This window comes from Schistocerca serialis, chromosome 2 (assembly GCF_023864345.2).
Source record: "Schistocerca serialis cubense isolate TAMUIC-IGC-003099 chromosome 2, iqSchSeri2.2, whole genome shotgun sequence".
NCBI lineage: Eukaryota > Metazoa > Arthropoda > Insecta > Orthoptera > Acrididae > Schistocerca > Schistocerca serialis.
Window position 1 is genome coordinate 81,801,662 of NC_064639.1, and position 72,089 is coordinate 81,873,750.

The window sequence follows — 72,089 nt, forward strand, 5'->3', positions numbered from 1 at the left end:
CATCCGAATTTAATACAAAAGCACAATGCCGACTTAAGTACAAGAGGACTGACACTCTAACTATCTATGATTTAAACCTCTCCTGTGATTCCAGTTTTGGATTCCGATGCTTCACTTCAGGTTTACTGTATCCCTTGGACCTTCTTATTGCCGATGAAACACAGAAATTGCATCCGACTTTAATACAAATGGCACAATGCCGACTTAAGTACAAGAGGACTGACACTATAACTTTCTATGATTTGAACCTCTCCTGTGAGTCCAGTTTTAGATTCCGATGCATTACGTCAGGTTCACTGTATACCTTGGACCTTCTTATTGACGATGAGACACAGAAATTGCATCCGAATTTAATACAAAAGGCATTATTCCGACTTAAGTACAAGAGGACTGACACTTTAACTTTCTATGATTTAAACCTCTCCTGTGAGATGAGTTTTAGATTCCGATGCTTCACTTCAGGTTTACTGTATACCTTGGACCTTCTTATAGACGATGAAAAACAGAAATTGCATCCGAATTTAATACAAAAGGCACAATGCAGACTTAAGTACAAGAGGACTGACACTCTATGAGTTGAGCCTATCCTGTGAGTCCAGTTTTAGATTCCGATGCTTCACTTCAGGTTTACTGTATCCCTTGGACCTTCATATTGACGATGGAACACAGAAACTGCATCCGAATTTAATAGAAAAGGCACAATGCCGACTTAAGTATGAGCGGACTGACACTCCAACTTTCTAAGATTGAAACCTTTCCTTTGAGTCCAGTTTTAGATTCCGGTGCATTACTTCAGGTTTACTGTATCCCTTGGACCTTCTTATTGACGATGAAACACAGATATTGCATCCGAATTTAATACAAAAGGCACAATTTCGACTTAAGTACAAGAGGACTGACACTCTAACTTTCTATGATTTGAACCTCTCCCCTGTTTACAGTTTTAGATTCCGATGCTTCACTTCAGGTTTACTGTATACCTTGGACCTTCTTATTGTCGATGAGACACAGAAATTGCATCCGAATTTAATACAACAGGCACAATTCCGAGTTAAGTACAAGAGGACTGACGCTATAACTTTCTATGTTTTAAACCTCTCCTGTGAGTTGAGTTTTAGATTCCGATGCTTCACTTCAGGTTTACTGTATACCTTGGACCTTCTTATTGACGATGAAACACAGAAATTGCATCCGAATTTAATACAAAAGCACAATGCCAACTTAAGTACAAGAGGACTGACACTTTAACTTTCTATGATTTAAACCTCTCCTATGAGATGAGTTTTAGATTCCGATGCTTCACTTCAGGTTTACTGTATACCTTGGACCTTCTTATAGACGATGAAACACAGAAATTGCATCCGAATTTAATACAAAAGGCACAATGCCGACTTAAGTACTAGAGTACTGACACTCTAACTTTCTATCATTTGAACCTCTGCTGTGAATTGAGTTTTAGATTCCGATGCTTCACTTCAGGTTTACTGTATACCTTCGACCTTCTTATTGACGATGAAACACAGAAATAGCATCCGAATTTAATACAAAAGGCACAATGCCGACTTAAGTACAAGAGGACTGACACCCTAACTTGCTATGATTAGAACCTCTCCCCTGTTTCCAGTTTTAGATTCCGATGTTTCACTTCAGGTTTGCTGTATACCTTGGACCTGCTTATTGTTGATGAGACACAGAAATTACATCCGAATTTAATACAACAGGCACAATTCCGAGTTAAGTACAATAGGACTGACACTATAACTTTCTATGTTTTAAACCTCTCCTGTGAGTTGAGTTTTAGATTCCGATGCTTCAATTCAGGTTTACTGTATACCTTGGACCTTCTTATTGACGATGAAACACAGAAATTGCATCAAAATTTAATACAAAAGCACAATGCCAACTTAAGTACAAGAGGACTGACACTCAAACTTTCTAAGATTTAAACCTTTCCTTTGAGTCCAGTTTTAGATTCCGATGCATTACTTCAGGTTTACTGTATCCCTTGGACCTTCTTATTGACGATGAAACACAGAAATTGCATCCGAATTTAATACAAAAGGTTAAATGCCGACTTAAGTACAAGAGCACTGACACACTATCTTTCTATGATTTAAACCTCTCCAGTGAGTCCAGTTTTAGATTCCGATGCTTTACTTCAGGTTTACTGTATACCTTGGACCTTCTTATTGACGATGAAACACAGAAATTGCATCCGAATTTAATACAAAAGCACAACGCCGACTTAAGAACAAGAGGACTGACACTCTAACTATCTATGATTTAAACCTCTCCTGTGATTCCAGTTTTGGATTCCGATGCTTCACTTTAGGTTTACTGTATCCCTTGGACCTTCTTATTGCCGATGAAACACAGAAATTGCATCCGACTTTAATACAAATGGCACAATGCCGACTTAAGTACAAGAGGACTGACACTATAACTTTCTATGATTTGAACCTCTCCTGTGAGTCCAGTTTTAGATTCCGATGCATTACGTCAGGTTCACTGTATACCTTGGACCTTCTTATTGACAATGAGACACAGAAATTGCATCCGAATTTAATACAAAAGGCATTATTCCGACTTAAGTACAAGAGGACTGACACTTTAACTTTCTATGATTTAAACCTCTCCTGTGAGATGAGTTTTAGATTCCGATGCTTCACTTCAGGTTTACTGTATACCTTGGACCTTCTTATAGACGATGAAAAACAGAAATTGCATCCGAATTTAATACAAAAGGCACAATGCAGACTTAAGTACAAGAGGACTGACACTCTAACTCTCTATGAGTTGAGCCTATCCTGTGAGTCCAGTTTTAGATTCCGATGCTTCACTTCAGGTTTACTGTATCCCTTGGACCTTCATATTGACGATGGAACACAGAAATTGCATCCGAATTTAATAGAAAAGGCACAATGCCGACTTAAGTATGAGAGGACTGACACTCCAACTTTCTAAGATTTAAACCTTTCCTTTGAGTCCAGTTTTAGATTCCGGTGCATTACTTCAGGTTTACTGTATCCCTTGGACCTTCTTATTGACGATGAAACACAGATATTGCATCCGAATTTAATACAAAAGGCACAATTTCGACTTAAGTACAAGAGGACTGACACTCTAACTTTCTATGATTTGAACCTCTCCCCTGTTTCCAGTTTTAGATTCCGATGCTTCACTTCAGGTTTACTGTATACCTTGGACCTTCTTATTGTCGATGAGACACAGAAATTGCATCCGAATTTAATACAACAGGCACAATTCCGAGTTAAGTACAAGAGGACTGACGCTATAACTTTCTATGTTTTAAACCTCTCCTGTGAGTTGAGTTTTAGATTCCGATGCTTCACTTCAGGTTTACTGTATACCTTGGACCTTCTTATTGACGATGAAACACAGAAATTGCATTAGAATTTAATACAAAAGCACAATGCCAACTTAAGTACAAGAGGACTGACACTCTAACTTTCTAAGATTTAAACCTTTCCTTTGAGTCCAGGTTTAGATTTCGATGCTTTACTTCAGGTTTACTGTATCCCTTGGACCTTCTTATTGACGATGAAACACAGATATTGCATCCGAATTTAATACAAAAGGCACAATGCCGTTTTAAGTACAAGAGCACTGACACACTATCTTACTATGATTTAAACCTCTCCAGTGAGTCCAGTTTTAGATTCCGATGCTTTACTTCAGGTTTACTGTATACCTTGGACCTTCTTATTGACGATGAAACACATAAATTGCATCCGAATTTAATACAAAAGCACAATGCCGACTTAAGTACAAGAGGACTGACACTCTAACTATCTATGATTTAAACCTCTCCTGTGATTCCAGTTTTGGATTCCGATGCTTCACTTCAGGTTTACTGTATCCCTTGGACCTTCTTATTGCCGATGAAACACAGAAATTGCATCCGACTTTAATACAAATGGCACAATGCCGACTTAAGTACAAGAGGACTGACACTATAACTTTCTATGATTTGAACCTCTCCTGTGAGTCCAGTTTTAGATTCCGATGCATTACGTCAGGTTCACTGTATACCTTGGACCTTCTTATTGACGATGAGACACAGAAATTGCATCCGAATTTAATACAAAAGGCATTATTCCGACTTAAGTACAAGAGGACTGACACTTTAACTTTCTATGATTTAAACCTCTCCTGTGAGATGAGTTTTAGATTCCGATGCTTCACTTCAGGTTTACTATATACCTTGGACCTTCTTATAGACGATGAAAAACAGAAATTGCATCCGAATTTAATACAAAAGGCACAATGCAGACTTAAGTACAAGAGGACTGACACTCTAACTCTCTATGAGTTGAGCCTATCCTGTGAGTCCAGTTTTAGATTCCGATGCTTCACTTCAGGTTTACTGTATCCCTTGGACCTTCATATTGACGATGGAACACAGAAACTGCATCCGAATTTAATAGAAAAGGCACAATGCCGACTTAAGTATGAGCGGACTGACACTCCAACTTTCTAAGATTTAAACCTTTCCTTTGAGTCCAGTTTTAGATTCCGGTGCATTACTTCAGGTTTACTGTATCCCTTGGACCTTCTTATTGACGATGAAACACAGATATTGCATCCGAATTTAATACAAAAGGCACAATTTCGACTTAAGTACAAGAGGACTGACACTCTAACTTTCTATGATTTGAACCTCTCCCCTGTTTACAGTTTTAGATTCCGATGCTTCACTTCAGGTTTACTGTATACCTTGGACCTTCTTGTTGTCGATGAGACACAGAAATTGCATCCGAATTTAATACAACAGGCACAATTCCGAGTTAAGTACAAGAGGACTGACGCTATAACTTTCTATGTTTTAAACCTCTCCTGTGAGTTGAGTTTTAGATTCCGATGCTTCACTTCAGGTTTACTGTATACCTTGGACCTTCTTATTGACGATGAAACACAGAAATTGCATCCGAATTTAATACAAAAGCACAATGCCAACTTAAGTACAAGAGGACTGACACTCTAACTTTCTAAGATTTAAACCTTTCCTTTGACTCCAGGTTTAGATTTCGATGCTTTACTTCAGGTTTACTGTATCCCTTGGACCTTCTTATTGACGATGAAACACAGATATTGCATCCGAATTTAATACAAAAGGCACAATGCCGTTTTAAGTACAAGAGCACTGACACACTATCTTTCTATGATTTAAACCTCTCCAGTGAGTCCAGTTTTAGATTCCGATGCTTTACTTCAGGTTTACTGTATACCTTGGACATTCTTATTGACGATGAAACACAGAAATTGCATTAGAATTTAATACAAAAGCACAATGCCAACTTAAGTACCAGAGGACTGACACTCTAACTTTCTATGATTTGAACCTCTCCTGTGAGTCCACTTTTAGATTCCGATGCTTCATTTCAGGTTTACTGTATACCTTGGACCTTTTTATTGACGATGAAACACAGAAATTGCATCTGAATTTAATACACAAGGCACAATGCCGACTTAAGTAAAAGAGGACTGACACTCTAACTTTCTATGATTTGAACCTCTCCTGTGAGTCCAGTTTTAGATTCCGATCCTTCACTTCAGGTTTATTGTATACCTTTTACCATCTTATTGACGATGAAACACAGAAATTGCATCCGAATTTAATACAAAGCACAATGCCGACTTAAGTACAAGAGGACTGACACTCTAACTTTCTATGATTTGAACCTCTCCTGTGAGTCCAGTTTTAGATTCCGATGCTTCACTTCAGGTTTACTGTAACCCTGGGACCTTCTGATTGACGATGAAACACAGAAATTGCATTCGAATTTAATACAAAAGGCACAATGCCGACTTAAGTACAAGAGGACTGACACTCTAACTTTCTATGATTTGAACCAATCCTGTGAGTTGAGGTTTAGATTCCAATGCTTCACTTCAGGTTTCCTGTATACCTTAGACTTTCTTATTGACAATGAAACACAGAAATTGAATCCGAATTTAATACAAAAGGCACAATGCCGACTTAAGTACAAAAGGACTGACACTCTAACTTTCTATGATTTAAACCACTCCTATGAGTCGAGTGTTAGATTCCGATGCTTCACTTCAGGTGTACTGTATCCCTTGGACCTTCTTATTGACGATGAAACACAGAAATAGCATCCGAATTAAATACAAAAGGCACAATGCCGACTTAAGTACAAGAGGACTGACACTCTAACTTTCTATGATTTGACCCTCTCCTGTGAGTCCAGTTCTAGATTCCGATGCTTCACTTCATGTTTACATTATCCCTTTGACCTTCTTATTGACGATGAAACAGAGAAATTGCATCCGAATTCAATACACAAGGCACATTGCCGACTTAAGTACAATAGGTTTGACACTCTAAATTTCTATGAGTTGAACCTCTCCTGTAAGTTGAGTTTTAGATTCCGGATGCTTCATTTCAGGTTGACTGTATACCTTGGGCCTTCTTATTGCCGATGAAATACAGATATTGCATCCGAGTTTAATACAAAAGGCACAATGCCGACTTAAGTACAAGAGGACTCACACTCTAACTTTCTATGATTTAAACCACTCCTGTGATTCCAGTTTTGGATTCCGATGCCTTACTTCAGGTTTACTGTATCCCTTGGACCTTCTTATTGCCGATGAAACACAGAAATTGCATTCGAATTTAATACAAATGGCACAATGCCGACTTAAGTACAAGAGGACTGACACTTTACCTTTCTATGATTTGAACCTCTCCTTTGAGTCGAGTTTTAGATTCCGATGCATTACGTCAGGTTCACTGTATACCTTGGACCTTCTTATTGACGATGAGACACAGAAATAGGATCCGAATTCAAGACAAAAGGCATAATTCCGACTTAAGTACAAGAGGACTGACACTTTAACTTTCTATGATTTAAACCTCTCCTATGAGATGAGTTTTAGATTCCGATGCTTCACTTCAGGTTTACTGTATACCTTGGACCTTCTTATAGACGATGAAACACAGAAATTGCATCCGAATTTAATACAAAAGGCAGAATGCCGACTTAAGTACAAGAGTACTGACACTCTAACTTTCTATCATTTGAACCTCTGCTGTGAATTGATTTTTAGATTCCGATGCTTCACTTCAGGTTTACTGTATACCTTCGACCTTCTTATTGACGATGAAACACAGAAATAGCATCCGAATTTAATACAAAAGGCACAATGCCGACTTAAGTACAAGAGGACTGACACCCTAACTTGCTATGATTAGAACCTCTCCCCTGTTTCCAGTTTTAGATTCCGATGTTTCACTTCAGGTTTGCTGTATACCTTGGACCTTCTTATAGACGATGAAAAACAGAAATTGCATCCGAATTTAATACAAAAGGCACAATGCAGACTTAAGTACAAGAAGACTGACACTCTAACTCTCTATGAGTTGAGCCTATCCTGTGAGTCCAGTTTTAGATTCCGATGCTTCACTTCAGGTTTACTGTATCCCTTGGACCTTCATATTGACGATGGAACACAGAAATTGCATCCGAATTTAATAGAAAAGGCACAATGCCGACTTAAGTATGAGAGGACTGACACTCCAACTTTCTAAGATTTAAACCTTTCCTTTGAGTCCAGTTTTAGATTCCGATGCATTACTTCAGGTTTACTGTATCCCTTGGACCTTCTTATTGACGATGAAATACAGAAATTGCATCCGAATTTAATACAAAAGGACAATGCCGACTTAAGTACAAGAGGACTGACACTCTAACTTTCTATGATTTGAACCTCTCCTGAGAGTCCACTTTTAGATTCCGATGCTTCACTTCATCTTTACTGTATACCTTGGACCTTTTTATTGACGATGAAACACAGAAATTGCATTTGAATTTAATACACAAGGCACAATGCCGACTTAAGTACAAATGGACTGACACTCTAACTTTCTATGATTTGAACCTCTCCTGTGAGTCCAGTTTTAGAATCCGATCCTTCACTTCAGGTTTATTGTATACCGTTTTCCTTCTTATTGACGATGAAACACAGAAATTGCATAAGAATTTAATACAAAAGCACAATGCCGACTTAAGTACAACAGGACTGACACTCTATCTTTCTATGATTTGAACCTCTCCTGTGAGTCCAGTTTTAGATTACGATGCTTCACTTGTGGTGTACTGTATCCCTTGGACCTTCTTATTGACGATGAAACACAGAAATAGCATCCGAATTAAATACAAAAGGCACAATGCCATCTTAAGTACAAGAGGACTGACACTCTAACTTTCTGTGATTTGAACCTCTCCTGTGAGTCAAGTTCTAGATTCCGATGCTTCACTTCAGGTTTACTGTATACCTTGGACCTTTTTATTGACGATGAAACACAGAAATTGCATCTGAATTTAATACAGAAGGCACAATACCGACTTAAGTAAAAGAGGACTGACACTCTAACTTTCTATGATTTGAACCTCTCCTGTGAGTCCAGTTTTAGATTCCGATCCTTCACTTCAGGTTTATTGTATACCTTTTACCTTCTTATTGACGATGAAACACAGAAATTGCATCCGAATTTAATACAAAGCAGAATGCCGACTTAAGTACAAGTGGACTGACACTCTAACTTTCTATGATTTGAACCTCTCCTGTGAGTCCACTTTTAGATTCCGATGCTTCACTTCAGGTTTACTGTATACCTTGGACCTTCTGATTGACGATGAAACACAGAAATTGCATTCGAATTTAATGCAAAAGGCACAGTGCCGACTAAAGTACAAGAGGACTGACACTCTAATTTTCTATGATTTGAACCAATCCTGTGAGTTGAGGTTTAGATTCCGATGCTTCACTTCAGGTTTACCGTATACCTTAGACTTTCTTATTGACAATGAAACACAGAAATTGCATCCGAATTTAATACAAAAGGCACAATGCCGACTTAAGTACAAGAGGACTTACACTCTAACTTTCTATGATTTAAGCCACTCCTATGAGTCCAGTGTTAGATTCCGATGCTTCACTTCAGGTGTACTGTATCCCTTGGACCTTTTTATTGACGATGAAACACAGAAATTGCATCCGAATTTAATACAAAAGGCACAATGACGACTTAAGTACAAGAGGACTGACACCCTAACTTGCTATGATTTGAACCTCTCCCCTGTTTCCAGTTTTAGATTCCGATGCTTCACTTCAGGTTTACTGTATACCTTGGACCTTCTTATTGTCGATGAGACACAGAAATTACATCCGAATTTAATACAACAGGCACAATTCCGAGTTAAGTACAATAGGACTGACACTATAACTTTCTATGTTTTAAACCTCTCCTGTGAGTTGAGTTTTAGATTACGATGCTTCACTTCAGGCTTACTGTATACCTTGGACCTTCTTATTGGCGTTGAAACACAGAAATTGCATCCGAATGTATTACAAAAGGCACAATGCCGGCTTATGTACAAGAGGACTGACACTCTAACTTACTATGATTTGAATTAATCCTGTGAGTTGAGGTTCAGATTCCGATTCTTCACTTCAGGTTGACTGTATCCCTTGGACCATCTTATTGACGATGAAACACAGAAATTGCTTCCGAATTTAATACAAAACGCACAATGCCGACTTAAGTACAAGAGGACTCACACTCTAACTTTCTATGATTTAAACCTCTCCTTTGAGTCCAGTTTTAGAGTCAGGTGCTTCACTTCAGGTTTACTGTATACCTTGGTCTTTCTTATTGACGATGAAGCACAGAAATTGCACCCGAATTTAATACAAAAGGCACAATGCCGGCTTAAGTACAAGAGGACTCACACCCTAACTTTCTATGATTTGAACCTATCCCGTGTGTCCAGTTTTAGATTCCGATGCTTCACTTCAGGTTTACAGTATACCGTGGACATTCTTATTGTCGATGAGACACAGAAATTGCATCCGAATTTAATACAAAAGGCACAATTCCGACTTAAGTACAAGAAGACTGACACTATAACTTTCTATGTTTTAATCCTCTCCTGTGAGTTGGGTTTTAGATTCCGATGCTTCACTTCATATTTATTGCATCCCTTGAACCTTCTTATTGGCGATGAAACACAGAAATTGCATCCGAATTCAATTGAAAAGGCACATTGCCGACTTAAGTACAAGAGGACTGACACTCTAACTTTCTATGAGTTGAACCTCTCCTGTAAGTTGAGTTTTAGATTCGGGATGCTTCACTTCAGGTTGACTGTATACCTTGGACCTTCTTATTGCCGATGAAACACAGAAATTGCATCCGAATTTAATACTAAACGCACAATGCCGACTTAAGTACAAGAGGACTCACACACTAACTTTCTATGATTTAAACCTCTCCTGTGAGTCCAGTTTTGGATTCCGATGCTTCACTTCAGGTTTACTGTATCCCTTGGACCTTCTTATTGACGATGAAACACAGATATTGCATCCGAATTATATACAAAAGGCACAATGCCGAATTATGAACAAGAGGTCTGACACTCTAACCTCCTGTGAGTTCTGTTTTAGATTCCGATGCCTCACTTCAGGTTTACTGTATCCCCTGGACCTTTTTGTTGACGATGAAACACAGAAATCGCATTCGCAATTAAAACAAAAGGCACAATGCCGACTTAAGTACAAGAGGACTGACACTTTAACTTTCTATGATTTGGACCTCTCCTGTGAGTCCAGTTATAGATTCCGATGCTTCACTTCAGGTTTACTGTATCCCTTCGACTTTCTTATTGACGATGAAACACAGAAATTGCATCCGAATTTAATACAAAAGGCACAATGCCGACTTAAGTACAAGAGTACTGACACTCTAACCTTCTATGATTTGAACCTCTTCTGTAAGTTGAGTTTTAGATTCGGGATGCTTCACTTCAGGTTGACTGTATCCCTTGGACCTTCTTATTGACGATGAAACACAGAAATTGCATCCGAATTAAATACAAAGGCACAATGCCGACTTATGTACAAGGGGACTGACACTCCAACTTTCTATGAGTTGAACCTCTCCTGTGAGTCCAGTTATAGATTCCGATGCTTCACTTCAGGTTTACTGTATCCCTTCGACTTTCTTATTGACGATGAAACACAGAAATTGCATCCGAATTTAAAACAAAAGGCACAATGCCGGCTTAAGTACAAGAGGAATGACACTCTAACTTTGTATGATTTGAATCTCTCCTGTAAACCTAGTTTTAGATTCCGATCCTTTACTTCAGGTTTACTGTATACCTTGGACCTACTTATTGTCGATGAAACACAGAAATTGCATCCGAATTTAATACAAAAGGCACAATGCCGACTTAAGTACAAGAGGACTGACACTCTAACTTTCTATGAGTTGAACCTCTCCTGTGAGTTGAGTTTCAGATTCCGATGCTTCACTTCAGGTTTGGTGTATACCTTGGACCTTCTTATTGACGATGAAACACAGAAATTGCATCCGAATTTAATACAAAAGGCACAATACCGACATAAGTAAAAGAGGACTGACACTCTAACTTTCTATGATTTGAACCACTCTTGTGAGTTGAGGTTTAGATTCCGATGCTTCACTTCAGGTTTAGTGTATACCTTAGTCCTTCTTATTGACGATGAAACACAGAAATTGCATCCGAAATCAATAGAAATGCACAGTGCCGACTTAAGTACAAGAGGACTGACACTCTAACTTCCTATGATGTAAACCTCTCCTTTGAGTCCAGTTTTAGATTCTGGTGCTTCACTTCAGGTTTACTGGATACCTTGGTCCTTCTTTTTGACGATGAAGCACAGAAATTGAATCCGAATTTAATACAAAAGGCACAATGCCGACTTAAGTACAAGAGGACTGACACTCTAACTTTCTATGATTTAAACCTCTCCTGTGAGTCCAGTTTTAGATTCCGATGCTTCACTTCAGGTTTACTGTATCATTTGGACCTTCTTATTGACCATGAAACACAGAAATTGCATCCGAATTAAATACAAAAGGCACATTGCCGACTTAAGTACAAGAGGACTGACACTCTAACTTTCTATGATTTGACCCTCTCCTATGAGTCCAGTTCTAGATTCCGATGCTTCACTTCAGGTTTACTGTATCCCTTGGACATTCTTATTGACGATGAAACACAGAAATTGCATCCGAGTGTAATACAAAAGGCACATTGCCGACTTAAGTACAAGAGGACTGACACTCTAACTTTCTATGAGTTGAACCACTCCTTTAAGTTGAGTTTTAGATTCGGGATGCTTCATTTCAGATTGACTGTATACCTTGGACCTTCTTATTGCCGATGAAACACAGAAATTGCATCCGAATTTAATACTAGAGGCACAATGCCGACTTAAGTACAAGAGGACTGACACTCTAACTTTCCATGAGTTGAACCTCTTCTGTGAGTCCAGTTTTAGATTCCGATGCTTCACTTCAGGCTTACTGTATACCTTGGACCTTCTTATTGACGATGAAACACAGAAATTGCATCCGAATTTATTACAAAAGGCACAATGCCGACTGAAGTACAAGAGGACTGACACTCTAACTTTCTATGAGTTGAACCTCTTCTGTGAGTCCAGTTTTAGATTCCGATGCTTCACTTCAGGTTTACTGTAACCCTTGGACCTTCTTATTGACGATGAAACACAGAAATTGCATTCGAAATTAATATAAAAGGCACAATGCCGACTTAAGTACAAGAGGACTCACAATCTAAATTTTTATGATTTGAACCTCTCCTGCGGTTCAGTGTTAGATTCCGATGCTTCACTTCAGGTTTACTGTATACCTTGGACCTTCTTATTGACGATGAAACACAGAAATTGCATCTGAATTAAATGAAAAAGACACAATGGCGACTTAAGTACTAGAGGACTCACACTCTAACTTTCTATTATTTAAACCTCTCCAGTGAGTCCAGTTTTAGATTCCGATGCTTCACTGCAGGTTTACTGTATCCCTTGGACCTTCGTATTGACGATGAAACACAGAAATTGCATCCAAATTTAATAAAAAAGGCACAATGCTGACTTAAGTACAACAGGACTGACACTCTAACTTTCTATGAGTTGAACCTCTCATGTGAGTCCAGTTTTAGATTCCGATGCTTCACTACAGGTTTACTGTATCCCTTATACCGTCTCATTGTCGATGAACACAGAAATAGCATCCGATTTTAATACAAAAGACAGAATGCCGGCTTACGTACAAGAGGACTGACACTCTAACTTGCTATGATTTGAACCAACCCTGTGAGTTGGGTTATAGATTCCAATGCTTCATTTCAGGTTTACTGTATACCTTGGACCTTCGTATTGACGATGAAACACAGAAATTGCATCCGAATTTAATAGAAAAGGCACAATGCCGATTTAAGTACAAGAGGACTGACACTCAAATTTTCTATGAGTTGAACCTCTCCTGTGAGTCCAGATTTAAATTCCGATGCTTCACTTCAGGTTTACTGAATCCCTTGGACCTTCTTATTGACGATGAAACACAGAAATTGCATCCGAACTTAATACAAAAGGCACAATGCCGACTTAAGTACAAGACGACAGACACTCTTCTTTCTATGATTTGAACCTCTCCTGTGAGTCCAGTTTTAGATTCCGATGCTTTACTTCAGGTTTACTGTATACGTTGGACCTTCTTATTGACGTTGAAACACAGAAATTGCATCCGAATTTAATACAAAAGGCACAATGACGACTTAAGTACAAGAGGACTGACACTCTAACTTTCTTTGATTTGAACCTCTCCTGTGAGTCCAGGTTTAGAATCTGATGCTTCACTTCAGGTTTACTATATCCCTTGGACATTCTTATTGACGATGAAACACAGAAATTGCATCCGAATTTACTACAAAAGGCACAATGGCGACTTAAGTACAAGAGGATGACACTCTAACTTTCTATGGGTTGAACCTCACCTGTGAGTCCAGTTTTAGATTCCGATGCTTCACTTCAGGTTTACTGTATCCCTTGGACCCTCTTGTTTACGATGAAACACAGAAATTGCATCCGAATTTAATACAAAAGGCTCAATAACGACTTAAGTACAAGAGGCCTGACACTCTAACTTTCTATGATTTGAACCTCTCCTGTGAGTCCAGTTTTAGGTTCCGATGCTTTACTTCAGGTTTACTGTATCCCTTCGACATTCTTATTGACGATGAAACACAGAAATTGCATCCGAATTTAATACAAAAGCCACAATGCCGACTTAAGTACAAGAGGACTGACACTGTAACTTTCTATGATTTGAACCTCTCCAGTGAGTCCAGTTTTAGATTCCGATGCTTCAGTTCAGGTTTACTGTATCCCTTGAACCTTCGTATTGACAATGAAACACATTAATTGCATCCGAATTTAATACAAAATTCACAATGCCGACTTAATTACAAGAGAACTGTCACTCTAACTTTCTATGAGTTGAACCACTCCTGTGAGTCCAGTTTCAGATTCCGATGCTTCACTTCAGGTTTACTGTATCCCTTGGACCTTCTTGTTGACGATGAAACACAGAAATTGCATCCGAATTTAATACAAAAGGCACAATGCCGACTTAAGTACAAGAGGACTGACACTCTAACTTTCTATGATTTGAACCACTCCAGTGAGTCCAGTGTTAGATTCCAATGCTTCACTTCAGGTTTACTGTATATCTTAGAAATTCTTATTGACGATGAAACACAGAAATTGCATCCGTATTTAATACAAAAGGGACAATGCCGACTTAAGTACAAGAGCACTTATACTCTAACATTCTATGATTTGAACCTCTCCAGTAAGTCCAGTTTTAGATTCCGATGCTTCAGTTCAGGTTTACTGTATCCCTTGGACCTTCTTATTGACGGTGAAAGACAGAAATTGCATCCGAATTTAATAGATTAGGCACAATGCCGACTTAAGTACAAGAGAACTGACACTCTAACTTTCTATGATTTGAACCACTCCTGTAAGTCCAGTTTGAGATTCCGATGCTTTACTTCAGGTTTACTGTATACCTTGGACCTTCTTATTGACGATGAAACACAGAAATTGCAGCCGAATTTAATACCAAAGGCACAATGCCGACTTATGTACAAGAGGACTGACACTCTAACTTTCTTTGATTTGAACCTCTCCAGTGACTCCAGTTTTAGATTCCGATGCTTCAGTTCAGGTTTACTGCATCCCTTGGACCTTCTTATTGGCAATGAAACACAGAAATTGCATCCGAATTTAATACAAAAGGCACAATGCCGACTTAAGTACAAGAGGACTAACACTCTAATTTTTTTCGATTTGAACCTCTAGTGTGAGTCCAGTTTTAGATTCCGATGCTTCACTTCAGGTTTACTGTATCCCTTGGACCATCTTATTGACGGTGAAAGACAGAAATTGCATCCGAATTTAATAGATTAGGCACAATGCCGACTTAAGTACAAGAAAACTGACACTCTAACTTTCTTTGATTTGAACCTCTCCTGTAAGTCCAATTTGAGATTCCGATGCTTTACTTCAGGTTTACTGTATACCTTGGACCTTCTTATTGACGATGAAACACAGAAATTGCATCCGAATTTAACACAAAAGGCACAATGCCGGCTTAAGTACAAGAGGACTGACACTCTAACTTTCTTTGATTTGAACCTCTCCTGTGAGTCCAGGTTTAGAATCTGATGCTTTACGTCAGGTTTACTGTATCCCTTGGACATTCTTATTGACGATGAAACACAGAAATTGCATCCGAATTAAATACAAAAGGCACAATGCCGACTTAAGTACAAGAGGACTGTCACTCTAACCTTCTATGAGTTGAACCACTCCTGTGAGTCCAGTTTCAGATTCCGATGCATCACTTCAGGTTTACTGTATCCCATGGACCCTCTTGTTGACGATGAAACACAGAAATTGCATCCGAATTTAATACAAAAGGCTCAATGACGACTTAAGTACAAGAGGCCTGACACTCTAACTTTCTATGATTTGAACCTCTCCTGTGAGTCCAGTTTTAGATTTCGAAGCTTCACTTCAGGTTTACTGTATACCTTGGACCTTCTTATTGACGATGAATCACAGATATTGCGTCCGAATTTAATGCAAAAGGCACAATGCCGACTTAAGTACAAGAGGACTGACACTCTAACTTTCTATGATTTGAACCTGTCCTGTGAGTCCAGTTTTAGAATCCGATGGTTCACTTCAGGTTTACTGTATGCCTTGGACCTTCTTATTGACGACGAAACACAGAAATTGCATCCGAATTTAATTATAAAGGCACAATGCCGTCTTAAGTACAAGAGTACTGACACTCTAACTTCCTATGATTTGAACCTCTCCTGTGAGTCCAGTTTGAGATTCCGATACTTTACTTCAGGTTTACTGTATACCTCGGACCTTCTTATTGACGATGAAACACAGAAATTGCATCCGAATTTAATAATAAAGGCACAATGCCGTCTTAAGTACAAGAGGACTGACACTCTAACTTGCTATGAGTTGAACCTCTCCTGTGAGTCCAGTTTTAGATTCCGATGCTTTACTTTACGTTTACTGTATACCTTGGACCTTCTTAATAACGATGAAACACAGAAATTGCATCAGAATTTAAAACAAAAGGCACAATGCCAACTTAAGTACAAGAGGACACTCACTCAAACTTTCTTTGATTTGAACCTCTCCTGTGAGTCCAGTTTTGGATTCTGATGCTTCACTTCAGGTTTACTGTATCCCTTGGACATTCTTATTGACGATGAAACACAGAAATTACATCCGAATTTAATACAATAGGCACAATGGCGACTTAAGTACAAGACGACTGTCACTCTAACTTTCAATGAGTTGAATCACTCCTGTGAGTCCAGTTTTAGATTCCGTTGGTTCACTTCAAGTTTACTGTATACCTTGGACCTTCTTATTTACGATGAAACACAGAAATTGCATTCAAAATTAATACAAAAGGCGCAATGCCGACTTAAGTACAAGAGGACTGACACTCTAACTTTCTATGATTTGAACCACTCCAGTGAGTCCAGTTTCAGATTCCGATGCTTCACTTCAGGTTTACTGTATCCCTTGGACCTTCGTATTCACAATGAAACACATTAATTGCATCCGAATTTAGTACGAAATTCACAATGCCGACTTAAGTACAAGAGAACTGTCACTCTAACTTTCTATGAGTTGAACCACTCCTGTGAGTCCAGTTTCAGATTCCGATGCTTCACTTCAGGTTTACTGTATCCCTTGGACCTTCTTGTTGACGATGAAACACAGAAATTGCATTCGAATTTAATACAAAAGGCACAATGCCGACTTAAGTACAAGAGGACTGACACTCTAACTTTCTATTATTTGAACCTCTCCTGTGAGTCCAGTTTTAGATTCCGTTGGTTCACTTCAAGTTTACTGTATACCTTGGACCTTCTTATTTACGATGAAACACAGAAATTGCATTCAAAATTAATACAAAAGGCGCAATGCCGACTTAAGTACAAGAGTACTGACACTCTAACTTTCTATGATTTGAACCACTCCAGTGAGTCCAGTGTTAGATTCCAATGCTTCACTTCAGGTTTACTGTATATCTTAGATATTCGTATTGACGATGAAACACAGAAATTGCATCTGGATTTAATAGATTAGGCACCATGCCGACTTAAGTACAAGAGAACTGACACTCTAACTTTCTATGATTTGAACCTCTCCTGTGAGTCCAGTTTTAGATTCCGATGCTTTACTTTAGGTTTACTGTAGCCCTTGGACCTTCTTATTGACGATGAAACACAAAAATTGCATCCGAATTTCATACAAAAGACACAATGACGACTTAAGTACAAGAGGACTGACCCTCTAACTTTCAATGATTCGAACCTCTCCTGTGAGTCCAGTTTTAGATTCCGATACCTTACTTCAGGTTTACTGTATACCTTGGTCCTTCTTATTGACGATGAAACACAGAAATTGTATCCGAATTTAATACAAAAGGAACAATGCCGACTTAAGTACAAGAGGACTAACACTCTAATTTTTTTCGATTTGAACCTCTCCTGTGAGTCCAGTTTTAGATTCCGATGCTTCACTTCAGGTTTACTGTATCCCTTGGACCTTCTTATTGACGGTGAAACACAGAAATTGCATCCGAATTTAATAGATTAGGCACAATGCCGACTTAAGTACAAGAGAACTGACACTCTAACTTTCTATGATTTGAACCTCTCCTGTGAGTCCAGTTTTAGATTCCGATGCTTTACTTTAGGTTTACTATATACCTCGGACCTTCTTATTGACGATGAAACACAGAAATTGCATCCGAATTTAATAATAAAGGCACAATGCCGTCTTAAGTACAAGAGGACTGACACTCTAACTTGCTATGAGTTGAACCTCTCCTGTGAGTCCGGTTTTAGATTCCGATGCTTTACTTTAGGTTTACTGTATACCTTGGACCTTCTTGTTAACGATGAAACACAGAAATTGCATCAGAATTTAAAACAAAAGGCACATTGCCGACTTAAGTACAAGAGGACACTCACTCAAATTTTCTTTGATTTGAACCTCTCCTGTGAGTCCAGTTTTAGATTCCGTTGGTTCACTTCAGGTTTACTGTATACCTTGGACCTTCTTATTTACGATGAAACACAGAAATTGCATTCAATATTAATACAAAAGGCGCAATGCCGACTTAAGTACAAGAGGACTGACACTCTAACTTTCTATGATTTGAACCACTCCAGTGAGTCCAGTGTTAGATTCCAATGCTACACTTCAGGTTTACTGTATATCTTAGATATTCTTATTGACGATGAAACACAAAAATTGCATCCGAATTTAATACAAAAGACACAATGACGACTTAAGTACAAGAGGACTGACCCTCTAACTTTCAATGATTCGAACCTCTTCTGTGAGTCCAGTTTTAGAATCCGATGCTTCACTTCAGGTTTACTGTAGCCCTTGGACCTTCTTATTGACGATGAAACACAAAAATTGCATCCGAATTTCATACAAAAGACACAATGACGACTTAAGTACAAGAGGACTGACCCTCTAAGTTTCAATGATTCGAACCTCTCCTGTGAGTCCAGTTTTAGATTCCGATACCTTACTTCAGGTTTACTGTATACCTTGGTCCTTCTTATTGACGATGAAACACAGAAATTGTATCCGAATTTAATACAAAAGGCACAATGCCGACTTAAGTACAAGAGGACTTACACTCTAATTTGCTATGCGATGAACCTGTCCTGTGAGTCCATTTTTAGATTCAGATCCTTCACTTCAGGTTGACTGTATCCCTTGGACCTTCTTATTGCCGATGAAACACAGAAATTGCATGTGAATTTAATTTAAAAGGCACAATGATGACATAAGTACAAGAGGACTCACACTCTGTCTTTCTATGATTTAAACCTCTCCTGTGAGTCCAGTTTTAGATTCCGATGCTTCACTTCAGGTTTACTGTATCCCTTGGACCTTCTTATTGACGAATAAACACAGAAATTTCATCCGAATTTAATACTAAAGGCACAATGCCGACTTAAGTACAAGAGGACTGACACTCTAACTTTCTATGATTTGAACCTCTCCAGTGAGTCCAGTTTTAGATTCCGATGCTTCAGTTCAGGTTTACTGCATCCCTTGGACCTTCTTATTGACAATGAAACACAGAAATTGAATCCGAATTGAATACAAAAGGCACAATGCCGACTTAAGTACAAGAGGACTGACACTCTAATTTTTTTCGATTTGAACCTCTCCTGTGAGTCCAGTTTTAGATTCCGATGCTTCACTTCCGGTTTACTGTATCACTTGGACCTTCTTATTGTCGGTGAAAGACAGAAATTGCCTCCGAATTTAATAGATTAGGCACAATGCCGACTTAAGTACAAGAGAACTGACACTCTAACTTTCTATGATTTGAACCTCTCCTGTAAGTCCAGATTGAGATTCCGATGCTTTACTTCAGGTTTACTGTATACCTTGGACCTTCTCATTGACGATGAAACACAGAAATTGCATCAGAATTTAACACAAAAGGCACAATGCCGACTTAAGTACAAGAGGACTGACACTCTAACTTTCTTTGATTTGAACCTCTCCTGTGAGTCCAGGTTTAGAATCTGATGCTTTACTTCAGGTTTACTGTATCCCTTGGACACTCTTATTGACGATGAAACACAGAAATTGCATCCGAATTTACTACAAAAGGCACAATGGCGACTTAAGTACAAGAGGACTGACACTCTAACTTTCTATGGGTTGAACCTCTCCTGTGAGTCCAGTTTTAGATTCCGATGCTTCACTTCAGGTTTACTGTATCCCTTGGACCCTCTTGTTGACGATGGAACACAGAAATTGCATCGGAATTTAATACAAAAGGCTCAATAACGACTTAAGTACAAGAGGCCTGACACTCTAACTTTCTATGATTTGAACCTCCCCTGTGAGTCCAGTTTTAGATTCCGATGCTTCACTTCAGGTTTACTGTATACCTTGGACCTTCTTATTGACAATGAATCACAGATATTGCACCGAATTTAATACAAAAGGCACAATGCCGTCTTAAGTACAAGAGGACTGACACTCTAACTTTCTATGATTTGAACCTCTCTTGTGAGTAGAGTTTTAGATTCCGATGGTTCACTTCAGGTGTACTGTATCCCTTGGACCTTCTTATTGACGATGAAAGACAGAAATTGCATCCGAATTTAATAGAAATGGCACAATGCCGACTTAAGTACAAGAGGACTGACAGTCTAACTTTCTATGATTTGAACCTCTCCTGTGAGTCCAGTTTGAGATTCCGATACTTTACTTCAGGTTTACTGTATACCTCAGACCTTCTTATTGACGATGAAACACAGAAATTGCATCCGAATTTAATAATAAAGGCACAATGCCGTCTTAAGTACAAGAGGACTGACACTCTAACTTGCTATGAGTTGAACCTCTCCTGTGAGTCCAGTTTTAGATTCCGATGCTTTACTTTAGGTTTACTGCATACCTTGGACCTTCTTATTAACGATGAAACACAGAAATTGCATCAGAATTTAAAACAAAAGGCACAATGCCGACTTAAGTACAAGAGGACACTCACTCAAACTTTCTTTGATTTGAACCTCTCCTGTGAGTCCAGTTTTAGATTCTGATGCTTCACTTCGGGTTTACTGTATACCTTGGACATTCTTATTGACGATGAAACACAGAAATTACATCCGAATTTAATACAATAGGCACAATGCCGACTTAAGTACAAGAGGACTGTCACTCTAACTTTCTATGAGTTGAATCTCTCCTGTGAGTCCAGTTTCAGATTCCGATGCTTTACTTCAGGTTTACTGTATCCCTTCGACATTCTTATTGACGATGAAACACAGAAATTGCATCCGAATTTAATAGAAAAGCCACAATGCCGACTTAAGTACAAGAGGACTGACACTGTAGCTTTCTATGATTTGAACCTCTCATGTGTGTCCAGTTTTAGATTCCGATGCTTCACTTCAGGTTTACTGTATCCCTTGGACCCTCTTATTGACGATGAAACACAGAAATTGCATCCGTATTTAATACAAAAGGAACAATGCCGACTTAAGTACAAGAGGACTTACAGTCTAACATTTTATGATTTGAACCTCTCCAGTAAGTCCAGTTTTAGATTCCGATGCTTCAGTTCAGGTTTACTGTATCCCTTGGACCTTCTTATTGACGGTGAAAGACAGAAATTGCATCCGAATTTAATAGATTAGGCACAATGCCGACTTAAGTACAAGAGAACTGACACTCTAACTTTCTATGATTTGAACCACTCCTGAAAGTCCAGTTTGAGATTCCGATGCTTTACTTCAGGTTTACTGTATACCTTGGACCTTCTTATTGACGATGAAACACAGAAATTGCATCCGAATTTAATACTAAAGGCACAATGCCGACTTATGTACAAGAGGACTGACACTCTAACTTTCTTTGATTTGAACCTCTCCAGTGAGTCCAGTTTTAGATTCCGATGCTTCAGTTCAGGTTTACTGCATCCCATGGACCTTCTTATTGGCAATGAAACACAGAAATTGCATCCGAATTTAATACAAAAGGCACAATGCCGACTTAAGTACAAGAGGACTAACACTCTAATTTTTTTCGATTTGAACCTCTCCTGTGAGTCCAGTTTTAGATTCCGATGCTTCACTTGAGGTTTACTGTATCCCTTGGACCTTCTTATTGACGGTGAAAGACAGAAATTGCATCCGAATTTAATAGATTAGGCACAATGCCGACTTAAGTACAAGAGAACTGACACTCTAACTTTCTTTGATTTGAACCTCTCCTGTAAGTCCAGTTTGAGATTCCGATGCTTTACTTCAGGTTTACTGTATACCTTGGACCTTCTTATTGACGATGAAACACAGAAATTGCATCCGAATTTAACACAAAAGGCACAATGCCGACTTAAGTACAAGAGGACTGACACTCTAACTTTCTTTGATTTGAACCTCTCCTGTGAGTCCAGGTTTTGAATCTGATGCTTTACTTCAGGTTTACTGTATCCCTTGGACATTCTTATTGACGATGAAACACAGAAATTGCATCCGAATTAAATACAAAAGGCACAATGCCGACTTAAGTACAAGAGGACTGTCTCTCTAACCTTCTATGAGTTGAACCACTCCTGTGAGTCCAGTTTCAGATTCCGATGCTTCACTTCAGGTTTACTGTATCCCTTGGACCCTCTTGTTGACGATGAAACACAGAAATTGCATCCGAATTTAATACAAAAGGCTCAATGACGACTTAAGTACAAGAGGCCTGACACTCTAACTTTCTATGATTTGAACCTCTCCTGTGAGTCGAGTTTTAGATTCCGATGCTTAACTTCAGGTTTACTGTATACCTTGGACCTTCTTATTGACGATGAATCACAGATATTGCATCCGAATTTAATACAAAAGGCACAATGCCGACTTAAGTACAAGAGGACTGACACTCTAACTTTCTATGTTTTGAACCTGTCCTGTGAGTCCAGTTTTAGATTCCGATGGTTCACTTCAGGTTTACTGTATACCTTGGACCTTCTTATTGACGATAAAACACAGAAATTGCATCCGAATTTAATAATAAAGGCACAATGACGTCTTAAGTACAAGAGGACTGACACTCTAACTTTCTACGATTTGAACATCTCCTGTGAGTCCAGTTTTAGATTCCGATGCTTCACTTCAGGTGTACTGTATCCCTTGGACCTTCTTATTGACGATGAAAGACAGTAATTGCATCCGAATTTAATAGAAATTGCACAATGCCGACTTAAGTACAAGAGGACTGACACTCTAACTTCCTATGATTTGAACCTCTCCTGTGAGACCAGTTTGAGATTCCGATACTTAACTTCAGGTTTACTGTATACCTCGGACCTTCTTATTGACGATGAAACACAGAAATTGCATCCGAATTTAATAATAAAGGCACACTGCCGTCTTAAGTACAAGAGGACTGACACTCTAACTTGCTATGAGTTGAACCTCTCCTGTGAGTCCAGTTTTAGATTCCGATGCTTTACTTTAGGTTTACTGTATACCTTGGACCTTCTTATTAACGATGAAACACAGAAATGGCATCAGAATTTAAAGCAAAAGGCACAATGCCGACTTAAGTACAAGAGGACACTCCCTAAAACTTCCTTTGATTTGAACCTCTCCTGTGAGTCCAGTTTTAGATTCTGATGCTTCACTTCAGGTTTACTGTATCCCTTGGACATTCTTATTGACGAAGAAAGACAGAAATTACATCCGAATTTAATACAATAGGCACAATGCCGACTTAAGTACAAGACGACTGTCACTCTAACTTTCTATGAGTTGAATCACTCCTGTGAGTCCTGTTTCAGATTCCGATGCTTTACATCAGGTTTACTGTATCCCTTCGACATTCTTATTGACGATGAAACACAGAAATTGCATTCGAATATAATACAAAAGCCACAATGCCGACTGAAGGACAAGAGGACTGACACTGTAGCTTTCTATGATTTGAACCTCTCCAGTGAGTCCAGTTTTAGATTCCGATGCTTCTGTTCAGGTTTACTGTATCCCTTGGACCTTCGTATTGACAATGAAACACATTAATTGCATCCGAATTTAATACAAAATTCACAATGCCGACTTAAGTACAAGAGAACTGTCACTCTAACTTTCTATGATTTGAACCTCTCCTGTGAGTCCAGTTTTAGATTCCGTTGGTTCACTTCAAGTTTACTGTATACCTTGGACCTTCTTATTTACGATGAAACACAGAAATTGCATTCAAAATTAATACAAAAGGCTCAATGCCGACTTAAGTACAAGAGGACTGCCACTCTTACTTTCTATGATTTGAACCACTCCAGTGAGTCCAGTGTTAGATTCCAATGCTTCACTTCAGGTTTACTGTATATCTTAGATATTCTTATTGACTATGAAACACAGAAATTGCATCCGGATTTAATACAAATGGAACAATGCCGACTTACGTACAAGGGGACTAACACTCTAATTTTTTTCGATTTGAACCTCTCCTGTGAGTCCAGTTTTAGATTCCGATGCTTCACTTCAGGTTTACTGTATCCCTTGGACCTTCTTATTGACGGTGAAAGACAGAAATTGCATCCGAATTTAATAGATTAGGCAATGTGCCGACTTAAGTACAAGAGAACTGACACTCTAACTTTCTATGATTTGAACCTCTCCTGTGAGTCCAGTTTTAGATTCCGATGCTTTACTTTAGGTTTACTGTATACCTCGGACCTTCTTATTGACGATGAAACACAGAAATTGCATCCGAATTTAATAATAAAGGCACAATGCCGTCTTAAGTACAAGAGGACTGACTTTCTAACTTGCTATGAGTTGAACCTCTCCTGTGAGTCCAGTTTTAGATTCCGTTGCTTTACTTTAGGTTTACTGTATACCTTGGACCTTCTTGTTAACGATGAAACACAGAAATTGCATCAGAATTTAAAACAAAAAGCACAATGCCGACTTAAGTACAAGAGGACACTCACTCAAATTTTCTTTGATTTGAACCTCTCCTGTGAGTCCAGTTTTAGATTCTGATGCTTCACTTCAGGTTTACTGTATCCCTTGGACATTCTTATTGACGATGAAACACAGAAATTACATCCGAATTTAATACAATAGGCACAATGCCGACTTAAGTACAAGAGGACTGTCACTCTAACTTTCTATGAGTTGAACCTCTCCTGTGAGTCCAGTTTTAGATTCCGTTGGTTCACTTCAGGTTTACTGTATACCTTGGACCTTCTTATTTCCGATGAAACACAGAAATTGCATTCAAAATTAATACAAAAGGCGCAATGCCGACTTAAGTACAAGAGGACTGACACTCTAACTTTCTATGATTTGAACCACTCCAGTGAGTCCAGTGTTAGATTCCAATGCTTCACTTCAGGTTTACTGTATATCTTAGATATTCTTATTGACGATGAAACACAGAAATTGCATCCGTATTTAATGCAAAAGGAACAATGCCGACTTAAGTACAAGAGGACTTACACTCTAACTTTCTATGATTTGAACCTCTCCAGTAAGTCCAGTTTTAAATTCCGATGCTTCAGTTCAGGTTTACTGTATCCCTTGGACCGTCTTATTGACGGTGAAAGACAGAAATTGCATCCGAATTTAATAAATTAGGCACAATGAAGACTTAAGTACAAGAGTACTGACGCTCTAACTTTCTATGATTGAACCTCTCCTGTAAGGTCAGTTTGAGATTCCGATGCTTTACTTCAGGTTTACTGTATACCTTCGACCTTCTTATTGACGATGAAAGACAGAAATTGCATCCGAATTTAATAGATTAGGCACAATGCCGACTTAAGTACAAGAGTACTGACACTCTAACTTTCTATGATTGAACCTCTCCTGTAAGTCCAGTTTGAGATTCCGATGCTTTACTTCAGGTTTACTGTATACCTTGGACCTTCTTCTTGACGATGAATCACAGATATTGCATCCGAATTTAATACAAAAGGCACAATGCCGACTTAAGTATAAGAGGACTGACACTCTAACTTTCTATGATTTGAACCACTCCTGTGAGTCCAGTTTTAGATTACGATGCTTCACTTCAGGTTTACTGTATCCCTTGGACCCTCTTGTTGACGATGAAACACAGAAATTGCATCCGAATTTAATACAAAAGGCTCAATGACGACTTAAGTACAAGAGGCCTGACACTCTAACTTTCTATGATTTGAACCACTCCTGTGAGTCCAGTTTTAGATTACGATGCTTCACTTCAGGTTTACTGTATACCTTGGACCTTCTTATTGACGATGAATCACAGATATTGCATCCGAATTTAATACAAAAGGCACAATGCCGACTTAAGTATAAGAGGACTGACACTCTAACTTTCTATGATTTGAACCTCTCTTGTGAGTCCAGTTTGAGATTCCGATGCTTTACTTCAGGTTTACTGTATACCTTGGACCTTCTTATTGACGATAAAACGCAGAAATTGCATCCGAATTTAATAATAAAGGCACAATGCCGTCTTAAGTACAAGAGGACTGACTCTCTAACTTGCTATGAGTTGAACCTCTCCTGTAAGTCCAGTTTTAGATTCCGTTGGTTCACTTCAAGTTTACTGTATACCTTGGACCTTCTTATTTACGATGAAACACAGAAATTGCATTCAAAATTAATACAAAAGGCGCAATGCCGACTTAAGTACAAGAGGACTGCCACTCTAACTTTCTATGATTTGAACCACTCCAGTGAGTCCAGTGTTAGATTCCAATGATTCACTTCAGGTTTACTGTATATCTTAGATATTCTTATTGACGATGAAACACAGAAATTGCATCCGGATTTAATACAAAAGGAACAATGCCGACTTAAGTACAAGAGGACTAACACTCTAATTTTTTACGATTTGAACCTCTCCAGTGAGTCCAGTTTTAGATTCCGATGCTTCACTTCAGGTTTACTGTATCCCTTGGACCTTCTTATTGACGGTGAAAGACAGAAATTGCATCCGAATTTAATAGATTAGGCACAATACCGACTTAAGTACAAGAGAACTGACACTCTAACTTTCTATGATTTGAACCTCTCCTGTGAGTCCAGTTTTAGATTCCGATGCTTTACTTTAGGTTTACTGTATACCTCGGACCTTCTTATTGACGATGAAACACAGAAATTGCATACGAATTTAATAATAAAGGCACAATGCCGTCTTAAGTACAAGAGGACTGACACTCTAACTTGCTATGAGTTGAACCTCTCCCGTGAGTCCAGTTTTAGATTCCGATGCTTTACTTTAGGTTTACTGTATACCTTGGACCTTCTTATTAACGATGAAACACAGAAATTGCATCAGAATTTAAAACAAAAGGCACACTGCCGACTTAAGTACAAGAGGACACTCACTCAAATTTTCTTTGATTTGAACCTCTCCTGTGAGTCCAGTTTTAGATTCTGATGCTTCACTTCAGGTTTACTGTATCCCTTGGACATTCTTATTGACGATGAAACACAGAAATTACATCCGAATTTAATACAATAGGCACAATGCCGACTTAAGTACAAGAGGACTGTCACTTTAACATTCTATGAGTTGAATCACTCCTGTGAGTCCAGTTTCAGATTCCGATGCTTTACTTCAGGTTTACTGTATCCCTTCGACATTCTTATTGACGATGAAACACAGAAATTGCATCCGAATTTAATAGAAATGGCACAATAACGACTTAAGTACAAGAGGACTGACACTGTAGCTTTCTATGATTTGAACCTCTCCAGTGAGTCCAGTTTTAGATTCCGATGCTTCAGTTCAGGTTTACTGTATTCCTTGGACCTTCGTATTGACAATGAAACACATTAATTGCATCCGAATTTAATACAAAATTCACAATGCCGACTTAAGTACAAGAGAACTGTTACTCTAACTTTCTATGAGTTGAACCACACCTGTGAGTCCAGTTTCAGATTCCAATGCTTCACTTCAGGTTTACTGTATCCCTTGGACCTTCTTGTTGACGACGAAACACAGAAATTGCATCCGAATTTAATACAAAAGGCACAATGCCGTCTTAAGTACAAGAGGACAGACACTCTAACTTTCTATGATTTGAACCTCTGCTGTGAGTCCAGTTTTAGATTCCGATGGTTCACTTGAGGTTTACTGTATACCTTGGAAATTCTTATTTACGATGAAACACAGAAATTGCATTCAAAATTAATACAAAAGGCGCAATGCCGACTTAAGTACAAGAGGACTTACACTCTAACTTTCTATGATTTGAACCTCTCCAGTAAGTCCAGTTTTAGATTCCGATGCTTCAGTTCAGGTTTACTGCATCCCTTGCACCTATTTATTCACAATGAAGCAAAGAAATTGCATCCGAATTTATTTCAAAATGCACAATGCCGACTTAAGTACAAGAGGACTGACACTCTAATTATTTTCGATTTGAACCTCTCCTGTGAGTCCAGTTTTAGATTCCGACGCTTAACTTCAGGTTTACTGTATCCCTTTGTCCTTCTTATTGACGATGAAAGACAGAAATTGCATCCCAATGTAATAGAAAATTCATAATGCCGACTTAAGTGCAAGAGGACCGACACTCTAACTTTTTATGAATTGAACCTCTCCTGTGAGTCCAGTTTGAGATTCCGATGCTTTACTTAAGGTTTACTGTATACCGTGGACCTTCTTATTGACGATGAAACACAGATATTGCATCCGAATTTAATACAAAAGGCACAATGCCGACTTAAGTACAAGAGGACTGACACTATAACTTTCTTTGATTTGAACCTCTCCTGTGAGTCCAGTTTTGTAATCTTATGCTTTACTTCAGGTTTACTGTATCCCTTGGACATTCTTATTGACGATGAAACACAGAAATTGCATCCGAATTTAATACAAAAGGCACAATGCCGACTTAAGTACAAGAGGACTGTCACTCTAACTTTCAATGAGTTGAACCACTCCTGTGAGTCCAGTTTCAGAATCCGATGCTTCACTTCAGGTTTACTGTATACCGTGGACCTACTTATTGACGATGGAACACAGATATCGCATCCGAATTTAATACAAAAGGCACAATGCCGACTTAAGTACAAGAGGACTGACACTCTAACTTTCTATGATTTGAACCTCTCCTGTGAGTCCAGTTTTAGATTCCGATGGTTCACTACAGGCTTACTGTATACCTTGGACCTTCTTATTTACGATGAAACACAGAAATTGCATCCGAATTTAATACAAAAGGCACAATGCCGACTTAAGTACAAGAGGACTGACACTCTAACTTTCTACGATTTGAATCTCTCCTGTGAGTCCAGTTTTAGATTCCGATGCTTTACTTCAGGTTTATTGTATCCCTTGGACCTTCTGATTGACGATGAAAGACAGAAATTGTATCAGAATTTAATTGAGAAGGCACAATGCCGACTTAAGTACAAGTGGTCTGACACTCTAACATTCTACGATTTGAACCTCTCCTGTGAGTCCAGTTTCTGTTTCCGATGCTTTACTTCAGGTATACTGCATCCCTTGGACCTTCTTATAGACGATGAAAGACAGAAATTGCATCCGAATTTTATAGAAAAGGCACAATGCTTACTTAAGTACAAGAGGACTGACACTCTAACTTTCTATGATTTGAACCTCTCGTTTGAGTCCAGTTTGAGATTCCGATGCTTTACTTCAGGTTTACAGTTTACGTTGGACCTTCTTATTGACGATGGAACACAGAAATTGCATCCGAATTTAATTCTAAAGGCACAATGCCGTCTTAAGTACAAGAAAACTGACACTCTAACTTACTATGAGTTGAACCTCTCCTGTGAGTCGAGTTTTAGATTCCGATGCTTTACTTTAGGTTTAGTGTATACCTTGGACCTTCTTATTAACGATGGAACATAGATATTGCATCAGAAGTTAATACAAAAGGCACAATGCCGACTTAAGTACAAGAGGACTGACACTCTAACTTTCTTTGATTTGGACCTCTCCTGTGAGTCCAGGTTTAGATTGTGATGCTTCACTAGAGGTTTACTGTATCCCTTGGACATTCTTATTGACGATGAAACACAGAAATTGCATCCGAATTTAATACAAAATGCACAATGCCGACTTAAACACAAGAGAACTGTTACTCTAACTTTCTATGAGTTGAACCAGTCCTGAGAGTCCAGTTTCAGATTCCGATGCTTCACTTCAGGTTTACTGTATCCCTTGGACCTTCTTGTTGACGATGAAACACAGAAATTGCATCCGAATTTCATACAAAAGGCTCAATGACTACTTAAGTACAAGAGGACTGACACTCTAACTTTCTATGATTTGAACCTCTAGTGTGAGTCCAGTTTGGATTCCGATGCTTCACTTCAGGTTTACTGTATACCTTGGACCTTCTTATTGACGATGAAACACAGAAATTGCATCCGAATTTAATACAAAAGGCACAATGCCGACTTAAGTACAAGAGGACAGACACTCTAACTTTCTATGATTTGAACCTCTCCTGTGAGTCCAGTTTTATATTCCGATGCTTCACTTCAGGTTTACTGTATACCTTGGACCTTCTTATTTACGATGAAACACAGAAATTGCAATCAAATTTAATACAAAAGGCACAATGCCGACTTAAGTACAAGAGGACTGACCCTCTAACTTTCTATGATGTGAACCATTCCAGAGTGTCCAGTGTTAGATTCCAATTCTTCACTTCAGGTTTACTATATATCTTAGATCTTCTTATTGACGATGAAACACAGAAATTGCATCCGAATTTAATACAAAAGGAACAATGCCGACTTAAGTACAAGCGGACTAACACTCTAACTTTCTATGATTTGAACCTCTCCAGTGAGTCCAGTTTTAGATTCCGATGCTTCAGTTCAGGTTTACTGCATCCCTTGGACCTTCTTATTGACGGTGAAAGACATAAATTGCATCCGAATTTAATAGATTAGGCACAATGCCGACTTAAGTACAAGAGGACTGACACTCTAACTTTCTATGAATTGAACCTCTCCTGTGAGTCCAGTTTGAGATTCCGATGCTTTACTTCAGGTTTACTGTATACCTTGGACCTTCTTATTGACGATGAAACACAGAAATTGCATCCGAATTAAATACAAAATTCACAATGCCGACATAAGTACAAGAGAACTGTCACTCTAACTTTCTATTAGTTGAACCACTCCTGTGAGTCCAGTTTCAGATTCCGATGCTTCACTTCAGGCTTACTGTATCCCTTGGACCCTCTTGTTGACGATGAAACACAGAAATTGCATCCGAATTTAATACAAAAGGCACAATGCCGACATAAGTACAAAAAGACCAACACTCTAACTTTCTATGATTTGAACCTCTCCTGTGAGTCCAGATTTAGATTCCGATGGTTGAATTCAGGTTTACTGTATACCTTGGACCTTCTTATTTACGATGAAACACAGAAATTGCATCCGAATTTAATACAAAATGCACAATGCCGACTAAAGTACAAGAGGACTGACACTCTAATTATTTTCGATTTGAACCTCTCCTGTGAGTCCAGTTTTAGATTCCGATGTTTCACTTCAGGTTTACTGTATCCCTTTGACCTTCTTATTGACGATGAATGACAGAAATTGCATCCCAATTTAATAGAAAATTCACAATGCCGTCTTAAGTACAAGAGGACTGACACTCTAACTTACTATGAGTTGAACCTCTCCTGTGAGTCCAGTTTTAGATTCCGATGCTTTACTTTAGAGTTACTGTATACCTTGGACCTTCTTATTAACGATGAAACACAGAAATTGCATCAGAATTTAAAACAAAAGGCACAATGCCGACTTAAGTACAAGAATACACACACTCAAACTTTCTTTGATTTGAACCTCTCCTGTGAGTCCAGTTTTAGCTTCTGATGCTTCACTTCAGGTTTACTGTATCCCTTGGACATTCTTATTGACGATGGAACACAGAAATTACATCCGAATTTAATACAGTAGGCACAATGCCGACTTAAGTACAAGAGGACTGTCACTCTAATTTTCTATGAGTTGAATCACTCCTGTGAGTCCAGTTTCAGATTCCGATGCTTTACTTCAGGTTTATTGTATCCCTTCGACATTCTTATTGACGATGAAACACAGAAATTGCATCCGAATTTAATTCAAAAGCCACAATGCCGACTTAAGTACAAGAGGACTGACACTCTAGCTTTCTATGATTTGAACCTCTCCAGTGAGTCCAGTTTTAGATTCCGATGCTTCAGTTCAGGTTTACTGTATTCCTTGGACCTTCGTATTGACAATGAAACACATTAATTGCATCCGAATTTAATACAAAATTCACAATGCCGACTTAAGTACAAGAGGACTGACACTCTAACTTTCTATGATTTGAATTTCTCCTGTGAGTCCAGTTTTAGATTCCGATGGTTCACTACAGCTTTACTGTATACCTTGGACCTTCTTATTTACGATGAAACACAGAAATTGCATCCGAATTTAATACAAAAGGCACAATGCCGACTTAAGTACAAGAGGACTGACACTCTAACTTTCTACGATTTGAACCTCTCCTGTGAGTCCAGTTTTAGATTCCGATGCTTTACTTCAGGTTTATTGTATCCCTTGGACCTTCTGATTGACGATGAAAGACAGAAATTGTATCCGAATTTAATTGAAAAGGCACAATGCCGACTTAAGTACAAGTGGTCTGACACTCTAACTTTCTACGATTTGAACCTCTCCTGTGTGTCCAGTTTTTGATTCCGATGCTTTACTTCAGGTATACTACATCCCTTGGACCTTCTTATTGACGATGAAAGACAGAAATTGCATCCGAATTTTATAGAAAAGGGACAATGCTTACTTAAGTACAAGAGGACTGACACTCTAACTTTCTATGATTTGAACCTCTCCTTTGAGTCCAGTTTGAGATTCCGATGCTTTACTTCAGGTTTACAGTATACGTTGGACCTTCTTATCGACGATGAAACACAGAAATTGCATCCGAATTTAATTCTAAAGGCACAATGTGGTCTTAAGTACAAGAAAACTTACACTCTAACTTACTATGAGTTGAACCTCTCCTGTGAGTCGAGTTTTAGATTCCGATGCTTTACTTTAGGTTTAGTGTATACCTTGGACCTTCTTATTAACGATGGAACATAGAAATTGCATCAGAAGTTAATACAAAAGGCACAATGCCGACTTAAGTACAAGAGGACTGACACTCTAACTTTCTTTGATTTGGACCTCTCCTGTGAGTCCAGGTTTAGATTGTGATGCTTCACTAGAGGTTTACTGTATCCCTTGCACATTCTTATTGACGATGAAACACAGAAATTGCATCCGAATTTAATACAAAATGCACAATGCCGACTTAAATACAAGAGAACTGTCACTCTAACTTTCTATGAGTTGAACCATTCCTGAGAGTCTAGTTTCAGATTCCCATGCTTCACTTCAGGTTTACTGTATCCCTTGGACCTTCTTGTTGACGATGAAACACAGAAATTGCATCCGAATTTCATACAAAAGGCTCGATGACTACTTAAGTACAAGAGGACTGACACTCTAACTTTCTTTGATTTGAACCTCTCCTATGAGTCCAGTTTTAGAATCTGATGCTTTACTTCAGGTTTACTGTATCCCTTGGACCTTCTTATTGACGATGAAAGACAGAAATTGCATCCGAATTTAATAGAAATGGCACAATGCCGACTTAAGTACAGGAGGACTGACACTCTAACTTTCTATGATTTGAACCTCTCCTGTGAGTCCAGTTTGAGATTGCGATGATTTACTTTAGGTTTGCTGTATACCTTGGACTTTCTTATTGACGATGAAACACAGAAATTGCATCCGAATTTAATAATAAAGGCACAACGCCGTCTTAAGTACAAGAGGACTGACACTCTAACTGGCTATGAGTCGAACCTGTCCTGTGAGTCCAGTTTTAGATTCCGATGCTTTACTTTAGGTTTACTGTATACCTTGGACCTTCTTATTAACGATGAAACACAGAAATTGCATCCGAATTTAATACAAAAGGCACAATGCCGACTTAAGTACAAGAGGACTAACACTGTAGCTTTCTATGATTTGAACCTCTCCGGTGAGACCAGTTTTAGATTCCGATGCTTCAGTTCAGGTTTACTGTATCCCTTGGACATTCGTATTGACAATGAAACACATAAATTGCATCCGAATTTAATACAAAAGGCACAATGCCGACTTAAGTACAAGAGGACAGACACTCTAACTTTCTATCATTTGAACCTCTCCTGTGACTCCAGTTTTAGATTCCGATGGTTCACTTCAGGTTTGCTGTATACCTTGGACCTTCTTATGTACGATAAAACACAGAAATTGCATTCAAATTTAATACAAAAGGCACAATGCCAATTTAAGTACAAGAGGACTGACCCTCTAACTTACTATGATGTGAACCATTCCAGTGTGTCCAGTGTTAGATTCCATTTCTTCACTTCAGGTTTACTATATATCTTAGACCTTGTTATTGACGATGAAACACAGAAATTGCATCCGAATTTAATACAAAAGGAACAATGCCGACTTATGTACAAGAGGACTAACACTCTAACTTTCTATGATTTGAACCTCTCCAGTGAGTCTAGTTTTAGATTCCGATGCTTCAGTTCTGGTTTACTGCATCCCTAGGACCTTCTTATTGACGGTGAAAGACATAAATTGCATCCGAATTTAATAGATTAGGCACAATGCCGACTTAAGTACACGAGGACTGACACTCTAACTTTCTATGATTTGAACCTCTCCTGTGAGTCCAGTTTGAGATTCCGATGCTTTACTTCAGGTTTACTGTATACCTTGGACCTTCTTATTGACGATGAAACACAGAAATTGCATCCGAATTAAATACAAAATTCACAATGCCGACTTAAGTACAAGAGAACTGTCACTCTAACTTTCTATTAGTTAAACCACTCCTGTGAGTCCAGTTTCAGATTCCGATGCTTCACTTCAGGTTTACTGTATCCCTTGGACCCTCTTGTTGACGATGAAACACAGAAATTGCATCCGAATTTAATATAAAAGGCTCAATGACGACTTAAGTACAAGAGGCCTGACACTCTAACTTTCTATGATTTGAAACTCTCCTGTGAGTCCAGTTTTAGATTCTGATGCTTCACTTCAGGTTTACTGTATACCTTGGAATTTCCTATTGACGATGAAACACAGAAATTGCATCCGAATTTAATACAAAAGGCACAATGCCGACATAAGTACAAGAAGACTGACACTCTAACTTTCTATGATTTGAACCTCTCCTGTGAGTCCAGATTTAGATTCCGATGGTTGAATTCAGGTTTACTGTATACCTTGGACCTTTTTATTTACGATGAAACACAGAAATTGCATCCGAATTTAATACAAAATGCACAATGCCGACTAAAGTACAAGAGGACTGACACTCTAACTTACTATGAGTTGAAACTCTCCTGTGAGTCCAGTTTTAGATTCCGATGCTTTACTTTAGGTTTACTATATACCTTGGACCTTCTTGTTAACGATGAAACACAGAAATTGCATCCGAATTTAAAACAAAAGGCACAATGCCGACATAAGTACAAGAGGACTGACACTCTAACTTTCTTTGATTTGAACCTCTCCTATGAGTCCAGTTTTAGAATCTGATGCTTTACTTCAGGTTTACTGTATCCCTTGGACCTTCTTATTGACGATGAAAGACAGAAATTGTATCCGAATTTAATAGAAATGGCACAGTGCCGACTTAAGTACAAGAGGACTGACACTCTAACTTTCTATGATTTGAACCTCTCCTGTGAGTCCAGTTTGAGATTGCGATGATTTACTTTAGGTTTGCTGTATACCTTGGACTTTCTTATTGACGATGAAACACAGAAATTGCATCCGAATTTAATAATAAAGGCACAATGCCGTCTTAGGTACAAGAGGACTGACACTCTAACTTGCTATGAGTCGAACCTCTCCTGTGAGTCCAGTTTTAGATTCCGATGCTTTACTTTAGGTTTACTGTATACCTTGGACCTTCTTATTAACGATGAAACACAGAAATTGCATCCGAATTTAATACAAATAGCACAATGCCGACTTAAGTACAAGAGGACTAACACTGTAGCTTTCTATGATTTGAACCTCTCCAGTGAGACCAGTTTTAGATTCCGATGCTTCAGTTCAGGTTTACTGTATCCCTTGGACATTCGTATTGACAATGAAACACATAAATTGCATCCGAATTTAATACAAATTCACAATGCCGACTTAAGTACAAGAGGACAGACACTCTAACTTTCTATCATTTGAACCTCTCCTGTGAGTCCAGTTTTGGATTCCGATGGTTCACTTCAGGTTTACTGTATACCTTGGACCTTCTTATTTACGATGAAACACAGAAATTGCATTCAAATTTAATACAAAAGGCACAATGCCGATTTAAGTACAAGAGGACTGACCCTCTAACTTTCTATGATGTGAACCATTCCAGTGTGTCCAGTGTTAGATTCCAATTCTTCACTTCAGGTTTACTATATATCTTAGACCTTCTTATTGACGATGAAACACAGAAATTGCATCCGAATTTAATACAAAAGGAACAATGCCGACTTAAGTACAAGAGGACTAACACTCTAACTTTCTATGATTTGAACCTCTCCAGTGAGTCCATTTTTAGATTCCAATGCTTCAGTTCAGGTTTACTGCATCCCTTGGACCTTCTTATTGACGGTGAAAGACATAAATTGCATCCGAATTTAATAGATTAGGCACAATGCCGACTTAAGTACAAGAGGACTGACACTCTAACTTTCTATGATTTGAACCTCTCCTGTGAGTCCAGTTTGAGATTCCGATGCTTTACTTCAGGTTTACTGTATACCTTGGACCTTCTTATTGACGATGAAACACAGAAATTGCATCCGAATTAAATACAAAATTCACAATGCCGACTTAAGTGTAAGAGAACTGTCACTCTAACTTTCTATTAGTTGAACCACTCCTGTGAATCCAGTTTCAGATTCCGATGCTTCACTTCAGGTTTACTGTATCCCTTTGACCTTCTTATTGACGATGAAAGACAGAAATTGCATCCCAATTTAATAGAAAATTCACAATGCCGTCTTAAGTACAAGAGGACTGACACTCTACCTTACTATGAGTTGAACCTCTCCTGTGAGTCCAGTTTTAGATTCCGACGCTTTACTTTAGGTTTACTATATACCTTGGACCTTCTTGTTAACGATGAAACACAGAAATAGCATCCGAACTTAATACAAAAGGCACAATGCCGACTTAAGTACAAGAATACTGACACTCTAACTTTCTTTGATTTGAACCTCTCCTATGAGTCCAGTTTTAGAATCTGATGCTTTACTTCAGGCTTACTGTATCCCTTGGACCTTCTTATTGACGATGAAAGAATGAAATTGCATCCGAATTTAATAGAAACGGCACAATGCCGACTTAAGTACAAGAGGACTGACACTCTAACTTTCCATGATTTGAACCTCTCCTGTGAGTCCAGTTTGAGATTGCGATGATTTACTTTAGGTTTGCTGTATACCTTGGACCTTCTTATTGACGATGAAACACAGAAATTGCATCCGAATTTAATAATAAAGGCACAATGCCGTCTTAAGTACAAGAGGACTGACACTCTAACTTGCTATGAGTCGAACCTCTCCTGTGAGTCCAGTTTTAGATTCCGATGCTTTACTTTAGTTTTACTGTATACCTTGGACCTTCTTATTAACGATGAAACACAGAAATTGCATCCGAATTTAATACAAAAGGCACAATGCCGACTTAAGTACAAGAGGACTAACACTGTAGCTTTCTATGATTTGAACCTCTCCAGTGAGACCAGTTTTAGATTCCGATGCTTCAGTTCAGGTTTACTGTATCCCTTGGACATTCGTATTGACAATGAAACACATAAATTGCATCCGAATTTAATACAAAAGGCACAATGCCGACTTAAGTACAAGAGGACAGACACTCTAACTTTCTATCATTTGAACCTCTCCTGTGAGTCCAGTTTTAGATTCCGATGGTTCACTTCAGGTTTACTGTATACCTTGGACCTTCTTATTCACGATGAAACACAGATATTGCATTCAAAATTAATACAAAAGGCGCAATGCCGACTTAAGTACAAGAGGACTGACACTCTAACTTTCTATGATTTGAACCACTCCAGTCAGTCCAGTGTTAGATTCCAATGCTTCACTTCAGGTTTACTGTAGTACCTTAGATATTCTTATTGACGATGAAACACAGAAATTGCATCCGTATTTAATACAAAAGGAACAATGCCGACTTAAGTACAAGAGGACTTACACTCTAACTTTCTATGATTTGAAAATCTCCAGTGAGTCCAGTTTTAGATTCCGAAGCTTCAGTTCAGGTTTACTGCATCCCATGGACCTTCTTATTGACCATGAAGCACAGAAATTGCATCCGAATTTATTTCAAAAGGCACAATGCAGACTTAAGTACAAGAGGACTGATACTCTAATTATTTTCGATTTGAACCTCTCCTGTGAGTCCAGTTATAGATTCCGATGCTTCACTTCAGGTTTACTGTATCCCTTTGACCTTCCTATTGACGATGAAAGACAGAAATTGCATCCCAATTTAATAGAAAATTCACAATGCCGTCTTAAGTACAAGAGGACTGACACTCTAACTTTCTATGATTTGAACCTCTCCTGTGAGTCCAGTTTGAGATTCCGATGCATTACGTCAGGTTTACAGTATACCTTGGACCTTCTTATTGACGATAAAACACAGAAATTGCATTCGAATTTAATACAAAAGGCACAATGCCGTCTTAAGTACAAGAGGACTGACGCTCTAACTTACTATGAGTTGAACCACTGCTTTGAGTCCAGTTTTAGATTCCGATGCTTTACTTTAGGTTCACTATATACCTTGGTCCTTCTTATTAACGATGAAACACAGAAATTGCATCCGAATTTAATACAAAAGGCACAATGCCAAATTAAGTACAAGAGGACTGACACTCTAACTTTCTTTGATTTGAACCTCTCCTGTGAGTCCAGTTTTAGAATCTGATGCTTTACTTCAGGTTTACTGTATCCCTTGGACATTCTTATTGACGATGAAAGACAGATATTGCATCTGAATTTAATACAAAAGGCACAATGCCGACTTATGTACAAGAGGAGTGACACTCTAACTTTCTATGATTTGAACCTCTCCTGTGAGTCCAGTTTTAGATTCCGATGGTTCACTTCAGGTTTACTGTATACCTTGGACCTCCTTATTTACGATGAAACACAGAAATTCCATACGAATTTAATACAAAAGGCACAATGCCGACTTAAGTACAAGAGGACTGACACTCATACTTTCTACGATTTGAAACTCTCCTGCGAGTCCAGTTTTAGATTCCGATGCTTTACTACAGGGTTATTGTATCCCTTGAACCTTTTGATTGACGATGAAAGACAGAAATTGCATCCGAATTTAATAGAAAAGACACAATGCTGACTTAAGTACAAGAGGACTGACACTCTAACTTTCTACGATTTGAACCTCTCCTGTGAGTCCAGTTTTTGATTCCGATGCTTCACTTCAGTTTTACTGTATCCATTGGACCTTCTTATTGATGATGAAAGACAGAAATTGCAACCGAATGTAATAGAAAAGTCACAATGCCGACTTAAGTTCAAGAGGACTGTCACTCTAACTTTCTATGAGCTGAACCACTGCTGTGAGTCCAGTTTCAGATTCCGATGCTTCACTTCAGGTTTACAGTATCCCTTGGACCTCCTAATTGACGATGAAACTCAGATAGTGCATTCGAATTAAATACTTAAGGCACAATGCCGACTTAAGTACAGGAGGACTGACACTCTAACTTTCTATGATCTGAACCTCACCTGTGAGTCAAGTTTTAGATTCCGATGCTTCACTTCAGGTTTACTGTATACCTTGGACCTTCTTATTTACGATGAAACACAGAAATTGCATCCAAATTTAATACAAAAGGCACAATGCCGACTTAAGTACAAGAGGAATGACACTCCAATTTTCTATGATTTGAACCACTCCAGTGAGTCAAGTGTTAGATTCCAATGCTTCACTTCAGGTTTACTGTATACCTTGGACCTTCTTATTGACGACGAAACACAGAAATTGCATCCGAATTTAATACAAAAGGCACAATTCCGACTTAAGTACAAGAGGACTGACACTCTAACTTTCTATGATTTGAACCTCTCCTGTGAGTCCAGTTTCAGATTCCGATGGTTCATTTCAGGTTTACTGTACACCTTGGACCTTCTTATTGAGGATGAAACACAGAAATCGCATTTGATTTGAATACAAAAGGCACAATTCCGTCTTAAGTACAAGAGGACTGACACTCTAACTTTCTATGATTTGTGCCTCTCCTGTGAGTCCAATTTTAGATTCCGATGGTTCACGTCAGGTTTACTGTATACCTTGGACCTTGTTATTTACGATGAAACACAGAAATTGCATCCAAATTTAATACAAAAGGCACAATGCCGACCTAAGTACAAGAGGACTGACACTCCAATTTTCTATGATTTGAACCACTTCAGTGAGTCAAGTGTTAGATTGCAATGCTTCACTTCAGGTTTACTGTATACCTTGGACCTTCTTATTGACGACGAAACACAGAAATTGCATCCGAATTTAATACAAAAGGCAAAATTCCGACTTAAGTACAAGAGAACTGACACTCTAACTTTCTATGATTTGAACCTCTCCTGTGAGTCCAGTTTCAGATTCCGATGGTTCATTTCAGGTTTACTGTATACCTTGGACCTTCTTATTGACGATGAAACACAGAAATGGCATCCGAATTTAATACAAAAGACACAATGCCGTCTTAAGTACAAGAGGACTGACACTCTAACTTGCTATGAGTTGAACCTCTCCTGGGAGTCCAGTTTTAGATTCCGATGATTTACTTTAGGTTTACTGTATACCTTGGACTTTCTTATTAACGATGAAACATAAAAATTGCATCAGAATCTAACAACAAATGGCACAATGCCGACTTAAGTACAAGAGGACTGAAACTCTAACTTTCTTTGATTTGAACCTCTCCTGTAAGTCCAGCATTAGGATCTGATGCTTTACTTCAGGTTTACTGTATACCGTGGACATTCTTATTGACGATGAAACACAGAAATTGCATCCGAATTTAATACAAAAGGAACAATGCCGACTTAAGTACAAGAGGACTGTCACTCTAACTTTCTATGAATTGAACCACTCCTGTGAGTCCAGTTTCAGATTACGATGCTTCACTTCAGGTTTACTGTATGCTTTGGACCTTCTTATTGACGATGAAACACAGATATTGCATCCGAATTTAATACAAAAGGCACAATGCCGACTTAAGTACAAGAGGACTGACGCTCTAACTTACAATGAGTTGAACCACTGCTTTGAGTCCAGTTTTAGATTCCGATGCTTTACTTTAGGTTCACTATATACCTTGGTCCTTCTTATTAACGATGAAACCCAGAAATTGCATCCGAATTTAATACAAAAGGCACAATGCCAAATTAAGTACAAGAAGACTGACACTCTAACTTTCTTTGATTTGAACCTCTCCTGTGAGTCCAGTTTTAGAATCTGATGCTTTACTTCAGGTTTACTGTATCCATTGGACCTTCTTATTGATGATGAAAGACAGAAATTGCAACCGAATGTAATAGAAAAGTCACAATGCCGACTTAAGTTCAAGAGGACAGTCACTCTAACTTTCTATGAATTGAACCACTCCTGTGAGTCCAGTTTCAGATTACGATGCTTCACTTCAGGTTTACTGTATGCTTTGGACCTTCTTATTGACGATGAAACACAGATATTGCATCCGAATTTAATACAAAAGGCACAATGCCGTCTTAAGTACAAGAGGACTGACGCTCTAACTTACTATGAGTTGAACCACTGCTTTGAGTCCAGTTTTAGATTCCGATGCTTTACTTTAGGTTCACTATATACCTTGGTCCTTCTTATTAACGATGAAACACAGAAATTGCATCCGAATTTAATACAAAAGGCACAATGCCAAATTAAGTACAAGAGGACTGACACTCTAACTTTCTTTGATTTGAACCTCTCCTGTGAGTCCAGTTTTAGAATCTGATGCTTTACTTCAGGTTTACTGTATCCCTTGGACATTCTTATTGACGATGAAAGACAGATATTGCATCTGAATTTAATACAAAAGGCACAATGCCGACTTATGTACAAGAGGAGTGACACTCTAACTTTCTATGATTTGAACCTCTCCTGTGAGTCCAGTTTTAGATTCCGATGGTTCACTTCAGGTTTACTGTATACCTTGGACCTCCTTATTTACGATGAAACACAGAAATTCCATACGAATTTAATACAAAAGGCACAATGCCGACTTAAGTACAAGAGGACTGACACTCATACTTTCTACGATTTGAAACTCTCCTGCGAGTCCAGTTTTAGATTCCGATGCTTTACTACAGGTTTATTGTATCCCTTGAACCTTTTGATTGACGATGAAAGACAGAAATTGCATCCGAATTTAATAAAAAAACACACTGCTGACTTAAGTACAAGAGGACTGACACTCTAACTTTCTACGATTTGAACCTCTCCTGTGAGTCCAGTTTTTGATTCCGATGCTTCGCTTCAGTTTTACTGTATCCATTGGACCTTCTTATTGATGATGAAAGACAGAAATTGCAACCGAATGTAATAGAAAAGTCACAATGCCGACTTAAGTTCAAGAGGACAGTCACTCTAACTTTCTATGAGCTGAACCACTGCTGTGAGTCCAGTTTCAGATTCCGATGCTTCACTTCAGGTTTACAGTATCCCTTGGACCTCCTAATTGACGATGAAACTCAGATAGTGCATTCGAATTTAATACTTAAGGCACAATGCCGACTTAAGTACAGGAGGACTGACACTCTAACTTTCTATGATCTGAACCTCACCTGTGAGTCAAGTTTTAGATTCCGATGCTTCACTTCAGGATTACTGTATACCTTGGACCTTCTTATTTACGATGAAACACAGAAATTGCACCCAAATTTAATACAAAAGGCACAATGCCGACTTAAGTACAAGAGGAATGACACTCCAATTTTCTATGATTTGAACCACTCCAGTGAGTCAAGTGTTAGATTCCAATGCTTCACTTCAGGTTTACTGTATACCGTGGACCTTCTTATTGACGACGAAACACAGAAATTGCATCCGAATTTAATACAAAAGGCACAATTCCGACTTAAGTACAAGAGGACTGACACTCTAACTTTCTATGATTTGAACCTCTCCTGTGAGTCCAGTTTCAGATTCCGATGGTTCATTTCAGGTTTACTGTATACCTTGGACCTTCTTATTGACGATGAAACACAGAAATCGCATTTGATTTGAATACAAAAGGCACAATTCCGTCTTAAGTACAAGAGGACTGACACTCTAACTTTCTATGATTTGTGCCTCTCCTGTGAGTCCAGTTTTAGATTCCGATGGTTCACTTCAGGTTTACTGTATACCTTGGACCTTGTTATTTACGATGAAACACAGAAATTGCATCCAAATTTAATACAAAAGGCACAATGCCGACCTAAGTACAAGAGGACTGACACTCCAATTTTCTATGATTTGAACCACTTCAGTGAGTCAAGTGTTAGATTCCAATGCTTCACTTCAGGTTTACTGTATACCTTGGACCTTCTTATTGACGACGAAACACAGAAATTGCATCCGAATTTAATACAAAAGGCAAAATTCCGACTTAAGTACAAGAGAACTGACACTCTAACTTTCTATGATTTGAACCTCTCCTGTGAGTCCAGTTTCAGATTCCGATGGTTCATTTCAGGTTTACTGTATACCTTGGACCTTCTTATTGACGATGAAACACAGAAATGGCATCCGAATTTAATACAAAAGACACAATGCCGTCTTAAGTACAAGAGGACTGACACTCTAACTTGCTATGAATTGAACCTCTCCTGGGAGTCCAGTTTTAGATTCCGATGATTTACTTTAGGTTTACTGTATACCTTGGACCTTCTTATTAACGATGAAACATAAAAATTGCATCAGAATCTAACAACAAATGGCACAATGCCGACTTAAGTACAAGAGGACTGAAACTCTAACTTTCTTTGATTTGAACCTCTCCTGTAAGTCCAGCATTAGAATCTGATGCTTTACTTCAGGTTTACTGTATACCTTGGACATTCTTATTGACGATGAAACACAGAAATTGCATCCGAATTTAATACAAAAGGAACAATGCCGACTTAAGTACAAGAGGACTGTCACTCTAACTTTCTATGAATTGAACCACTCCTGTGAGTCCAGTTTCAGATTACGATGCTTCACTTCAGGTTTACTGTATGCTTTGGACCTTCTTATTGACGATGAAACACAGATATTGCATCCGAATTTAATACAAAAGGCACAATGCCGACTTAAGTACAAGAGGACTGACACTCTAACTTTCTATGATTTGAACCTCTCCTGTGAGTCCAGTTTTAGATTCCGATGGTTCACTTCAGGTTTACTGTATACCTTGGACCTTCTTATTTACGATGAAACACAGAAATTGCATCCGAATTTAATACAAAACGCACAATGCCGACTTAAGTACAAGAGGACTGACACTCTAACTTTCTACGATTTGAACCTCTCCTGTGAGTCTAGTTTTAGATTCCGATGTTTTACTTCAGGTTTATTGTATCCGTTGGACCTTCTGATTGACGATGAAAGACAGAAATTGCATCCGAATTTAATAGAAAAGGCACAATGCCGACTTAAGTACAAGAGGACTGACACACTAACTTTCTACGACTTGAACCTCTCCTGTGAGTCCAGTTTTTGATTCCGTTGCTTTACTTCAGGTTTACTGTATCCCTTGGACCTTCTTATTGACGATGAAAGACAGAAATTGCATCCGAATTTAATAGAAAAGGCACAATGCCGAATTAAGTACAAGATGACTGACACTCTTACTTTCTATGTTTTGAACCTCTCCTGTGAATCCAGTTTTAGATTCCGATGCTTTACTTTAGGTTTACTATATACCTTGGACCTTCTTCTTAACGATGAAACACAGAAATTGCATCAGAATTTAATACCAAAGGCACAATGCCGACTTAAGTACAAGAGGACTGACACTCTAACTTTCTACTATTTGAACCTCTCCTGTGAGTCCAGTTTTTGATTCCGATGCTTTACTTCAGGTTTACTGTATCCCTTGGACCTTCTTATTGACGATGAAAGACAGAAATTGCATCCTAATTTAATACAAAAGGCACAATGCCGACTTAAGTACAAGAGGAATGACACTCTAATTTTCTATGATTTGAACCACTCTAGTGAGTCCAGTGTTAGATTCCAATGCTTCACTTCAGGTTTACTGTATACATTGGACCTTCTTATTGACGATGAAACACAGAAATTGCATCCGAATTGAATACAAAAGGCACAATTCCGTCTTAAGTACAAGAGGACTGACACTCTAACTTTCTATGATTTGTGCCTCTCCTGTGAGTCCAGTTTTAGATTCCGATGGTTCACTTCAGGTTTACTGTATACCTTATACCTTGTTATTTACGATGAAACACAGAAATTGCATCCAAATTGAATACAAAAGACACAATGCTGACCTAAGTACAAGAGGACTGACACTCCAATGTTCTATGATTTGAACCACTCCAGTGAGTCAAGTGTTAGATTCCAATGCTTCACTTCAGGTTTACTGTATACCTTGGACCATCTTATTGACGACGAAACACAGAAATTGCATCCGAATTTAATACAAAAGGCACAATTCCGACTTAAGTACAAGAGGACTGACACTCTAACTTTCTATGATTTGAACCTCTCCTGTGAGTCCAGTTTCAGATTCCGATGGTTCATTTCAGGTTTACTGTATACCTTGGACCTTCTGATTGACGATGAAACACAGAAATGGCATCCGAATTTAATACAAAAGACACAATGCCGTCTTAAGTACAAGAGGACTGATACTCTAACTTGCTATGAGTTGAACCTCTCCTGGGAGTCCAGTTTTAGATTCCGATGATTTACTTTAGGTTTACTGTATACCTTGGACCTTCTTATTAACGATGAAACACAAAAATTGCATCAGAATCTAACAACAAATGGCACAATGGCGACTTAAGTACAAGAGGACTGACACTCTAACTTTCTATGACTTGAACCTCTCCTGTGAGTCCAGTTTGAGATTCCGATGCTTTACTTCAGGTTTACTGTGTACCTTGGACCTTCTTATTGACGATGAAACACAGAAATTGCATCCGAATTCAATACAAAAGGCACAATGCCTTCTTAAGTACAAGATGACAGACACTCTAACTTTCTATGATTTGAACCTCTCCTGTGAGTCCAGATTTAGATTCCGATGCTTTACTTTAGGTTTACTATATCCCTTTGACCTTCTTGTTAACGATGAAACACAGAAATTGCATCAGAATTTAATACAAATGGCACAATGCCGACTTAAGTACAAGAGAACTGACACTCTAACTTTCTTTGATTTGAACCTCTCCTGTAAGTCCAGCTTTAGAATCTGATGCTTTACTTCAGGTTTACTGTATACCTTGGACATTCTTATTGACGATGAAACACAGAAATTGCATCCGAATTTAATACAAAAGGCACAATGCCGACTTAAGTACAAGAGGACTGTCACTCTAACTTTCTATGAATTGAACCACTCCTGTGAGTCCAGTTTCAGATTACGATGCTTCACTTCAGGTTTACTGTATACTTTGGACCTTCTTATTGACGATGAAACACAGATATTGCATCCGAATTTAATACAAAAGGCACAATGCCGACTTAAGTACAAGAGGACTGACACTCTAACTTTGTATGATTTGAACCTCTCCTGTGAGTCCAGTTTTAGATTCCGATGGTTCACTTCAGGTTTACTGTATACCGTGGACCTTCTTATTAACGATGAAACACAGAAATTGCATCCGAATTTAATACAAAAGGCACAATGCCGACTTAAGTACAAGAGGACTGACAGTCTAACTTTCTACGATTTGAACCTCTCCTGTGAGTCCAGTTTTAGATTCCGATGCTTTACTTCAGGTTTATTGTATCCCTTGGACCTTCTGATTGACGATGAAAGACAGAAATTGCATCCGAATTTAATAGAAAAGGCACAATGCCGACTTAAGTACAAGAGGACTGACACTCTAACTTTCTACGACTTGAACCTCTCCTGTGAGTCCAGTTTTTGATTCCGTTGCTTTACTTCAGGTTTACTGTATCCCTTGGACCTTCTTATTAACGATGAAAGACAGAAATTGCATCCGAATTTAATAGAAAAGGCACAATGCCGAATTAAGTACAAGAGGACTGACACTCTTACTTTCTATGTTTTGAACCTCTCCTGTGAATCCAGTTTTAGATTCCGATGGTTTACTTTAGGTTTACTATATACCTTGGACCTTCTTCTTAACGATGAAACACAGAAATTGCATCAGAATTTAATACCAAAGGCACAATGCCGACTTAAGTACAAGAGGACTGACAATCTAACTTTCTTTGATTTGAACCTCTCCTGTGAGTCCAGTTTTAGAATCTGATGCTTCACATCAGGTTTGCTGTATCCCTTGGACAATGTTATTGACGATGAAACACAGAAATTGCATCCGAATTTAATACAAAAGGCACAATGCCGACTTAAGTACAAGAGGACTGTCATTCTAACTTTCTATGAGCTGAACCACTCCTGTGAGTCCAGTTTCAGATTACGATGCTTCACTTCAGGTTTATTGTATCCCTTGGACCTTCTGATTGACGATGAAAGACAGAAATTGCATCCGAATTTGATAGAAAAGGCACAATGCCGACTTAAGTACAAGAGGGCTGACACTCTAACTTTCAATGTTTTGAACATCTCCTGTGAGTCCAGTTTGAGATTCCGATGCTTTACTTCAGGTTTACTGTATACCTTGGACCTTCTTATTGACGATGAAACACAGAAATTGCATCCGTATTTAATTCAAAAAGCACAATGCCATCTTAAGTACAAGAGGACTGGCACTCTAACTTACTATGAGTTGAACGTCTCCTGTAAGTCCAGTTTTAGATTCCGATTCTTTATTTCAGGTTTACTGTATACGTTGGACCTTCGTATTGACGATGAGTCACAGAAATTGCATCATAATTTAATACAAAAGGCACAATGCCGACTTAAGTACAAGAGGACTGACACTCTAACTTTCATTGATTTGAACCTCTCCTGTGAGTCCAGGTTTAGATTCTGATGCTTCACTAGAGGTTTACTGTATACCTTGAACCTTCTTATTTACGATGAAACACAGAAATTGCATTCAAATTTAATACAAAAGGCACAATGCCGACTTAAGTACAAGAGGGCTGACACTCTAACTTTCTATGATTTGAACCTCTCCTGTGAGTCCAGTTTTAGATTCCGATGCTTTACTTCAGGTTTATTGTATCCCTTGGACCTTCTGATTGACGATGAAAGACAGAAATTGCATCCGAATTTAATAGAAAAGGCACAATGCCGACTTAAGTAGAAGAGGACTGACACTCTAACTTTCTACGATTTTAACCTCTCCTGTGAGTCCAGTTTTTGATTCCGATGCTTTACTTCAGGTTTACTGTATCCTTTGGACCTTCTTAACGACGATGAAAGACAGAAATTCCATCCGAATTTAATAGAAAAGGCACAATGCCGACTTAAGTACAGAGGGCTGACACTCTAACTTTCTATGTTTTGAACCTCTCCTGTGAGTCCAGTTTGAGAATCCGATGCTTTACTTCAGGTTTACTGTATACCTTGGACCTTCTTATTGACGATGAAACACAGAAATTGCATCCTAATTTAATTCAAAAAGCACAATGCCGTCTTAAGTACAAGAGGACAGGCACTCTAACTTACTATGAGTTGAACCTCTCCTGTAAGTCCAGTTTTAGATTCCGATGCTTTACTTCACGTTTACTGTATACCTTGGACCTTCTTATTGACGATGAAACACAGAAATTGCATCCGAATTTATTACAAAAGGCACAATGCCTACTTAAGTACAAGAAGACTGACACTCTAACTTTCTATGATTTTAACTTCTCCTGTGAGTCCAGTTTTAGATTCCGATGGTTCACTTCAGGTTTACTGTATACCTTGGACATTCTTATTTACGATGAAACACAGAAATTGCATCCGAATTTAATACAAAAGGCACAATGCCGACTTATGTACAAGAGGACTGACACTCTAACTTTCTACCATTTTAACCTCTCCTGTGAGTCCAGTTTTAGATTCCGATGGTTCACTTCAGGTTTACTGTATACCTTGGACCTTCTTATTGACGATGAAAGACAGAAATTGCATCCGAATTTGATAAAAAAGGCACAATGCCGAATTAAGTACAAGAGGGCTGACACTCTAACTTTCTATGTTTTGAACCTCTTTGTGAGTCCAGTTTGAGATTCCGATGCTTTACTTCAGGTTTACTGTATACCTTGGACCTTCTCATTGACGATGTAACACAGAAATTGCATCCGTATTTATTTCAAAAAGCACAAAGCCGTCTTAAGTACAAGAGGACTGGCACTTTAACTTACTATGAGTTGAACCTCTCCTGCAAGTCCAGTTTTAGATTCCGATGCTTTACTTCAGGTTTACTGTATACCTTGGACCTCTTATTGACGATGAAACACAGAAATTGCATCATAATGTAATACAAAAGGCACAACGCCGACTTAAGTACAAGAGGACTGACACTCTAACATTCATTGATTTGAACCTCTCCTGTGAGTCCAGGTTTAGATTCTGATGCTTCACTAGAGGTTTACTGTATACCTTGAACCTTTTTATTTACGATGAAACACAGAAATTGCATTCAAATTTAATACAGAAGGCACAATGCCGACTTAAGTACAAGAGGGCTGACACTCAAACTTTCTATGATTTGAACCACTCCAGTGAGTCCAGTGTTAGATTCCAATGCTTCACTTCAGGTTTACTGTATATCTCAGACATTCTTATTGACGATGAAACACAGAAATTGCATCCGAATTTAATACAAAAGGAAAAATGCCGACTTAAGTACAAGAGGACTTACACTCTAACTTTCTATGATTCGAACCTCTCCAGTGAGTCCAGTTTTGGATTCCGATGCTTCAGTTCAGGTTTTCTGCATCCCTTGGACCTTCTTATTGACAATGAAACACAGAAATTGCATCAGAATTAAATACAAAAGGCACAATGCCGACTTAAGTACAAGAGGACTGACACTCTAACTTTCTTTGATTTGAACCTCTCCAGTGAGTCCAGTTTTAGAATCTGATACTTTACTTCAGGTTTACTGTATCGCTTGGACATTCTTACTGACGATGAAACACCAAAATTGCATCCGAATTTAATACAAAAGGCACAATGCCGACTTACGTACAAGTGGACTGTCACTCTATTTTTCTATAAGTTGAACCACTCCTGTGAGTCCAGTTTCAGATTACGATGCTTCACTTCAGGTTTACTGTATACCTTGGACCTTCTTATTTACGATGAAACACAGAAATTGCACCCGAATTTAATACAAAAGGCACAATGCCGACTTAAGTACAAGAGGACTGACACTCTAACTTTCTACGATTTGAACCTCTCCTGTGCGTCCAGTTTTAGATTCCGATGCTTCACTTCAGGTTTACTGTATCCCTTGGACCTTCTTGTTGACGACGAAAGACAGAAATTGCATCCGAATTTAATAGAAAAGGCACAATGCCGACTTAAGTACAAGAGGAGTGACACTCCAACTTTCTACGATTTGAACCTCTCCTGTGAGTCCAGTTTTAGATTCCGATTCTTTACTTCAGGTTTACTGTATCCCTTGGACCTTCTGATTGACGATGAAAGACAGAAATTGCATCCGAATTTAATAGAAAAGGCACAATGCCGACTTAAGTACAAGAGGACTGACACTCAAACTTTCTACGATTTGAACCTCTCCTGTGAGTCCAGTTTTAGATTGCGATGCTTTACTTCAGGTTAATTGTATCCCTTGGACCTTCTGATTGACGATGAAAGACAGAAATTGCATCCGAATTTAATAGAAAAAGCACAATGCCGACTTAAGTACAAGAGGACTGACACTCTAACCTTCTACGATTTGAACCTCTCCTGTGAGTCCAGTTTTTGATTCCGATGCTTTACTTCAGGTTTACTGTATCCCTTGGACCTTCTTATTGACGATGAAAGACAGAAATTGCATCCGAATTTAATAGAAAGGCACAATGCCGACTTAAGTACAGAGGGCTGACGTTCTAACTTTCTATGTTTTGAACCTCCCCTGTGAGTCCAGTTTGAGATTCCGATGCTTTACTTCAGGTTTACTGCATACCTTGGAGCTTCTTATTGACGATGAAACACAGAAATTGCATCCTAATTTAATTCAAAAAGCACAATGCCGTCTTAAGTACAAGAGGACTGGCACTCTAACTTACTATGAGTTGAACCTCTCCTGTAAGTCCAGTTTTAGGTTCCGATGCTTTACTTCAGGTTTACGGTATACCTTGGACCTTCTTATTGACGATGAAACACAGAAATTGCATCAGAATTTAATACAAAAGACACAATGCCGACTTAAGTACAAGAGGACTGACACTCTAACTTTCTTTGATTTGAACCTCTCCTGTGAGTCCAGGTTTAGATTCTGATGCCTCACTAGAGGTTTACTGTATACCTTGAACCTTCTTATTTTCGATAAAACACAGAAATTGCATTCAAATTTAATACAAAAGGCACAATGCCGTCTTAAGTACAAGAGGGCTGACACTCTAGCTTTCTATGATTTGAACAACTCCAGTGAGTCCAGTGTTAGATTCCAACGCTTCACTTCAGGTTTACTGTATATCTTAGACCTTCTTATTGACGATGAAACACAGAATTTGTATCCGAATTTAATACAAAAGGAAAAATGCCGACTTAAGTACAAGAGGACTTACACTCTAACTTTCTATGATTTCAACCTCTCCAGTGAGTCCAGTTTTAGATTCCGATGCTTCAGTTCAGGTTTTCAGCATCCCTTGCTCCTTCTTATTGGCAATGAAACACAGAAATTGCATCCGAATTTAATTCAAAATGCACAATGCTGACTTAAGTACTAGAGGACTGACACTCTAATTTTTTTCGATTTGAACCTCTCCTTTGAGTCCAGTTTTAGATTCCGATGCTTCACGTCAGGTTTACTGTATCCCTTGGACCTTCTTATTGACGATGAAAGACAGAAATTGCATCCGAATTTAATAGAAAAGGCACAGTGCCGACTTAAGTACAAGAGGAGTGACACTCCAACTTTCTGCGATTTGAACCTCTCCTGTGAGTCCAGTTTTAGATTCCGATTCTTTACTTCAGGTTTACTGTATCCCTTGGACCTTCTGATTGACGATGAAAGACAGAAATTGCATCCGAATTTAATAGACAAGGCACAATGCCGACTTAAGTACAAGAGGACTGACACCCTAACTTTCTACGATTTGAACCTCTCCTGTGAGTCCAGTTTTTGATCCCGATTCTTTATTTCAGATTTACTGTATCCCTTGCACCTTCTTATTGACGATGAAAGACAGAAATTACATCCGAATTTAATAGAAAAGGTACAACGCCGACTTAAGTACAAGAGGACTGACACTCTAACTTTCTATGTTTTGAACCTCTCCTGTGAGTCCAGTTTTAGATTACGATGCTTTACTTTAGGTTTACTATATACCTTGGACCTTCTTGTTAACGATGAAACACAGAAATTGCATCAGAACGTAATACAAAAGGCACAATGCCGACTTAAGTACAAGAGGACTGACACTCTAACTTTCTATGTGTTGAACCTCTCCTGTGAGTCCAGTTTGAGATTCCGATGCTTTACTTCAGGTTTACTTTATTCATTGGACCTTCTTATTGACGATGAAACACAGAAATTGCATCTGAATTTTATTCAAAACGCACAATGCCGTCTTAAGTTTAAGAGGACTGGCACTCTAACTTACTATGAGTTGAACCTCTCCTGTAAGTCCACTTTTAGATTCCGATGCTTTACTTCAGGCTTACTGTATACCTTGGACCTTCTTATAGATGATGAAACACAGAAATTGCATCAGAATTTAATACAAAAGGCACAATTCCGACTTAAGTACAAGAGGACTGACACTCTAACTTTCTTTGATTTTAACCTCTCCTGTGAGTCCAGTTTTAGAATCTGATTTTTTACTTCAGGTTTACTGTATCCCTTGGACATTCTTATTGACGATGAAACACAGAAATTGCATCCGAATTTAATACAAAAGGCACAATGCCGACTTAAGTACAAGAGGACTGACACTCTAACTTTCTACGATTTGAACCTCTCCTGTGCGTCCAGTTTTAGATTCCGATGCTTCACTTCAGGTTTACTGTATCCCTTGGACCTTCTTATTGACGATGAAAGACAGAAATTGCATCCGAATTTAATAGAAAAGGCACAATGCCGACTTAAGTACAAGAGGAGTGACACTCCAACGTTCTACGATTTCAACCTCTCCTGTTAGTCCAGTTTTAGATTCCGATTCTTTACTTCAGGTTTACTGTATCCCTTGGACCTTCTGATTGACGACGAAACACAGAAATTGCATCCGAATTTAATAGAAAAAGCACAATGCCGACTTAAGTACAAGAGGACTGACACCCTAACTTTCTACGATTTGAACCTCTCCTGTGAGTCCAGTTTTTGATCCCGATTCTTTACTTCAGATTTACTGTATCCCTTGCACCTTCATATTGACGATGAAAGATAGAAATTACATCCGAATTTAATTCAAAAAGCACAATGCCGGCTTAAGTACAAGAGGACTGGCACTCTAACTTACTATGAGTTGAACCTCTCCTGTAAGTCCACTATTAGATTCCGATGGTTCACTTCAGGTTTACTGTATACCTTGGACCTTCTCATTTACGATGAAACACAAAAATTGCATCCGAATTTAATACAAAAGGCACAATGCCGACTTAAGTACAAGAGGACTGACACTCTAACTTTCTACGACTTGAACCTCTCCTGTGAGTCCAGTTTTATTTTCCGATGCTTTACTTCAGGTTTATTGTATCCCTTGGACCTTCTGATTGACGATGAAAGACAGAAATTGCATCCGAATTTAATAGAAAAGGCACAATGCCGACCATAGTACAAGAGGACTGACACTCTAACTTTCTAGGATTTGAACCTCACCTGTGAGTCCAGTTTCTGATTCTGATGCTTTACTTCAGGTTTACTGTATACCTTGGACCTTCGTATTGACGATGAAACACAGAAATTGCATCCGAATTTAAATCAAAAAGCACAATGTCGTCTTAAGTACAAGAGGACTGGCACTCTAACTTACTATGCGTTGAACCTCTCCTGTAAGTCTAGTTTTAGATCCCGATGCTTTACTTCAGGTTTACTGTATACCTTGGACCTTCTTATTGACGATGAAACACAGAAATTGCATCAGAATTTAATACAAAAGGCACAATGTCGACTTAAGTACAAGAGGACTGACACTCTAACTTAGTTTGATTTGAACCTCTCCTGTGGGTCCAGTTTTAGATTCTGATGCTTCACTAGAGGTTTACTGTATACCTTGAACCTTCTTATTTACGATGAAACACAGAAATTGCATTCAAATTTAATACAAAAGGCACAATGCCGACTTAAGTATAAGAGGGCTGGCACTCTAAGTTTCTATGATTGGAACCACTCCAGTGAGTCCAGTGTTAGATTCAAATCATTCACTTCAGGTTTACTATATATCTTAGACCTTCTTATTGACGATGAAACACAGAAATTGCATCCGAATTTAATACATAAGGAAAAATGTCGACTTAAGTACAAGAGGACTTACACTCTACCTTTCTGTGATTTGAACCTGTCCAGTGAGTCCAGTTTTAGATTCCGATGCTTCAGTTCAGGTTTACTGCATCCCTTGGACCTTCTTATTGATGATGAAACACAGAAATTGCGTCCGAATTTAATAGAAAAGACACAATGCCGACTTAAGTACAAGAGTTCTGACACTCTAACTTTCTACGATTTGAACCTATCCTGTGAGTCCAGTTTTAGATTCCGATGCTTCACTTCAGGTTTACTGTATCCCTTGGACCTTCTTATTGACGATGAAAGACAGAAATTGCATCCGAATTTATTAGAAAAGGCACAATGCCGACTTAAGTACAAGAGGACAGACACTCTAACTTTCTATGATTTGAACCTCTCCTGTGAGTCCAGTTTGAGATTCCAATGCTTTACTTCAGGTTTACTGTATACCTTGGCCCTTCTTATTGACGATGAAACACAGAAATTGCATCCGAATTCAATACAAAATGCACAATGCCGTCATAAGTACAAGAGGACTGACACTCTAACTTGCTATGAGTTGAACCTCTCCTGTGAGTCCAGTTTTAGATTCCGATGATTTACTTTAGGTTTACTGTATACCTTGGACCTTCTTATTAACGATGAAACACAGAAATTGCATCAGAATTTAACAACAGAAGGCACAATGCCGACTTAAGTACAAGAGGACTGACACTCTAACTTTCTACGATTTGAACCTCTCCTGTGAGTCCAGTTTTTGATTCCGATGCTTTACTTCAGGTTTACTGTATCCCTTGGACCTTCTTATTGACGATGAAACACAGAACGTGCATCCGAATTTAATACAAAAGGCACATTGCCGACTTAAGTACAAGAGGACTGACACTCCAACTTTCTATGATTTGAACCTCTCCTGTTAGTCCAGTTTTAGATTCCGATGGTTCACTTCAGGTTTACTGTATACCTTGGACCTTCTTATTTACGATGAAACACAGAAATTGCAACCAAATTTAATACAAATGGCACAATGCCGACTTAAGTACAAGAGGACTGACACTCTAACTTTCTACGATTTGAACCTCTCCTGTGAGTCCAGTTTTAGATTCCGATGCTTTCCTTCAGGTTTATTGTTTCCCTTGGACCTTCTGATTGACGATGAATGACAGAAGTTGCATCCGAATTTAATAGAAAAGGCACAATGCCGACTTAAGTACAGGAGGACTGACACTCTAACTTTCTATGTTTTGAACCTCTCCTGTGAGTCCAGTTTGAGATTCCGATGGTTCACTTCAGGTTTACTGTATACCTTGGACCTTCTTATTGACGATGAAACACAGAAATTGCATCCGAATTTAATTCAAAAAGCACAAAGCCGTCTTAAGTACAAGAGGACTGGCACTCTAACTTACTATGAGTTGTACCTCTCCTGTAAGTCCAGTTTTAGATTCCGATGCTTTACTTCAGGTTTACTGTATACCTTGGACCTTCTTATTGACGATGAAACACAGAAATTGTGTCAGAATTTAATACAAAAGGCACAACGCCGACTTAAGTACAAGAGGACTGACACGCTAACTTTCTTTGATTTGGACCTCTCCTGTGAGTCCAGGTTTAGATTCTGATGCTTCACTAGAGGTTTACTGTATACCTTGAACCTTCTTATTTACGATGAAACACAGAAATTGCATTCAAATTAAATACAAAAGGCACAATGCCGAATTAAGTACAAGAGGTCTGACACTCTAACTTTCTATGATTTGAACCACTCCTGTGAGTCCAGTTTTAGATTCCGATGGTTCACTTCAGGTTTACTGTATACCTTGGACCTTATTATTTACGATGAAACACAGAAATTGCATCCGAATTTAATTCAAAAGGCACAATGCCGACTTAAGTACTAGAGGACTGACACTCTAGTTTTTTTCGATTTGAACCTTTCCTGTGAGTCCAGTTTTAGATTCCGATGCTTCACTTCAGGTTTACTGTATCCCTTGGACCTTCTTATTGACGATGAAAGACAGAAATTGCATCCGAATTTAATAGAAATGGCACAATGCCGACTTAAGTACAAGAGGACTGACACTCTAACTTTCTATGATTTGAACCTCTCCTGTGAGTTCAGTTTGAGATTCCGATGCTTTACTTCAGGTTTCCAGTACAACTTGGACCTTCTTATTGACGATGAAGCACAGAAATTGCATCCGAATTCAATACAAAAGGCACAATGCCGTCTTAAGTACTAGAGGACTGACACTCTAACTTAGTATGAGTTGAACCACTCTTGTGAGTCCAGTTTTAGATTCCGATGCTTTACTTTAGGTTTACTATATACCTTGGACCTTCTTATTCACGATGAAACACAGAAATTGCATCAGAATTTAATACAAAAGGCACAATGCTGACTTAAGTAAAGTTGGACTGACACTCTAACTTTCTTTGATTTGAGCCTCTCCTGTGAGTCCAGTTTTAGAATCTGATGTTTTACTTCAGGTTTACTGTATCCCTTGGACCTTCTTATTGACGATGAAACACAGAAATTGCATCCGAATTTAATACAAAAGGCACAATGCCGACTTAAGTACAAGAGGACTGACACTCTAACTTTCTATGTTTTGAACCTCTCCTGTGAGTCCAGTTTTAGAATCTGATGCTTTACTTCAGGTTTACTGTATCCCTTGGACATTCTTATTGACGATGAAACATAGAAATTGCATCCGAATTTAATACAGAAGGCACAATGCCGCCTTAAGTACAAGAGGACTGTCACTCTAACTTTCTATGAGTTGAGCAACTCCTGTGAGTCCAGTTTCAGATTACGATGCTTCACTTCAGGTTTACTGTGTACCTTGGACCTTCTTATTGACGATGAAACACAGATATTGCATCCGAATTTAATACAAAAGGCACAATGCCGACTTAAGTACAAGCGGACTGACACTCTAACTTTCTATGATTTGAACCTCTCCTGTTAGTCCAGTTTTAGATTCCGATGGTTCACTTCAGGTTTACTGTATACCTTGGACCTTCGTATTGACGATGAAACAGAGAAATTGCATCCGAATTTAATTCAAAAAGCACAATGCCATCTTAAGTACAAGAGGACTGGCACTCTAACTTACTATGAGTTGTACCTCTCCTGTAAGTCCAGTTTTAGATTCCGATGCTTTACTTCAGGTTTACTGTATACCTTGGACCTTCTTGTTGACGATGAAACACAGAAATTGCATCAGAATTTAATACAAAAGGCACAACGCCGACTTAAGTACAAGAGGACTGACACGCTAACTATCTTTGATTTGAACCTCTCCTGTGAGTCCAGGTTTAGATTCTGATGCTTCACTAGAGGTTTACTGTATACCTTGAACCTTCTTATTTACGATGAAACACAGAAATTGCATTCAAATTTAATACAAAAGGCACAATGCCGACTTAAGTACAAGAGGGCTGACCCTCTAACTTACTATGAGTTGAACCACTCTTGTGAGTCCAGTTTTAGATTCCGATGCTTTACTTTAGGTTTACTATATACCTTGGACCTTCTTATTAACGATAAAACTCAGCAATTCCATCAGAATTTAATACAAAAGGCACAGTGCTGACTTAAGTACAAGAGGACTGACACTCTAACTTTCTTTGATTTGAACGTCTCCTGTGAGTCCAGTTTTAGAATCTGATGCTTTACTTCAGGTTTACTGTATCCCTTGGACATTCTTATTGACGATGAAACACAGAAATTGCATCCGAATTTAATACAAAAGGCACAATGCCGACTTAAGTACAAGAGGACTGACACTCTAACTTTCTATGTTTTGAACCTCTCCTGTGAGTCCAGTTTTAGAATCTGATGCTTTACTTCAGGTTTACTGTAACCCTTGGACATTCTTGTTGACGATGAAACACAGAAATTGCATCCGAATTTAATACAGAAGGCACAATGCCGACTTAAGTACAAGAGGACTGTCACTCTAACTTTCGATGAGTTGAACAGCTCCTGTGAGTCCAGTTTCAGATTACGATGCTTCACTTCAGGTTTACTGTATACCTTAGACCTTCTTATTGACGATGAAACACAGATATTGCATCCGAATTTATTACAAAAGGCACAATGCCGACTTAAGTACAAGAGGACTGACACTCTAACTTGCTATGAGTTGAACCTTTCCTGTGAGTCCAGTTTTAGATTCCGATGATTTACTTTAGGTTTACTGTATACCTTGGACCTTCTTATTAACGATGAAACACAGAAATTGCATCAGAATTTAACAACAAAAAGCACAATGCCGGCTTAAGTACAAGAGGACTGACACTCTAACTTTCTATGACTTGAACCTCTCCTGTGAGTCCAGTTTGAGATTCCGATGCTTTACTTCAGGTTTACTGTATACCTTGGACCTTCTGATTGACGATGAAAGACAGAAATTGCATCCGAATTTAATAGAAAAGGCACAATGCCGACTTAAGTACAAGAGGACTGACACTTTAACTTTCTACGATTTGAACCTCTCCTGTGAGTCCAGTTTTTGATTCCGATGCTTTACTTCAGGTTTACTGTATCCCTTGGACCTTCTTATTGACGATGAAAGACAGAAGTTGCATCCGAATTTAATAGAAAAGGCACAATGCCGACTTAAGTACAAGAGGACTGACACTCTAACTTTCTATGTTTTGAACCTCTCCTGTGAGTCCAGTTTGAGATTCCGATGCTTTACTTCAGGTTTACTGTATACCTTGGACCTTCTTATTGACGATGAAACACAGAAATTGCATCCGAATTTAATTCAAAAAGCACAAAGCTGTCTTAAGTACAAGAGGACTGGCACTCTAACTTTCTACGAGTTGAACCACTCCTGTGAGTCCAGTTTCAGATTACGATTCTTCACTTCAGGTTTACTGTATACCTTGGACCTTCTTATTGACGATGAAACACAGATATTGCATCCGAATTTAATACAAAAGGCACAATGCCGACTTAAGTACAAGAGGACTGACACTCTAACTTTCTATGATTTGAACCTCTCCTGTGAGTCCAGCTTTAGATTCCGATGGTTCACTTCAGGTTTACTGTGTACCTTGGACCTTCTCATTTACGATGAAACACAAAAATTGCATCCGAATTTAATACAAAAGGCACAATGCCGACTTAAGTACAAGAGGACTGACACTCTAACTTTCTACGACTTGAACCTCTCCTGTGAGTCCAGTTTTATTTTCCGATGCTTTACTTCAGGTTTATTGTATCCCTTGGACCTTCTGATTGACGATGAAAGACAGAAATTGCATCCGAATTAAATAGAAAAGGCACAATGCCGACCATAGTACAAGAGGACTGACACTCTAACTTTCTAGGATTTGAACCTCACCTGTGAGTCCAGTTTCTGATTCTGATGCTTTACTTCAGGTTTACTGTAAACCTTGGACCTTCGTATTGACGATGAAACACAGAAATTGCATCCGAATTTAAATCAAAAAGCACAATGTCGTCTTAAGTACAAGAGGACTAGCACTCTAACTTACTATGCGTTGAACCTCTCCTGTAAGTCTAGTTTTAGATCCCGATGCTTTACTTCAGGTTTACTGTATACCTTGGACCTTGTTATTGACGATGAAACACAGAAATTGCATCCGAATTTAATACAAAAGGCACAATGCCGACTTAAGTACAAGAGGACTGACACTCTAACTTTCTATGTTTTGAACCTCTCCTGTGAGTCCAGTTTCAGAATCTGATGCTTTACTTCAGGTTTACTGTATCCCTTGGACATTCTTATTGACGATGAAACACAGAAATTGCATCCGAATTTAATACAGAAGGCACAATGCCGACTTAAGTACAAGAGGACTGTCACTCTAACTTTCTATGAGTTGAGCAACTCCTGTGAGTCCAGTTTCAGATAACGATGCTTTACTTCAGGTTTACTGTATACCTTGGACCTTCTTGTTGACGATGAAACACAGATATTGCATCAGAATTAGATACAAAAGGCACAACGCCGACTTAAGTACAAGAGGACTGACACGCTAACTATCTTTGATTTGAACCTCTCCTGTGAGTCCAGGTTTAGATTCTGATGCTTCACTAGAGGTTTACTGTATACCTTGAACCTTCTTATTTACGATGAAACACAGAAATTGCATTCAAATTTAATACAAAAGGCACAATGCCGACTTAAGTACAAGAGGGCTGACCCTCTAACTTTCTATGATTTGAACCACTCCAGTGAGTCCAGTGTTAGATTCCAATGCTTCACTTCAGGTTTACTGTATATCTTAGACCTTCTTATTGACGATGAAACACAGAAATTGCATCCGAATTTAATACAAAAGGAAAAATGTCGATTTAAGTACAAGAGGACTTACACTCTAACTTTCTATGATTTGAACCTCTCCAGTGAGGCCAGTTTTAGATTCCGATGCTTCAGTTCAGGTTTAATGCATCCCTTGGACTTTCTTATTGACAATGAAACACAGACATTGCATCCGAATTTAATTCAAAAGGCACAATGCCGACTTAAGTACAAGAGGACTGACACTCTAACTTTGTATGATTTGAACCTCTCCTGTGAGTCCAGTTTGAGATTCCGATGCTTTACTTCAGGTTTACTGTATAACTTGGACCTTCTTATTGACGATGAAACACAGAAATTGCATCCGAATTTAATACAAAAGGCACAATGCCGTCTTAAGTACAAGAGGACTGACACTCTAACTTACTATGAGTTGAACCACTCTTGTGAGTCCAGTTTTAGATTCCGATGCTGTACTTTAGGTTTACTATATACCTTGGACCTTATTATTAACGATGAAACACAGTAATTGCATCAGAATTTAATACAAAAGGCACAATGCTGACTTAAGTACAAGAGGACTGACACTCTAACTTTCTTTGATTTGAACCTCTCCTGTGAGTCCAGTTTTAGAATCTGATGCTTTACTTCAGGTTTACTGTATCCCTTGGACATTCTTATTGACGATGAAACACAGAAATTGCATCCGAATTTAATACAAAAGGCACAATGCCGACTTAAGTACAAGAGGACTGTCACTCTAACTTTCGATGAGTTGAACAGCTCCTGTGAGTCCAGTTTCAGATTGCGATGCTTCACTTCAGGTTTACTGTATACCTTGGACCTTCTTATTGACGATGAAACACAGATATTGCATCCGAATTTAATACAAAAGGCACAATGCCGACTTAAGTACAAGAGGACTGACACTCTAACTTGCTATGAGTTGAACCTTTCCTGTAAGTCCAGTTTTAGATTCCGATGATTTACTTTAGGTTTACTGTATACCTTGGACCTTCTTATTAACGATGAAACACAGAAATTGCATCAGAATTTAACAACAAAAAGCACAATGCCGGCTTAAGTACAAGAGGACTGACACTCTAACTTTCTATGACTTGAACCTCTCCTGTGAGTCCAGTTTGAGATTCCGATGCTTTACTTCAGGTTTACTGTATACCTTGGACCTTCTGATTGACGATGAAAGACAGAAATTGCATCCGAATTTAATAGAAAAGGCACAATGCCGACTTAAGTACAAGAGGACTGACACTCTAACTTTCTACGATTTGAACCTCTCCTGTGAGTCCAGTTTTTGATTCCGATGCTTTACTTCAGGTTTACTGTATCCCTTGGACCTTCTTATTGACGATGAAAGACAGAAGTTGCATCCGAATTTAATAGAAAAGGCACAATGCCGACATAAGTACAAAAGGACTGACACTCTAACTTTCTATGTTTTGAACCTCTCCTGTGAGTCCAGTTTGAGATTCCGATGCTTTACTTCAGGTTTACTGTACACCTTGGACCTTCTTATTGACGATGAAACACAGAAATTGCATCCGAATTTAATTCAAAAAGCACAAAGCCGTCTTAAGTACAAGAGGACTGGCACTCTAACTTTCTATGAGTTGAACCACTCCTGTGAGTCCAGTTTCAGATTACGATTCTTCACTTCAGGTTTACTGTATACCTTGGACCTTCTTATTGACGATGAAACACAGATATTGCATCCGAATTTAATACAAAAGGCACAATGCCGACTTAAGTACAAGAGGACTGACACTCTAACTTTCTATGATTTGAACCTCTCCTGTGAGTCCAGTTTTAGATTCCGATGGTTCACTTCAGGTTTACTGTCTACCTTGGACCTTCTCATTTACGATGAAACACAAAATTTGCATCCGAATTTAATACAAAAGGCACAATGCCGACTTAAGTACAAGAGGACTGACACTCTAACTTCCTACGACTTGAACCTCTCCTGTGAGTCCAGTTTTATTTTCCGATGCTTTACTTCAGGTTTATTGTATCCCTTGGACCTTCTGATTGACGATGAAAGACAGAAATTGCATCCGAATTTAATAGAAAAGGCACAATGCCGACCATAGTACAAGAGGACTGACACTCTAACTTTCTAGGATTTGAACCTCACCTGTGAGTCCAGTTTCTGATTCTGATGCTTTACTTCAGGTTTACTGTATACCTTGGACCTTCGTATTGACGATGAAACACAGAAATTGCATCCGAATTTAAATCAAAAAGCACAATGTCGTCTTAAGTACAAGAGGACTGGCACTCTAACTTACTATGCGTTGAACCTCTCCTGTAAGTCTAGTTTTAGATCCCGATGCTTTACTTCAGGTTTACTGTTTACCTTGGACCTTCTTATTGACGATGAAACACAGAAATTGCATCAGAATTTAATACAAAAGGCACAATGTCGACTTAAGTACAAGAGGACTGACACTCTAACTTAGTTTGATTTGAACCTCTCCTGTGGGTCCAGGTTTAGATTCTGATGCTTCACTAGAGGTTTACTGTATACCTTGAACCTTCTTATTTACGATGAAACACAGAAATTGCATTCAAATTAAATACAAAAGGCACAATGCCGACTTAAGTACAAGAGGGCTGACACTCTAAGTTTCTATGATTGGAACCACTCCAGTGAGTCCAGTGTTAGATTCAAATCATTCACTTCAGGTTTACTATATATCTTAGACCTTCTTATTGACGATGAAACACAGAAATTGCATCCGAATTTAGTACATAAGGAAAAATGTCGACTTAAGTACAAGAGGACTTACACTCTACCTTTCTGTGATTTGAACCTGTCCAGTGAGTCCAGTTTTAGATTCCGATGCTTCGGTTCAGGTTTACTGCATCCCTTGGACCTTCTTATTGACGATGAAACACAGAAATTGCGTCCGAATTTAATAGAAAAGACACAATGCCGACTTAAGTACAAGAGTTCTGACACTCTAACTTTCTACGATTTGAACCTCTCCTGTGAGTCCAGTTTTAGATTCCGATGATTTACTTTAGGTTTACTGTATACCTTGGACCTTCTTATTAACGATGAAACACAGAAATTGCATCAGAATTTAACAACAGAAGGCACAATGCCGACTTAAGTACAAGAGGACTGACACTCTAACTTTCTATGACTTGAACTTCTCCTGTGAGTCCAGTTTGAGATTCCGATGCTTCACGTCAGGTTTACTGTATACCTTGGACCTTCTTATTGACGATGAAACACAGATATTGCATCCGAATTTAATACAAAAGGCACAATGCCGACTTAAGTACAAGAGGACTGACACTCTAACTTTCTATGATTTGAACCTCTCCTGTGAGTCCAGTTTTAGATTCCGATGGTTCACTTCAGGTTTACTGTATACCTTGGACCTTCTTATTTACGATGAAACACAGAAATTGCATCCGAATTTAATACAAAAGGCACAATGCCGACTTAAGTACAAGAGGACTGAGACTCTAACGTTCTACGATTTGAACTTCTCCTGTGAGTCCAGTTTTAGATTCCGATGCTTTACTTCAGGTTTATTGTATCCCTTGGACCTTCTGATTGACGATGAAAGACAGAAATTGCATCCGAATTTAATAGAAAAGGCACAATGCCGACTTAAGTACAAGAGGACTGACACTCTAACTTTCTACGATTTGAACCTCTCCTGTTAGTCCAGTTTTAGATTCCGATGGTTCACTTCAGGTTTACTGTATACCTTGGACCTTCTTATTTACGATGAAACACAGAAAATGCAACCAAATTTAATACAAATGGCACAATGCCGACTTAAGTACAAGAGGACTGACACTCTAACTTTCTACGATTTGAACCTCTCCTGTGAGTCCAGTTTTAGATTCCGATGCTTTCCTTCAGGTTTATTGTTTCCCTTGGACCTTCTGACTGACGATGAAAGACAGAAGTTGCATCCGAATTTAATAGAAAAGGCACAATGCCGACTTAAGTACAGGAGGACTGACACTCTAACTTTCTATGTTTTGAACCTATCCTGTGAGTCCAGTTTGAGATTCCGATGCTTTACTTCAGGTTTACTGTATACCTTGGACCTTCTTATTGACGATGAAACACAGAAATTGCATCCGAATTTAATTCAAAAAGCACAAAGCCGTCTTAAGTACAAGAGGACTGGCACTCTAACTTACTATGAGTTGTACCTCTCCTGTAAGTCCAGTTTTAGATTCCGATGCTTTACTTCAGGTTTACTGTATACCTTGGACCTTCTTATTGACGATGAAACACAGAAATTGTGTCAGAATTTAATACAAAAGGCACAACGCCGACTTAAGTACAAGAGGACTGACACGCTAACTTTCTTTGATTTGAACCTCTCCTGTGAGTCCAGGTTTAGATTCTGATGCTTCGCTAGAGGTTTACTGTATACCTTGAACCTTCTTATTTACGATGAAACACAGAAATTGCATTCAAATTTAATACAAAAGGCACAATGCCGAATTAAGTACAAGAGGGCTGACACTCTAATTTTCTATGATTTGAACCACTCCAGTGAGTCCAGTGTTAGATTCCAATGCTTCACTTCAGGTTTACTGTATATCTTAGACCTTCTTATTGACGTTGAAACACAGAAATTGCATCCGAATTTAATACAAAAGGCACAATGCCAACTTAAGTACAAGAGGACTGTCACTCTAACCTTCTATGTGTTGAACCACTCCTGTGAGTCCAGTTTCAGATTACGATGCTTCACTTCAGGGTTACTGTATACCTTGGACCTTCTTATTGACGATGAAACACAAAAATTGCATCCGAATTCAATACAAAATGCACAATGCAGTCTTAAGTACAAGAGGACTGACACTCTAGCTTGCTATGAGTTGAACCTCTCCTGTGAGTCCAGTTTTAGATTCCGATGATTTACTTTAGGTTTACTGTATACATTGGACCTTCTTATTAACGATGTAACACAGAAATTGCATCAGAATATAACAACAGAAGGCACAATGCCGACTTAAGTACAAGAGGACTGACACTCTAACTTTCTTTGATTTGAACCTCTCCAGTGAGTCCAGTTTTAGATTCCGATGCTTTACTTCAGGTTTACTGTATCCCTTGGATCTTCTTAGTGACGATGAAAGACAGAAATTGCATCCGAATTTAATAGAAAAGGCACAATGCCGACTTAAGTACAGGAGGACTGACACTCTAACTTTCTATGTTTTGATCCTCCCCTGTGAGTCCAGTTTTAGATTCCGATGCTTTACTTTAGGTTTACTATATACCTTGGACCTTCTTATTAACGATGAAACACAGAAATTGCATCAGAATTTAATACAAAAGGCACAATGCCGACTTAAGTACAAGAGGACAGACACTCAAACTTTCTTTGATTTGAACCTCTCCTGTGAGTCCAGTGTTAGTATCTGATGCTTTACTTCAGGTTTACTGTATCCCTTGGACATTCTTATTGACGATGAAACACAGAAATTGCATCCGAATTTATTACAAAAGGCACAATGCCGACTTACGTACAAGAGTACTGACACTCTAACTTTCTATGATTTGAACCTCTCCTGTGAGTCCAGTTTGAGATTCCGATGTTTTACATCAGGTTTACTGTATACCTTGGACCTTCTGATTGACGATGAAAGACAGAAATTGCGTCAGAATTTAATAGAAAAGGCACAATGCCGACTTAAGTACAAGAGGACTGACACTCTAACTTTCTACGCTTTGATCCTCTCCTGTGAGTTCAGTTTAAGATTCCGATGCTTTACTTCAGGTTTACTGTATACCTTGGACCTTCTTATTGACGATGAAACACAGAAATTGCATCCGAATTTAATTCAAAAAGCACAATGCCGTCTTAAGTACAAGAGGACTGGCACTCTAAATTACTATGAGTTGTACCTCTCCTGTAAGTCCAGTTTTAGATTCCGATGCTTTACTTCAGGTTTACTGTATACCTTGGACCTTCTTATTGACGATGAAACACAGAAATTGCGTCAGAATTTAATACAAAAGGCACAAGGCCGACTTAAGTACAAGAGGACTGACACGCTAACTTTCTTTGATTTGAACCACTCCTGTGAGTCCAGGTTTAGATTCTGGTGCTTCACTAGAGGTGTACTGTATACCTTGAGCCTTCTTATTTACGACGAAACACAGAAATTGCATTCAAATTTAATACAAAAGGCACAATGCCGACTTAAGTAAAAGAGGGCTGACACTCTAACTTTCTATGATTTGAACCACTCCAGTGAGTCCAGTGTTAGATTCCAATGCTTCACTTCAGGTTTACTGTATATCTTAGCCCTTCTTATTGACGAAGAAACACAGAAATTGCATCCAAATTTAATACAAAAGGCACAATGCCAACTTAAGTACAAGAGGACTGTCACTCTAACTTTCTATGAGTTGAACCACTCCTGTGAGTCCAGTTTCAGATTACGATGCTTCACTTCAGGTTTACTGTACACCTTGGACCTTCTTCTTGACGATGAAACACAGATATTGCATCCGAATTTAATACAAAAGGCACAATGCCGACTTAAGTACAAGAGGACTGACACTCTAACTTTCTATGATTTGAACCTCTCCTGTGAGTCCAGTTTTAGATTCCGATGGTTCACTTCAGGTTTACTGTATACCTTGGACCTTCTTATAGACGATGAAACACAGAAATTGCATCAGAATTTAATACAAAAGGCACAATGACGACTTAAGTACAAGAGGACTGACACTCTAACTTAGTTTGATTTGAACCTCTCCTGTGAGTCCAGGTTTAGATTCTGATGCTTCACTAGAGGTTTACTGTATACCTTGAACCTTCTTATTTACGATGAAACACAGAAATTGCATTCAAATCTAATACAAAAGGCACAATGCCGACTTAAGTGCAAGAGGGCTGACGCTCTAACTTTCTATGATTTGAACCACTCCAGTGAGTCCAGTGTTAGATTCAAACGATTCACTTCAGGTTTACAATATACCTTAGACCTTCTTATTGACGATGAAACACAGAAATTGCATCCGAATGTAATACATAAGGAAAAATGTCGACTTAAGTACAAGAGGACTTACACTCTAACTTTCTATGATTTGAACCTCTCCAGTGAGTCCAGTTTTAGATTCCGATGCTTCGGTTCAGGTTTACTGCATCCCTTGGACCTTCTTATTGACGATGAAACACAGAAATCGCATCAGAATTTAATACAAAAGGCACAATGCCGACTTAAGTACAAGAGGACTGACACTCTAACTTTCTTTGATTTGAACCTCTCCTGTGAGTCCAGTTTTAGAATCTGATGCTTTACTTCAGGTTTACTATACCCCTTGGACATTCTTATTGACGATGAAACACAGAAATTGCATCCGAATTTAATACATAAGGAAAAATTTCGACTTAAGTACAAGAGGACTTACACTCTAACTTTCTATGATTTGAACCTCTCCAGTGAGTCCAGTTTTAGATTCCGATGCTTCGCTTCAGGTTTACTGTATCCCTTGGACCTTCTTATTGACGATGAAAGACAGAAATTGCATCCGAATTTAATAGAAAAGGCACAATGCCGACTTAAGTACAGGAGGACTGACACTCTAACTTTCTATGTTTTGATCCTCTCCTGTGAGTCCAGTTTTAGATTCCGATGCTTTACTTTAGGTTTACTATATACCTTGGACCTTCTTATTAACGATGAAACACAGAAATTGCATCAGAATTTAATACAAAAGGCACAATGCCGACATAAGTACAAGAGGACAGACACTCTAACTATCTTTGATTTGAACCTCTCCTGTGAGTCCAGTTTTAGAATCTGATGCCTTACTTCAGGTTTACTGTATGCCTTGGACATTCTTATTGACGATGAAACACAGAAATTGCATCCGAATTTAATACAAAAGGCACAATGCCGACTTAAGTACAAGAGTACTGACACTCTAACTTTCTACGATTTGAACCTCTCCTGTGAGTCCAGTTTGAGATTCTGATGCTTCACTTCAGGTTTACTGTATCCCTTGGACCTTCTTATTGACGATGAAAGTCAGAAATTGCATCCGAATTTAATAGAAAAGGCACAATGCCGACTTAAGTACAAGAGGACAGACACTCTAACTTTCTATGATTTAAACCTCTCCTGTGAGTCCAGTTTGAGATTCCGATGCTTTACTTCAGGTTTACTGTATACCTTGAACCTTCTTATTGACGATGAAAGACAGAAATTGCGTCAGAATTTAATAGAAAAGGCACAATGCCGACTTAAGTACAAGAGGACTGACACTCTAACTTTCTATGTTTTGAACCTCTCCTGTGAGTCCAGTTTGAGATTCCGATGCTTTACTTCACGTTTACTGTATACCTTGGCCCTTCTTATTGACGATGAAACACAGAAATTGCATCCGAATTTAATTCAAAAAGCACAATGCCGTCTTAAGTAAAAGAGGACTGGCACTCTAACTTACTATGAGTTGTACCTCTCCTGTAAGTCCAGTTTTAGACTCCGATGCTTTACTTCAGGTTTACTGTATACCTTGGACCTTCTTATTGACGATGAAACACAGAAGTTGCGTCAGAATTTAATACAAAAGGCACAACGCCGACTTAAGTACAAGAGGACTGACACGCTAACTTTCTTTGATTTGAACCACTCCTGTGAGTCCAGGTTTAGATTCTGATGCTTCACTAGAGGTGTACTGTATACCTTGAACCTTCTTATTTACGATGAAACACAGAAATTGCATTCAAATTTAATACAAAAGGCACAATGCCGACTTAAGTACAAGAGGGCTGACACTCTAACTTTCTATGATTTGAACCACTCCAGTGAGTCCAGTGTCAGATTCCAATGCTTCACTTCAGGTTTACTGTATATCTTAGACCTTCTTATTGACGAAGAAACACAGAAATTGCATCCGAATTTAATACAAAGGGCACAATGCCAACTTAAGTACAAGAGGACTGTCACTCTAACTTTCTATGAGTTGAACCACTCCTGTGAGTCCAGTTTCAGATTACGATGCTTCACTTCAGGTTTACTGTACACCTTGGACCTTCTTCTTGACGATGAAACACAGATATTGCATCCGAATTTAATACAAAAGGCACAAAGCCGACTTAAGTACAAGAGGACTGACACTCTAACTTTCTATGATTTGAACCTCTCCTGTGAGTCCAGTTTTAGATTCCGATGGTTCACTTCAGGTTTACTGTGTACCTTGGACCTTCGTATAGACGATGAAACACAGAAATTGCATCAGAATTTAACACAATAGGCACGATGCCGACTTAAGTACAAGAGGACTGACACTCTAACTTAGTTTGATTTGAACCTCTCCTGTGAGTCCAGGTTTAGATTCTGATGCTTCACTAGAGGTTTACTGTATACCTTGAACCTTCTTATTTACGATGAAACACAGAAATTGCATTCAAATCTAATACAAAAGGCACAATGCCGACTTAAGTACAAGTGGGCTGACGCTCTAACTTTCTATGATTTGAACCACTCCAGTGAGTCCTGTGTTAGATTCAAACGATTCACTTCAGGTTTACTATTTACCTTAGACCTTCTTATTGACGATGAAACACAGAAATTGCATCCGAATATAATACATAAGGAAAAATGTCGACATAAGTACAAGAGGACTTACACTCTAACTTTCTATGATTTGAACCTCTCCAGTGAGTCCAGTTTTAGATTCCGATGCTTCGGTTCAGGTTTACTGCATCCCTTGGACCTTCTTATTGACGATGAAACACAGAAATTGCATCCGAATTTAATACAAAAGGCACAATGCCGACTTAAGTACAAGAGTACTGACAGTCTAACTTTCTACGATTTGAACCTCTCCTGTGAGTCCAGTTTTAGATTCCGATGCTTCACTTCAGGTTTACTGTATCCCTTGGACCTTCTTATTGACGATGAAAGACGGAAATTGCATCCGAATTTAATAGAAAAGGCACAATGCCGACTTAAGTACAAGAGGACTGACACTCTAACTTTCTATGTTTTGATCCTCTCCTGTGAGTCCAGTTTTAGATTCCGATGCTTTACTTTAGGTTTACTATATACCTTGGCCCTTCGAATTAACGATGAAACACAGAAATTGCGTCAGAATTTAATACAAAAGGCACAATGCCGACTTAAGTACAAGAGGACTGACACTCTAACTTTCTTTGATTTGAACCTCTCCTGTGAGTCCAGTTTTAGAATCTGATGCTTTACTTCAGGTTTACTGTATCCCTTAAACATTCTTATTAACGATGAAACACAGATATTGCATCCGAATTTAATACAAAAGGCACAATGCCGACTTTAGTACAAGAGTACTGACACTCTAACTTCCTACGATTTGAACCTCTCCTGTGAGTCCAGTTTTAGATTCCGATGCTTCAGTTCAGGTTTACTGTATCCCTTGGACCTTCTTATTGACGATGAAAGACGGAAATTGCATCCGAATTTAATACAAAAGGCACAATGTCGACTTAAGTACAAGAGGACTGACACTCTAACTTAGTTTGATTTGAACCTCTCCTGTGGGTCCAGGTTTAGATTCTGATGCTTCACTAGAGGTTTACTGTATACCTTGAACCTTCTTATTTACGATGAAACACAGAAATTGCATTCAAATTTAATACAAAAGGCACAATGCCGACTTAAGTACAAGAGGGCTGACACTCTAACTTTCAATGATTTGAACCACTCCAGTGAGTCCAGTGTTAGATTCCAATGCTTCACTTCAGGTTTACTATATACCTTAGACCTTCTTCTTGACGATGAAACACAGATATTGCATCCGAATTTAATACAAAAGGCACAATGCCGACTTAAGTGCAAGAGGACTGACACTCTAACTTTCTATGATTTGAACCTCTCCTGTGAGTCCAGTTTTAGATTCCGATGGTTCACTTCAGGTTTACTGTGTACCTTGGACC